Here is a 54429-nt window from a genome sequence, read left to right as displayed (position 1 = left end):
AGGGTTCGGCAGGGACGATATTTTGTGGCGGAAGGATTTTTTAAAATCAAAAAGTCCTATATCTGTGTGGTATTAGAGTTTCTGTGTCATCCAATACTTTTATTTTTATACGTGTATTTTAGTTTTACAATTAATAATACAAATAGTTGAGCCTTGGAACTAGTTCAGATGTTTTGATTTTTTAATTTGGTTGCTATATTTTTCCAAACGGAACACGGATTCTTAAAAACGTTTAATTTACTCGAAATTTTGTATAAAAATTCAGTATTTTTGTCAATGATTTAAAAAAAACCCACTTTTTGAAGTCCCATTTTGAATATTGAGACAAGGCCTTGAATATCATGTGATTGGTTTATTTTATATTGTTTAACGTCCCTCTCTAGAATTTTTCACTGCAAAAATTAGGCCTATGCTCGGCGCTTACCGGGTACGGCCTTTGAGCTGGGAGGGATCTTTATCGTGCCACCTCTGTTGTGACACGGGTCCTCGGTTTTTGCGATCTCATCTGAAGGACCTCCCATTTAGTTGCCTCTTGCGACAAGCAAGACCTAAGAGGTACCGAGGACTCATTTTAACCCGGATCTTCTCGCGGAAAGCAGGTGCTTGAAGTCTTGCTTTAACGAACCATTAGATAAAATTTTGGTATGAGTAACTTAATAAAAAGAAGGAAAGAATGCGTATGTATGAAGTCTTGTTTATTTTAAGGTGGCTCATTACACCTAAGCTTATTTACTGGCTCGTGATGCGATACATGTGACTTCAGTGTTTGTATTTCTTTTTGTTACATATAAAAATGCTGATGGGCTGCACTGCCAAAGTTGTATTATTTGAATAATTATTATACTAAAACAGCTCTTATAAAATCATTGAAAGAGTGATACAATTTTCATCATGCATATTTTTTTCATTTCAAAAATTAGAACATTTAGACATATTTTATTAAATATTCATATCGTGCAAATGAAAGCGAACTTTGCACTATAAAACCTTTATCTGCGAAGAAAACACCCGTTCTATCATTCCGATAAAATCAAATAAAATGATTGAGAGCTTGTAGTATATGGATCGCCAAATTGACATAAACTCAAATAATTGAAGATATCATCAATTGAATTATTGCTCTCTTTAATTGAATTAATGTGCGCATTAAATCAGTTATTGCTCTCATTAATTGAGTTAATGAGAACAATAATTGATTTAATGCGCGCATTAATTCAATTATTGCTCTCTTCAATTCATTTGATGAGAGCATCAATTCCGTAGAAATATTGCTCGCAATAATTAATTTAGAGCTCGATATAAATAATTTGATGATCTTTTTAATTCTGTTGAAGATATCTTTAAATCATTTACAATGCTTTTGTATAAGGAATTAATGCGCGCATCAATTCTTTTAAGAGAGCAACAATTCAATTAAAGATATCATTAATTCAATTGTGGATATGTTGAATTAAAGATATCTTTAATTATATAGTTGCTCTCTATAAGATTTATTGCTCTCTTCAAATGAATTCAAGATATCATTAATTCAATTGAAAAGAGCAATAATTGAATTAATGGCGCATTAAATCAATTATTGCTCTCATCAAATGAATTAATGCGCGCATCAATTCAATTATTGTTCTCATCGATTGATTTAATGCGCGTATTATATCAATTATTGCTCTCTTCAATTGAATTGTAGCGCGCATCAATTCATTTGTTGATATCATTAATTGATTTGAAGAGATCATTAATTCAATTAAAGCGCGCATTAATTCGACTGAAGAATTAATGCTATCATCAATTCAATTAATGCGCACAATAATTCAGAATTGAAGATATCATTAATTATTTGAAGAGATCTTTAATTCAATTGTTGCGCGCATCGAATGAATTGATGATATCTTCAAATAATTGAAGATATTTTCAATTATTTGAGTTTATGTTAATTTGGCGCTCCATAGTAGTACTCTTTCGATGTTGAAATCATGTTTCATACAAGGTGCTTTAAAACGAGCCATTCAATATAATGCTAGTGCAACGAGGCACCTTAATACGCAATTTCCGAGTTGCTCAATAGTTCTTTCCCTTTATGGAACTCTTACACACAGTGAGACACAAACATACTATCGTCTACACGCGGTGGGTACAAATGCTTATCGCTGCCTTTATATTGCCTAAAGGCCGATTATCAGACATCATGCAACCACCCAAACTGCAGGGACACACAATATTTGTAAGTTTATGAGTATTTGATAATAAAATAGCTAATCACCATTTTTCTTTGGTTAAAATATTACTCGTGCAGAAGAGGAAATACAAAATAATTTCATATTTAATTTAATGGCCTAATTCAATCAAATGTTATTCTTGATACGGTCTGTTTAATGTATACCAACGGCTGATATAAACAAAATTTACACTTTCATTACTTTTATCCGTATTAACATAGCTAGTCTATAGTATATGTATATATCTTGTACCCACCCAAGCGTTCAACAGAACACTGAATGTACCTCTATCACAGAAGAGCTGATGTCTCGGAAGTTGCGTATTGCATTCATTTTATTCAGAGATCATCGTCTCCCAGTAGAGACAAGCAAATGGGCAAATATTCCTTTGAATCAAAGATTTTGTACACTTTGTAATTCAGGTTAAATTGCAGACGAGTTTCATTTTATTTTAGAATGCAAATCAATGTGTGCCATAAGAAAACAATTTTTACATTCAAGGTATTGTACAAATCCAAATGTGGTTAAATTTTCTGAAATAATGTCAACTACAAGTATTAAAAAAATTGAGAAACCTTTGTTTATAACAAAAATATACGATTTAGTCTGTCCTCCATAACTCATACATACATGTATATCATATTTTGTTGGTTTTTTCTCCTCTCTTTATGTGAACATGATTATGTCTGTGTCTCTCTTCCCTGTATCTCTTTTCCCATTGGAATGTATCACATGTACTTGACCTCATGTACCACGTTTTGTTGGTTTGAGTGAATAAAGAAACTTGAGAGAAATAAAAACATACGGTACATCGCATTTCTTCTCTGCTTTGATATTTTCATGTCGAACAGAGGCGGATCTAAAACGAGTTACTACCACCCCACCCCACCCCACCCCACCCTTATTTCTTTGAACATATTTAACAAAAATTGTTTGTTTTTGTTTTTCTAATATCATTTCCTAAATTTTAAAATTGTTTTTAATCTTTTCAATCATTTATTTGTTTTTATGTTGTTGGTTTTTCCCCCCGTTTTTTTCCCCTGGTTGCTTTAGGGCTCTTTATCCCCCTCCCCCCAACTTTTTGCTATCAAATTGGGTCAAAATAAAATAGTAAACAACGTGGCTATTTAAATGTTTAGTCGAAACCTTCACAGTTACTGTGATAATTTGAAAGTGTCTTCCGTCCGTCTCCTGAATTTCCGGTGAGAGATCGGCCTTTTCCGAAAGATCGGGTTTAATTGTATTACCATACACCGTATCATCAGTTCTCTTCCTTTTCACTGAAAGATTCTTTTGTTTGATAAAAATGGCTACGGATTTCAGATTATTTAAACCTGCCTAGTTGACAATTCGACCCATATTATGCGTTGTTTTCATTACTCGATGCACGTGCGACGAGATGACAATTCTCACACGTGGTTTTCTAATAGCTGTTTGGATTAGTAGCAGTGTGGGACAAAACCAGAAAAACTGTAAACAAAAGGAGAAACCATGTGTTGAGATCCCGGTAAGTACTGAAATAATTGTATATACATGTAGTCACGGGCTGGTTCCGTTAGTCCAGCGCTGCCGACAAGTACTAGGAACTACATGTGACAACGCTGCTAGCGGCTGGTTACTTCTATTAAAAAAAGTTTCGAGGACAATCATTAGTAAGATGTAATGATATATTTTTAAAAAAAACCGTCACTAATCATTTGCTGATTAACTAATGGAATTTCCCACTTCTTGAAATATTGTTTAAAATGTTCTAATAAAAAATAAAAATAGATAAAAAAACGGGTAACCTCTAGTTATGGAATTGTGATGTAATTACTGGTAAATATATAAGATACAAATATCAAATAACTTGTTAAGGGGGAATAATCTATCGTCATAATGTCGAAATAGATAAATAATTAGATATCAACAACAATCGAATTGCCTAGCTGGATACTTCAGTCTATGGTAATCTAGCAGGAAATTAATTTTTTTCTTTAGATTATTTTCTATTAAAACTACATTTTTAACTAAAGAAAAGATTTCAAAGTATTATTTTACGTATCCTTCGTTTTCCATCCATATCAGATTTCTCCGGTGTGTTATTCCTCCTTGAATTATCTTGTAAGTATGGAATAAAATAGCCACTTATTAAATCTATTAAATACTTAAATAAATAAACGTATGAAAATATCATCATGTAGAATAAGGTGTCTAGGATCGTTGCTAAAATTGTCTTTTTTTCTGATACATCTTTTTTTTTTTATAGAAAAATGTTGAACGTAAATTAAACAAAACGTGGATTCAAAGTCATTACATTTTAATATTTATGTGTGTACACATGGGAACGGATCTCTTCTTGACCAAAGAACCACTTGTTTTTGCTGGTTACCAACGCGATAAGTCACATATATACATTCACCGACTACAGGATATCGGTCCATCGCTGTTTAACACCATCACCCACCCTCGGTTGAAAAACACAATGCGAATCAACAAGTTTTCACACAAGGATTGGAAGCGCTTACGTTCACTCGTATAGTCCCTGTCCGAACGCCTTTAACCATTGAAGCGCGTTCTCTGATTCACGCAAACTTTAACTTCCTTTTTCGCTATCTTGTAACATCGGCCTTGCGTAATGTTAATAGGTATGAAGAGAGCAAGTCTCCTATGACGTCAGACCCCCTCTTGAGACGGGTTTCTGTTATGAGATGATATGCTAGGATTTCTTAAGTACTTGTCAATTTCACGCTTTTTCAAGGACATTTTGCTTACAAACGATAAAAACGAAATTCTATAACATAATTGCATTCAGAAGTTCTGTTGATTCTGCTGAAATATAAATACATGTAGCTATTTCCCGGTATTGATCGATGATGAATATTATATTGTATTGTAACAGGTTTCTCTTTCCCTTAAGTAATAACAGGAACACCTGTTTGGGTTCTCGACAAGACGTTTATTCAGGAGTTACCAATGCACGAATTGTCCAATGATGAAACCCTATAACAACAATGTTTAACAATTTTAAGTAATATGCTATATAAAACATGAATACTATAATTTCACATAATTACTGATGTACAACCAATATACGATTATAGCATTACATGGGTGATCTATATCAAGGGAGATAACTCTATACCTGTATACATCACATATTAAATCTCCCAAGTCCTATAGACTTTAACTTCATCATAAAACTTTACAATAATTATCATTATAATATGTATTAACATTATTAATTATTGAATTAAATAAAAACCATATAGTGAGCATACCATTCTATGGGAATAGGCTCGAGTGAACAATATTTACAGATGACACCAAACTGGTCTGATCTATAAATTAATTATGATATCTACAATATCTTGTAAGTCATAAAACATACTTTTACTTTAAAATAATATCACAGTGAGACGAATCATATACATTACTATCACAGATATTTACATTATATAAGTCTCACTTTCACTGATCATTTATTCCAGGAATGTGGCAACAAAAGGAATTTTATGCAAAATTACAGATTTAACATTTAGTAAAGGAATTATAGAATAGATTAGCATTAGTAATAAATTATTAACTTACCATTCAAGAGGAAAAATGTCGGTCTATGTCTAATTGTCAAAATATGTCAGATCTACTGAAATCAACTCTCTTCTTCAAAAACTGAATAAAGACTGACCACAAAGAACAGAACTCTTGGAGGGAAAATCTCCAAGACCAATCCAATGACATAAGACAAACTAAAACTCCAATGAAATTAAAAGACACAAGGGACATTTGGCCAAAATATAATTATATACCCCAGGCCATTACACTGGGAAAGTGACCAAATTTTTATGCTTGACTGCATGTTTAAATTACATTACCTTGCCTAAGCATTTTATTCAATGAACCGATTCTTCATACATATACCCATCATATTATACAATATACATGTATAATATGAGTCTGTCACAGTATTGGGATTTTTTAATATTGACCTATGTTTATTGCCTGTGTTACTCCGAAAATGTCTACTAAGCGTTTCTCGTTCCTCCTTAATTTCTCAGAAAATAATCATTTCCTGTAGACAACATTTTTTGTTTTAGTTATCAATCACTTATCAGAATCGTTGTGAAAATGTAGCTAAATATAGACAGTTAAAAGTACATCGAAATTGACATTCTTCATAGATCCTTCGGGTTTTTTTAAATTTTGTTTCAATGCTTTGAAGAAAAAATCCATTTGACAAAGAAATCATATTTGTATTTATTTATTTTTTGTTTGTTTGTTTTTGTTGTTGTTGTTTGGGTTTTTTTTTTATGTTTTTTTTTTTTTTATTTTATTTTATTATCATTTTTTTTTTAATGTTATAGAAAACAGGACAGAGTTTTACTACACTTAATGATGAAAAAAAAAAACTCATTTACTTATTGTCTTCTGAAGAGTCATCTATTCTAAATATAACTCCGAAATTTATTTTCTGCAAAATATGCAATTTCCAATAGCGACACTATCTAACCGTGTGTTATGTAATCACTTCTTTGTTTAGATGTATACATATGTATGTATTTTCATGTTGCCTCTTGAGAGCCTTTGATCGGAAAATTAAATATGTTCTATGTGCATAATTTTCAATTCAGATCTGACTTCGGACGTAGCAAATAGATAAATAAACGAAATGTAAACAAATTTGTTATGAAATTTGAAGACGTGATTGAAAATTACAAATTAACTAATCATGGGTTAATTGTAAATTTGAAAAATATATATTACTAGATTGATGTATCTACGTGTAGTACTTAATCATCATAGCATCACCATTTACGGATTCCAGTGAATTTCAACATTTCTCTGATTATTCAGTATTTAAAACATATTTCCGTGATCTGTTTTTCGGACCCCTCACCTCCCGGTACCCCTCCACTATGAAGTGTTCTCAGAAAACGTTACTCCGCACATCCTCCTCACGCCGCTTTTCTATTGGTTACGGAAATTAAAGTGGTTAAGGCGGTATACTACATCGTCCGGTAATGGCTGACTTTCTTTTCAAACATGAATGACAATATGAATATCAACTATATTTGTATATTTCTTTTAAATTGTATTGCTTAGCTGGGTAGCTTAACGTAATGATTAACGTGATGACCTGTCAATCGCAGTTTAACCCCCCCCCCCGATTTTTCTACTAAAGCTGCATTTTTGACTAAATAAAATAAATTTGAACGTTTTCAATTTCAAAATTGTATAGAATATACTTAAAATTAATTCATACAATATCTTATTATGTTGAAGACATAATTGGACTGGACAACAGGCATTGCCTATAGAAGCCTCCATATCTTTTTTCTTAGCCATATCGAATTTCTCCAGCATGCTATTCCTTCTTAAAGACATCAATTTGTGTCAAAATGTTGTGTACAAAATGCTTGACGTGTGCTCAGATTCTCGTGATCTTGTTTACGTTTCGTTTCGTTGAAAAATGGAACGGATAATGTTTTGATAATTTTATACTCGTTACTTCACCATAATGCGGAATTGATTCCAACTTTAAACGGATGTCAGAATGTTAAATTTTGTTTTCTCATTAATGTTTTAAATCAATATACGGCATGCTTCTTTTTGTTTTTTTTGTTTTTTGTTTTTTTTGTTTAAAAGGGTGTTAGCTGTAAAAGTGATGGCAACCCTTTTTCTCTCAAAATTTGTCAATGACATAGGAATGCATACTAATGACTAATTAAAAATATTTTTTACAAAACAATTCCTTAGAGAAACCCAAGAAAACTACATTAGATAACCGCTTTTAGTGTAAAGAAATAAGTAAGGAAGAATTATCGTCTTGCATGACAATGATTATTAAATCACCAAAATTACATATTCATGTGTCTGCTTTGAAGTTTAAAAAAATCCAATACTGGTGTTAGTGCTGAAATATATAATATAGAGCAATTTTCATTGAATTCATGTTTTGGTGACTAACTGACAGCTAAAGCCCCTTTAGATCAATATTAATATACAGTCTGCTTCCTTTTATGCTTGAAAAGTTTGTTCGTTTATTTCTAACTACGTACCACTATAAGCAGAAGAGATTGATTGATCGAATGTTTCTTGCTTAACGTCTCACTCGAGAATTTTTCACTCATATGGAGACGTCACCAAGACCGGTGAAGGGCTTCAAATTTAGGCCTATGCTCGGCGCTTATGGCCATTGAGCAGTGCCACACCTACTGTGACACGGACCATCTGTTTTTAAGGTCATCTCCGAGGACCCGTGACATTCACACGTGATGTCGAAAAAAAAACATAATTCAATTTTATTTTTACAAGATGATACAGACGACCTGTTGCTATTGGTCTGCGTCCGCCGTCGTCCGTCGTGCGCTAATAATTGAACATTTTTAACTTCTTGATAGCTACCATTCCAATTCTTTTCAAATTTGGTATGAAGCATCTTTAGGACAACTGGGGCGTAATTGATAAATCAGAACCCCTGCACCCCCAGGGGGCCATAAGGGCGGGACAAAAACTGCCAAAAATTGTTCAATTATCAACAATATTCTTTTCTACAACCGCACACCTGTAAGAAAAACTAATTGCATTGTCAAGTAGAGCAGGAACAGGCCTTTTTTCTTAATTTATTTATTTATTTTTTATAAATTTCATGACCCTCAAGGTAGACGTTCTAACTCCAGGTGGGACGGGGAGCAAACTTGATGTATACTGTTGAGGTGTAAAACACTTCGATAACATCCTCTGTAATGCTATTGATATTAAATTGAATCTCCATGAATATTTCGAAGGAGCAGGTGGCCCGCTTACCAACAATTGTAAATTTCAACAATCCCGGGAGTAGAATTTTTTGTACAAGGACATAGCACCCAAATGATCACTAGTCGAAAAATAGCCCATACAGGCATATTCCGAATTGTGAATCTTCAAATCGTCAGTGTAGTTAGGTTCATCACGTTATGGAATATTGTAATTCGTCATCCACCTCTTAATATCGAATTAAAGAAACTAATATAACACAAAATAAGTCGAAATCTTTGTCACACAATAATTTAACTTTAACATGATTTTTTAGACACTAGATTAGACCCCTAATTCATTCACCCTCTGTTTGGTAAAATATTCACAATAATTTAAGTAACTGATTTATTAATTAATATTAATTATTAAGACACTCTTACATTCTGTTAACCTAAATCACCATCATTCCTGTATATACTGTATTGTGCCGTGGTAAGATTGACACCTTTTGCGAAATCTTATTTCCGCGATCTTGAAATGACGAATTCGTCAACAAGGCATGATCATGATTTTCGTAAATATTTACAAAATTATTCACAGGTGCTTTATTTTGAGCATACAGTATGATAAAACACTCTAATCAAATTATTGCATAATTTATTGAAATCCGATTAACTAAAATTATTCACAGGTGCTTAATTTTGAGCATCAAAATGGTACAGTTACTACAGTAATAAGACGTATCTCTAATAAAATCAAACTATAATAATTCCAATGTTATTTATTACAATTGTTTTGATTGGACAAAAATAAAGCTGAACAAGAGTTTATACACCAATTAACTCCATAACGCTATGTATTCACACACGCCTGAAAACAAATAACATAGTGCGGGGAAACTATTCAAATTTTGCAATTGTTGATAAAGTGAATGAATTGGAATTATAAGAATCAAAGATTCTTTTTGAAGAATTTATCGATGTGTGAACTCCGGACATTTTACTCACAAAATTAACATAAAAGTGCTTCGCACTACTATTCATATTGTGAGTAAAATGTCCGGAGTTTACACATCGATACATTCTTCAAAAAGATTGTTTAATCCTATAGTATAATTGATTAAAATCCGATTAAGTGCTTATTCGGAAATTAATGCGCTGTGACCAATACTGATATTACATATGATATATTTTTGTCTTTCAGTCAGGCAAGAGCTGCCTAGCCACATATTATCCAGCAGGTAATGGTTAGAAATTAATTACCAATTACATGTAACACTAGAATTTTAAAGATCTCTATATTTCTTTGTTTGCTAACCACTTATGTACTGTAGAATCATTTAAATTCGTGGGGACCAATTTTCGTAGATTGCTGAAGTTTTACGGGTTTGTGGGGACGTAATGTCGTGGATTTATATATTTGTAATAAAGAAAACTCTGGAAGTTAAATAGTTGTCTTTATTCGTTGAGGATGTAAATTCGTGGGTGGGGTTACCCACGAATTCCAAGAAAATTGAGCCACCACGAATTCTAATGATTCCACAGTATTGTGCTGTTGTAGAGATTTGTTGTAATCAATTTTGTTATACTTTTACGTAAAACACTTTAATCTGATTGGCCTAAAACGTTTGAAAACAACTCCGCTTCCAATCTTTGGCATACAATGCTGTCATCATTAATTCATACCGTCAGTATGTTGATAGGGCTATTAGTAGGGGGAGCGCAGCGATTGTAAAAGTGGTTATTTACGCTGGGGGTTAAGGAGGAATGCTACACCAAAGAAATTTAATGTGGATGAATAGCGGAGGATATGTGGAACAATATTTTGAAATTGAAAACTTTCAAATTTACTTTATTTAGTAGAAAAAATGCAATTTTAGTAGAAAGCAATCTGAAAATAATTAAAATACCTGCTGGGCTAGAACCCGGGATCTACATTTCAGCAGACTACGTGCTAACCTACTGAGCTACTCAGCTAGTTAATGATATTGGGAAGGAATTTACAAATATTTCTGATATTTATATTTTCAGCCATGTTTTAAAAGGAAGTCAGCCATTATTACGATTTAAAATACCTCCTTAAGTACGCAATTTCCCACGTCCAACATTACGTGAAAAAATACGCGGTAACTAAATATAATTTAAATTATAAGTGATAGCAAACATTCACAACTATGTGCGTAGGGGAAATATAAGTGCTTATTACGTGACCGCATAATTTGTGTAGATTTCCCCCACGCGAAAATAACCACTTTTACACTAAATGTAGAGTATAGGAGCGGATCCGGAAATTTTCCCCCAGGGAAGTGGGATCCACCCCATGCATTTTGTAGGTAACATTTAGAACAGAAGTATTTTGACATTGAAGGCTTTCTTGTGATCCTATCGATGGAGTTTTACGAAGTGGTTTATATTTACAATCAACGGCTGACTTTTACAATTTAAAGGGATCAACTCCAACTATACAGAAATTGGACCGATATAAATATAGAGACTGCATCAGTAAAAACACCAAAAAACCGACAATTATGTTTAATAATAGAATATTGTAAACACTTTAGCAAATTCTAAATACACCGCCGCAATCGGAATTGGAACTCCTCGAATGCCTCGCGCACTCGACATAGATCTCGGATGTAATACGATGGCATCCATGAGTGAATTTGATGCATTGCCAGTTGGTCAATCTATATATTACATCCCTCCCACATATGCATACCTTTGGACGGCAGCTCTAAATTGGACCAAAACGTTAGGGGGTAGTCTTGTCGAGATATATTTTGTCATAGTTCCCCCTAATTGTAAAAACTGCTAAAATCCTTGTACCTTTCTCTTTTGAAATTCTATAGGTCTGAATGTGAAAACACTCAATACGTAGTGTGTTGATTGTTTACATGTATATCAATGTGCACTGTAAAATTAACAATATGTGTGGTAACTCAGTTTTTCTTGATTTATTGTTTCCCCTTTTCCCAACAAATTCATGACACTCCAAGTTTGAATTACACATACACATGAAAGGTGAAGATAATAAACAGTGATCAATCTCATAACGCCCACAGGGAATACAATATATATGTTTACTGTACATTACCGATATTAGCATTTGACAACGTGCTTGTCTTAAATGCCGTACCCCGTGGGGATCCGGGTTAGAATAGGTCCTCTGTACCCGTTGCATGTCGTAAGAGGCTACTAAATGGGGGGGGGGGGGTCCTTCGGATGAGACCACAAAAACCGAGGACCCGAGTCACAATAGGTGTGGCACGATAAACACCACTCCCTGATTAAAGGCCATAAGCGCCGAGCATAGGCCTAAATTTTGCAGCCCTTCACCGGTAATGCCCCCACGATATGAGTGAAAAATTCTCGAGAGGGACATTAAACAATATACAACTGTATGTCGTAAAGTCTTACGTGTACTTTAGTCTTATTGAATTTTGCAAATACCACTCCCAAATTTTTCATATTTGGAGTTGGCCCCTTTAGGTTGTAAAAGTCAGCTGTCGATTGTAAAACTTCATTAAAGACACAAGGAAAACAACTCCATTTTTACATAAAATGTGGATACAGTCTCTTAGCTATTGGTAAAAATGATACGCAATAGTTTATTTAAAAAGTAGAAGATTTTAAAAAAGACTATATAGGTCGGGGACCAATCTCTACCCAGAGTTATCGTTCCCGCTACGCTCCACTAATACGTAATACGCCCTCTGGTGAGAGATTGGTCGCGGACATTTTTCAATCTGGCAAGTTTGTGCGTGCTTCAATTCTCTTGCACGACATTCACGTGAACAGTTCTCGCTTGGCTAGACTTTAGGGGCTTGTCTTCCGGATTGTGAAAAAAATAATAGATTAATGATGAATCCTCTTGAAAAACCCCTTTGAAGTCATTTTCATAAAGATGCCCATACGCTTCGGCAATTTATACACCATTTAAATTAACCCCCTGCAAGTAGCATCATATCACATCAAAACGGTGGTTATTGATACATGATTGAGGTCAGTGGCGGATTTAAGGCGGGGGTACAGCCGCCCCCCCCCCCCCTAAAATTCTCAAATTTAAGGTAAACCGTGGTGTCTTGTTCAGAAAAATATATCAAACGATAAAAGAAGCAATAATTTCTTCCACTCCCAGAGAAAAAATTGCAAAATCTTTTGATTTCTTGCATTACTTTATTGTGAGAACTTAATTTTTTCCAAAACCCCGTAAAATTTGCGTCATTTTATTAATTTCACCTTATCAAAAATGATAGAAAATAGTACAAATGACTAAATAGGAGACATATTTCAAGCCTTATAAAATCCAGAAGCTTCCAGGGGCTTCGTCCTCTAGGCCCACACCATGGCTTCGCCCTGGACCCACTGGGAACCTCAAGGCGGCCCCGGATACTCTGCCTCCAAAAATGGCGCCCCCGTAACCGCAATTCCTAGATCCGCCCCTAGAGGTTATCCCAGAACATACAGGAAAACAAAAACTTTATTTCACTTATACTACGACTCAGATGTTTACCTATAAAGCTACAAATTTTAAAATTTCATCGTAACGTAATGACAACTTCAGACACGGATGTTTTTCGCTGACGATAAAATTGAGATCGTAGGGTCGACTATTTTGAGAAAAAAAATATTTCAAGTGTTGGGAGTGATGTCTACGGTTTGTATCAACGCAGTGTAATTGTCTGATCTTCTCTGAACATACAGTCCAACAACACACACGTGGTAGAGCGACGCCATGTTTATTTGTAATCAAGTTTATCAATCTCTGGCGATTGATTTTAGCTCATCTGAACTGAAAGCTCAAGTGAGCTATTCTGGTCGCATGTAGTCCGCCCGTCTGTCTGTCTTTTTTTTTTTTTTTTTTTTAATACATTTTCGACATTTTCTCCAGAACCACTGGGCCAATTTCAACCAAACTTGGCAAAAAGAATCCTTAGAAAGAAAGATAATCACAAAAATGAAACATAGGATCAGGTCATTAAAAAGTCTTCTTCTCAAGAACCACTAACCAGAAAAGCTGAAATTTACATGAAAACTTCATGACACAGTACAGATTCAAGTCTTTTAAACCATGACCTCCGGGGGTAGATTAGGGCCACAATAGGGGATCAAAGTTTTACATGTGAATATATAGGGAAAATCTTCTCAAGAACCACTGGCCCAGAAAAGCTTACATTTACATGAACGCTTCCTTACATAATGCAGATTCAAGTTTGTTCAGATCATGACCCCAGAGGGTAGGTTGGGGCCACAATGGGGATCGAAAGCTTTACATGCAGATATATGGGGAAGTTGTTAAATATGGGCCAAGGTGACTCAGGTAAGCAATGTGGCCCATAGGCCTCTTTTTTTAAAGGTAAAATATCATTTAATAATTTATGAATACATTGATTAATTTTCTAAACTTAGTTATCGATTCTATTGTTGTATATAAGCAAATTACAAAGTGTATAAACGACAGACAAGGTGGCGGAGAAGCTATAAAATAAATCTACATTCAACAGCTGTTTTACGCCATACACGAAGTCTAATAGTCTCAATAAATATTATAGCTTCCACCCAAATATTTATTTTTCTGGTGAAAGTTTAATGTGTATCGCTGTTTATGGATTAGTGGGTATATATCGGAGAATAATGGACGCGGCATTTCTCCGATCTCTACAGTAATCGTGGGATAATTTCTTGTAGATTGTACAAAAACATCCATTGCGGATCGGCACCCTTCGTTGTACAGACGTGATGGCGTTGGTCTGGGAACTCCGAACCTGACCATAGTGACCACTGACAGGAACCGCGGCCCCAGAGGACCGTTTTCTGATGTGAACATCACCATTTATCCAGGTACTGTACTGTACTAAGAACTTAAATCACTGATAAATTGAGTCAATATATAAGGGTTCGTGCTTTTATTGATGACCTTACCCAGTAAGCGGTAATTGAGTCAGTATGTTACATGTCATTTAATCAGAATAAAACAGGACCCAGTTGCATGAAGGTTAGATAAATTTAACTGAGAGTTAACTGGTTTGTAACTTGAACATTTATATAGTGTTAACTTGAATTTAACTGTCACTTAAACTGCACTGACTTTTGTGTGCATGCTTATCCCAACCACTGCAACTGGACCCAGGTAATTATGTCTGAATGCAACACGTCAATAAGTCTGGATGTACATGTAATATACAATTACATCTGGATCTGCGTGTAATATAATATGATTATGTGTTGATGTAACATGTAAAATAGAATTTTATTATATGAATAATTCCTAGCTCTCTAATTGGCTGAGATCCAACAATGTAGAAATCATACTACGTTATGTTTACCTGCACGTGACCTTCCAGGTAAACATAAGGACTTATTTTTTCCATATAGGACCAAAAATAGGTCGGGAACTTCCAATTTGACGCGATCGATTATACTTATTTTTGCCGTCCAATGAAATTCCGCGTTTCTCACTGGGTTCGACTAAGATTTCAGCAGGGTTGTTTTCCTGTCGTCACATTAACAATCTTGAAGGTTTTTTTTAATCATTTAATCATATAATAAAACAATTATTGCTGTTTTTGAGGTCAATACGATGATTTAGCCACCTTCGAAGTACAATATTCACTTCGCCCTTCGGGCTCGGTGAATATTGTACTCCTCAGGGTCTAAATCATCGTATTGACCTCAAAAACAGCAATAATTGTATAATGTCTGAATGTACATGTAATATATAATTACATCTGGATCTACATGTAATATAATATGATTATGTTTTGATGTAACATATAATATATGATTACGTCTGGATGTGCATGTAATATGTAACTTATAATTCTGTCACTGACATTCCATAGTGTTAACTGTAAATAAGATGACGTTGTATAGAGGTAACACTGTAAATCGGATGACGGTGTATAGAGATATCACTGTAAATCGGATAAGGTTCATCACTGACACACTTAATGATAATAGAAAACAAAGTCTGGATCTGATTGAAATATGAGTATTTTCTGCTGGATGCCACTAACTACGCATAAATAAAATATGATTACAGTAAATAAATGTTAGAACAGATAAAAATACTTCCAAGCAAACAGGGGATGGTTGTATAATGAATGACCAAGATTCAAAAAAATAAACCACCAGCCTGAGACTAGCAGAGCAAACACTTTTTCCTCCGTTTTATAATGCCAATGCATTAAACCAATTCTTTACACATGCATCAAGACGATATGATCAACTAGATGTACCCTCGCAAGGACTAGGTCCACCACGTGATACAAAGACTTTGCAATAACTGGCCAAGAAGTAATCTATGATCTCAAATTATGAATAAACCTTGTAGATTGGATAAGATTGCACTCCCAGAAAAACTTCGAAATATTGCCTATACAACACACACACCATCAGCTAAACCGTTCAATGCAGCCCACATGATATTGATATTTGTATGTACATACCAATGCTTATAACAGCTGTAGTATGTAAATAAATTGAAAAATATCTGCATAATCTCATGATAGATAATAAGATATTATATAAATTCCAGACAAGTGACTCAAGTCAACTACAGATCAATATTACACGGACTTGAAATATATGATACAGTCATTTCAAATTTAGACAAAGGTAAAATGTTAGATTTGCTTTCTCTGATGTATCTATATCATTCGATAGGGTATGGTATAATGGATTGTTATATGAGTAAGACATGAAATTTCTTTGGATTGAAAATTACTTGTCTGAAAGAATGCAGAAAGTAGTCTTCGTTGGTTTTAATTTTGTTAGTAGTAATTGAAATTTTCGAGTTCCACAAGGTTCTATATTGGTACCCTTTTTGTGGTAAATAATGTAATGCAGATGACACATCACAGTTTGTTACTGTAGGGAATGAAATATCGTTAACTAGTGATCGGGGGGAAACATTAACTAAGAGCAAAGAAATGAACTGTTGATTCTAACGCCCCTTCCCAATGAATATCAATTTCACAAGAAGGGAATATCAATCATTTATCACCCATATCACTGACCCAGTAGTACACAACATAAACACATTGGTTTACATTTTCAGTATGATACATGGTGGGAAACACATGCTAAATATGCACGAAAAGGCTTGTAATCGTTTAAATACCTTATGTAAATTAAAATCATGACACTTTGATCCGAATTTAGTTTTCATTCATTCGACCAATATTGGAGTTTGGTAAATTTTACTGAAAGTCAATCTCAACTATTGAATGATATTCAAATATCTACTGCAAGAATATATACTGGAAGAAGGGGCCTTCATGATGTGCATTAGATAAGAAATTGGATGGAATAAGCTGATAGAAAAAAATCATAAGTTGATCTCATCTTCAAAGATTGTCTATCTGATGAATTTTATAGAATTATGCATCCCTCCTCGATTTCCCTATTCACTGCGAAGTTGTAGCAACCTATCATTTTCAATTTTTCGGGTTAAGGCCAGAACGAGTTCGTATATGAATATTTTACCCTTCTGTCATTAGATTATGGAATGACCTGTCAACGAAAGTTCAGAGGCTTCCCGTAGTCTTATTTTCAGGGACCATGAAATCCATATTTTACACCATTTAATGTTAGTAAACGCAGGAAATTTAATTCATTGTCAATTCATTGTCAATTAAGATATAATGCAAGTGACTTTAATGCAGACCTTTTTAATTCATATCCCCAATATTGAATATTGGATGACTTGTAGATTTGTTAAACGTGCAGAATCTTTACAGATCAGATTTCTGGAGGACATGCTTTCGAGGTGGGGCTGGATTCTGTTAAAGGCTGGCGGTATTTGCTGGTGAGATCCAAACACAATGTCACTCCGTCAGACGGGAAGCAAGCGCAGGTAAGACTCGGTGTATATACATGGATATATGTGGATCAGCTCTTTGGACGTGTTCTAATTCGTTTCGCACTGATTAGCAAGCCAAAAACCAACACCATGTAGTTTGCAGTGTAAATACATTTTTAGATTTAGATTAGTTTTTAGTGCTAAGTGTATTTTTTGTTGTTTTATTATTCCCTGACACTATTAGCAATATCAGGTAAACTTTCTCGTTTGTCCTGACAAAGGGACCGGTCGTCCCGAAAATGGCAATCTGGTTGGTCGTATTGTTCGTCATTTTAGTGCTTTTAAGAATTGTTTTAGGTATTGGCTGTTGTTGGAACTTAGTGCTTATATATTTATATGAATGATATCCATTGTTCATTTTCCCTAGACTGGATTTTCCTTTCCATTGAAGTTGAATATGTACACCAACATTACTGTGTGGTCACTTCCAAAATCATCCTCTTCACGCCCCGCCAGGGATTTGATCCAGGCAGGAGCAAAAAGCGGTAAGTGTTTTATATCAATGTTTCATACACTGTAGCACTTAAATGATGATTGCATTCAGTTCCTTTGTAACTTGTTCCCTTATGACTAAGATCAAATGCTATGTTTCACGTGTAGTGTTTTCGCAGTTTGCGAATGACGAATTTGACTCCACTTTTTTTTTCACGCTGTTTTTGCTATAATAGCTCTAAAACTTCATTGTTAATTTGGATTTCAAACATTTCGGTTGAGCATCACTGAAGAGACATTATTTGTCGAAATGCGCATCTGGTGCATCAAAATTGGTACCGTATAAGTTTTACATTATGACCTCTGGGTCGAGGCCTCTGCTGGTGGACTGTTAGTCCCCGAGGGTGTCTACAGCCCAGTAGCTAAGTAATTCGTTACTAGCTTGAAAATACGGATGCATATTTAATTGCTGTTATAAAATTTAGAAATTCATCTCAAAATTAAGGATTATATCCCTCATGCATAGCTCTTATCCTTAGACGAATTTGACTCTACTTTTCTTTGCACGCTGTTTTTGGCTATAATAGCTCTAAAACTTCATAGTTATTTCGAAATTCAAACATTTCGGTTGAGCATCACTGAAGAGACATTATTTTTCGAAATGCGCATCTGGTGCATCAAAATGGGTACGGTATAAGTTTTACATTCTTCTTGTCATATCTGTATAGAGTATTTGAATCCAATTCTTGATCAAATATATGAGGTTGTTCACTTATTGTTATTTTCGCTTTTTTCAAAAAGATCATTTGAAATGATCTATCTATGGCATGGGCAATTTTTCTAATGTTACTATAAAGGTAACCGGCCGATGTATTACATAGAATATGAAATTCGTCTTCAATTTCATTAAAGTATACCCGACTGAAAACTCTTCTCTGTGGAACACCAGCATCTTTTATATAAAGGACGAGAATAATCAGTTACTTAACGTCCAGTTTCAACCAGCTCCAGAGAGTTTTGGGATCCGATACTATAATATTCAGCTCAGAAATGTCACTTCCAGAATAAATGGTGTAAGTGATCGCTCGACAACACATGCCGTGATGGAGTTTTCTCGTTCACCCTGGGTGAGTGCATTCCGTTTTGAAATAAAATTTAGCGACATCAGAAATTAAAAAATGCTGAAACTCGTATAATTGAAAATCTATAATAGAAAATATGGAAACTGTCACCAGCTTTAGTTGTTCTGTGGTAAATGATCCTATTAAGGTGTATGCATGCTATTATACTGTGTTAGCATATCAAACTGAAAAAATACCTTGATTTCTTTCAACTCATTTGTCTTTCCAACATGGAAAACTTATGTTTGTTTTCATCTTCTTTCAAGATTAATGTAAAGTTCAAAGGTGTGAAGCCAGGCGAGTACAGGATAAACGTTCGTATATCTTAAAACAATATTCAAAAATATGTAAAGGAAAAAAAAATTAAGTGCATCACTGTGATAAATAACATATCACAACGAAACCTTTACTACCATAACAAGTGATGAATGTCTGAGCCCAGAGTTTAATACATCATAATAAGGGATGTTTGTGTTTTACTTATTTCTTGAAGGTGGAACCCTTTGATGATCTTAGTAACGACAACAAGAGGTGTCGATGTAAACGTAATGGATACTGTTTTCCTTGCAAAAACACAGAGACAGAAATATTCAGTTTCATACACAAGACAAGTAAGAGTACTGTCAAACGTAATAATAATGAGTCCTGTGGGGATCCGGGTTAGAATAGATCCTCAATCGTAAGAGGCGACTAAATGGGGCGGTCCTTCGGATGACCGCAAAAACCGAGGTCTCGTGTCATGATAAAGATCCCTCCCTGCTCAAAGGACGTAAGCACCGAGCATAGTCCTAAATTTTGCAGCCCTCCACCGGTAGTGGTGATGTCACGATTCATATGAGTGAAATATTCTCGAGAGGGACGTTAAACAATATTCAATCAATCAATAATGGTAATGTAAATAATGATAATAAAAAGCAAGTTCATGCTGGATACATACAAGCAAGTTGATGGTGCAGGGGTTCCAACAATCTCGTTTAAAGTCAGCATTTCGCAAATTCTATGGTCATTATAACGATCCAGTTTGCCAAAACAACCTATCATTGGGTCAAATGCTGCCTGACGTGTTTCATACCGATTGTTAGGCCGTTCTTGGTAAACTGAATTACCCGAAGCCAAATTCAATTTACTTAGTCAAAATATAGGGCTCATGGCGGAAGTGACCGGTCGATAGGGGATACTTACTCCTCCTAGGCACCTTATCCAACCTCTTCTATATCCAGTGGTCCGTGTTACCCGACTCTCTATTTTGTATTGCTTGTAGGAGTTCTGAGATTGATCACTGTTCCTTATTTTCACCTTTCATACATGCTTAGGTGGAAGCTAACAGGAAGTATGCTTTGTCTGGATACCAAAGACCAGGCAACCACAGGCTGAACAACGGCAGTAATGATAATTTGCAGTAACAAATAAATTAGGAGAAAGTAGATTAGCTGCTTAGTTTACTCTCTTGACTACGGGTTTATTGTTCCTCTGCAGTTGCGTCCCGTGGGGATCTGGGTGAGAATAGGACCTCAGTATCACTTGCTAGTGGTTGAGTAATTATGTTTTATGTCCCATTGCGAAATTTTCACTCATATTGAGGCGTCAATAACTGTATATGAAGTATCACAAATTTAGACTGATGCTTATGGCTCAGCGCCGTAGCAGTGATAGTTCTTTATTATGCCAAAGCCTATCGCGACACAGGATCTCCGTTTGTAAGGTCATATCCAAAACGATCCATGATTCTCACTTTTAAATGCCGACTGTTTGGCGAAGGAACAATCACTACCTGTTTTAACACCTAAGGTTTGACAGGGCCATGACACGAGCGGGGTTTGAACTCACGAGCTCCCAGTTACGAAGCGAACGCTCTACCACTGAGCTACCGCTACCGGTCCCTTGCTTGTCGTTAGAGGCGACAGAATGTCACATTCTTCGGATGAGAACACAAAAGCCCAGGTCCTGTGTCAAAGCTGGTGTGACACAATGATAATCCCTCCCTGCTCAAATGTCTTAAGCGTCGAATATAGGTTTAAAATTTACAACCCTTCACCGGCAATGGTGACTTCTCCATATGAGTGAAAAATTCACGAAGACGTTTAGAATATATAAATAACCAACGTCTGTTGTTGAACTTTATTGATAGGATAGACTAGCATTTTACACAAGGATTTTAAGACGATACATATTTGCGCCATTATTCATTTGATGGGAATATAATTTTCGACGTGTTTCTGACGAAGGGGCAAAAGCTGTTTTTTTGATCTTTGATGAAGCAAAGTGTGCAGTCATAAAGAACAAGAAATACGATTACCACGAACTATAACGAACCCACGAAGATTTATTTTCAACACAGATTGATCCGTACTTATTTTTTAATTGAGGTTAAAGTATTTGCATTCAAGTTGTTTGTACCGTTGTCTTATTGCATAGCTGAAGAAAATTTGATTGATCCAAATATCAAGACGCCAAATGTCATGGGAGTTTTGGACACTAGCGAACATTCCAGTTTGCCCATGGACAACAGTAGGACGGATGGGATCTTCGATGAGGACATTGGTGGATCCCAGGGGAGTGGAAACGAATGGGAAGTCTCCGTTAGTGTTTTGTCAGTGCTTGGGATCGCTTTCGGTGCCGTGGTTTCTATCTTTGCTGTAGTCAAATTCAAAAGAGGAGGTAAGGAAGGTTTTTGTTTTGTTTTGAGAGAGACCTTTAAGCCTTGTCTGGTCGTAGATGTCTGACTTACGTCCAGTTATTTTTGTAGGTTCAACGTCAGAATCAAGAAACAAATCTCGTACGTATTACAACAAGTGTGACGTTCAAAGAAATGTCAAAATTAGTTGAAAAGTTTGTAGAAACGAGTTTTTGCTCCGACTACTACTTCCGGGTAGCATTTGCAATGGTAACACGAATATTGTTTTTTTTACAATAGCAGGTCCCTCTGTCACAATCATCCACGACACCAATCACTTAGAACGCGCACAGGGCCTTGTGGCCTCCATCAGGAACAGACTACACATCAGTGTGGAGTCCAAACTGTTCAAGAAAAGAGAACAGTTTGTTGATAAAAATTCCGAGCTGTCGATATTCGTGATCTGGATGACTCCGGGGTCGTTTTCAAATTTTGAACGCCGCCTGTTGAAAAACAAGAAACTACATTATGTGACTCTGTTGCAGTTTCAGAGGCAACTTGTTGTGATCGAATCACAAACTGCAAAAATTAGCATCCAACCTCGAATTCAATATTGGAAAAGGTTTATCATAGACAGCGAATTGGATTTATTTCTAGACTTTCTGCGCAATAACACCACGGTGGAGTGTCGAGAAAGCTGGTCCTCCAATGGGTGTACTATTACCGATACACAGGGGAATTTGCACGCATTCAAGGCACAATACAGTCGAATGGATTCTGGAATCCAGAGTGACTACGAGAACGAGACCGAGTTTGTTCCATATGATGAGAATATCCAAGAGGAATACGTCAGTATGGCCGCAGTTACCATAGCAGAATGTCACTTAGATGTACCCATGGGTCATCAAAACAAAACAGCAGCCTCGTTTCCACGGTTCAACTTTGCAAATGCAACAATCTTTAAACACATTGAAGAACCAAATGGTCTTAGAAAAACATCAAACAATCCATGCTTAGATGGCGTGGAAAAATTTCTATCCCCTGAAGCGATGTCTTGTTATGATGGAAGTTTGCTATCAGAAGAAATGCTGGTCTTGAACCAAAGAAATACGAGACAGAAGACAGCATCGGAAGATTCATTATCCCTGATCGAGGAGAACATTAGCTCGTACCCTACCTCCAAGAACCGTCGGAGCGAGACACCAGTCTGTTTTCACAATATTACTGGCTGTTCGGAGAAGGAAGAGTTCCTGGTTGAAGTGGAAGAAGACGAGCACCTGGACGCAGAAGAGGAAGACGATGTCTTGGATGAAGTTGGCCTCATTCAGGATGAAGACACAATCAGCATTGGCGGCCAGAGTTGCTAACTTTCAGTGTTAGTCCCCTATCTCAATGTTAACATTTGCTTTGAAGGTCTTCATTCTAACTTTTTGCAGACAAACCATAGAACATCTGTCGTCATCTTATGATTTCTGTTTGGGTATATTTGAGATGTGTGTCAGTTCCTGCCACATGCTTTGACTAAAAGTATCATTTCATATTATACGTATGGTTAATATGTAGAGTTTGTTAGCGAAGCATCGAACGCACAACGGGCTTGATTTATCGATAAACATTCGTCTGGATTAGTCGACAGGTAGTTCTGGTATTCATATTGAACCAGAAAAAATTCTTACTACTCTTTAGATATACATCTAATTTTCGCGACATATGAGAATGCTCAACTCCCAGTCTGAAGTACTTGAAGTAGTCTGAAGGTTGAATGAACTTTTTCCAATTTGGTTTTCCCGAAATTTTCACCATGCTTTGATTTTGGAAGCTGATTTTTTTTATGTGATTTATCACGATACGCAATATCACTACTCGCCTCACGTATCGTTGTAAGTTAGTGAAATATACAATATAAACACGGAGTTCCTTAAGGTATTCACACATATCTTGGAATTTCATTGTACCGATAATCAAAATGTATAAGTAACTGATTTCCTAAAAAGCGATATCTGAAAATTCGTGGCGTATCAAAACACCATCTATCACTTCTTGCCATATGTATAGTCGTAAATTCGTCAGATATCTAATACAAACACAAAGTTTCTTACGGTATTCACACAAATGTTCAAATTTCAGGGTCACTCGTATTAAATTGTAAAAGTAGCAGATATCTCAAAATGGATGGTATATCAAATTAAATCCGTATCATTTTTAAAGTAAACACTCAGTTGAAAAAGTTTATTCGTATTTTGCATTGCAACGTTATGCCATGAAATTTCATACGACTCCTCGTCCTCTTTAGAAATAAATCTGATAGATAATAATTTTCAAGCTCATTAACCTTTATCTGGTAGCTGGCTATCACTAATTATAACTTTTATATTTTGTAGTAGTTGGCTACGAGTACCTAACTTTTCTTACTTTTAGTAGCTGGCTACTAGTAGCTAACTTTTCCTGGCTCAAGTAGGTGGCTACTAGTAGCCAACTTTTCTCTTTTTAAGTAGCCAGTTACTAGTAGCTGGTTACTAGTAGCCAACTTTACCGATCTGGATGTTGTTGGGTTTTGTGCTTATATATATATATATATATATATATATATATATATATGTGTGTGTGTGTGTGTGTGTGTGTGTGTGTGTGTGTGTGATATATATATATATATATATATATATATATATATATATATATAAAGCACAGCAAATTTCAATTTACTTGGATACCCACTTCCGCCCCTACCCGGGGTTGAACTCGCGACCTGCGGAACCAAATCTCCTAGCAGCATGTAACCAACATATAACCAACGCACTAGACTGCTCGACCATCTAGGCTAGTCAAAAAACTTGCTTTCGATGACGATGAAATTCTCGTCACGCTGTCACACGCTACACGGTCCATCTGCGGGGAGAGATTGTTTTATTATGCGTAAAATGTTGAGGTAAGATTATTCACACAGCATTTTACGCAACAACAACAACAAAAAAAAAAAAACCCAACCAAACAATCAAACAAAACACCCCCCCCCCCCAAAAAAAAATAGGGAACGGTGGGGGTCAAGCAATCGGGTACTTTTTTCATATTAAAAAAAAGTTTTGAACTTTCCTGTTGACTAATCGAAATTTTTACCGGAAATCTTGGAAAGATTTTATACTCATTGTACACCTGTATGTTTCTATATTTTTGATTGATTACCAAATGTGTTCATTGTTCTAATGTGTACATATATTAGGGATAAGTACATATTATCATTTATGTACATAATATTGTTTATATGTATATTGTTTATCAGAAATAATCTACGGAATATATAATTTATGTACAGAGTATTGATTATCAGAAACAGGAATTGCACGGAATATTACATCCTGGTGAAAATTTTCTTTCTTTGTGGGCGAGTTATTAGAAATATGGGATATCACAGAAGAATTTTGTTTTAAATTGTATAAAAAAAAGTATTTACAAAATATATTAAGGAGGATAGACTAACTCATAGATTTTTTAGATAAACATACAGAGTTTTTTAAGTGTTTTAACCTTACTGGTTACATAATTTCATGAAATTTAATTACATTAGGTCTTGTGTAATACCTACCGTGTAGGTATTCTTTTCTAATATTTGACAAGGACTGCATTCTAATATATAATGGAATTTGCCTGCAATTTTCGATTCTTTACACACAACACAAAATCTGTCATTATCTGGAATACCAATCCATCTGCCAGTCTCTACTGGAAAACGGTGATTTGTGTTGCGAAATTTAAGAAAAATAGTTCTGAATTTTTTTGACATTTTTTCTAAATATTTTTCTGGTCCGAAGTCTATCTTAAAAGTTCTGTATATTTTACCTTTATATTTCTGATATACATGTTAGTAAAACATTTTCCCTTGATACCGTTTGTAGTTAACTTGTTCCACAGACCACTTCATACAGTGTCAAATGCTTATTCAAAATCAATAAATGCGCAAAATAATTTCTTTTTTTTAACTCATTAGAGTGTGTGACAAAAATTGCAAAGAAAGAATATAGTATAATGTCGAATGGTTTTTCCTAAACCCAGCTTGATTTTCATTTATCAAATTAACTTCCTTGGCGTATGCCTCCAGTCGACTATTTAAAATGCATGTGAAAAGTTTACCGAGACAACTTAACAAAGTAATAAGGCGGTAATTTTCCGGTGATGTTGGTTCACCCTTATTTTTGTACATGTATATAGGTTTAACAACTCCAAGTAATCACTCATTTGGAAGAAAACCACTGTCAAAAATTAAATATTAAAAAGTTTTTTATACACAGGTAAAATATTGACAAAGTTGATGAGATATGTTCATTTAATACATTATCATAACCAGGTGCTTTACCGTGCTCAAGTTTTCTAGCAGCTTTTTCTATTTCGTCGTAAGTAAAAACAGTGTTAAGGAACTCATCAGAGGTATCTCCATCGTTTGGAACAAAATCAAAATTATCAAAATTCCCCTTTAAATCATTATTAGAATCACCTAAATTAAGATCCCTCATAAACTGGAACATTTCGTCAATATGGACGGCGCATTTCTTATTTTTATTTGATAAATTTGCTGAATTTAAGATCTTCCAATATTCTTTAGAGTTTGTAGAGCGCAGTTCAGACAGATTACGTGCTATTTCAAACTTATCATTTTTATACAACTATTCATTATATGTTTGTAGTTTTTACTCATGGTTTTAAGATTGTCTTTGTTTTCTGAAGTCGTGTACCTATTATGAGGTTGTTTCGCTAAATGAAATTTTCTTCTTGCAGCTCTACATTCTCTATTGAACTAGGGTTTATTTTTCATTGTTTGTAAATTTTTTGTAACTCAAAATACTTCTCTGGCGGAGTTCATATACACATTACATATATCATTTGCTACCTTGGCAATGTCTACTTTACAAATACTAGACCTAGTGGATAATTCATTCAAGTAACTTTCAATATTATTTACTGCCTGAACGTCGATAATGTTACGAAAATCGTCTTCTTTGTCCGCGCACCACAATTTCACACTTGGCTGATTTTCACCTGTACTTTGATGTTCATTTTTTTAGAAGTGGTAAAATTCTGAACTGTAGAGATTCAAAAAGAAATAGGATTATGAACATCTGAAAATAAAGCACAAAAATCTAAAATATCAAACTTCATTAAAATATTAAACAATTCTCTTCTTGATAACACATACTCCACAGTGCTGCTTTTACAGGTAAAAAGCCCCAACACCTTTATCATTACCCACACGACTATTAACAATATATAGATTATTATTCACACAACAATCTATCAATTTATACCCAAAACCATTAGCAGAAGTATACTGCACTGTTCTGACTGCGGGGATATTGATATTGTCAAAAAAAATGATAAAATATCATTATTTTCAATTTCAACAGAATTACATTGCATGACATTAACACCTGTATATGGTGTTTATATCTCAACTGATTCGATATGCAAGAGCTTGTTCTGCGTATAGTCAGTTTTTAAATTGAGGTAAGCTACTGACAAACAAGTTGATGGTACAAGGCTTTCAACAGTCTCGATTGAAGTCAGCATTTCGCAAATTCTATGGTCATTATAACGATCTAGTTCGTCAATGCAACTTATCATTGAGTCAAATATTGTCTGACGTGTTACATACCGATTGTTAAGCGGTTCTTGGCACTCTGATTTTGACTGCGGATAACTCCGTTTACCCGAGCGGGATATAGGGCTCACGGCGGGTGTGACCGGTCCTCAGGGGATGTTTGCTGCTCCTGGGCACCTGATCCCACCTCTGGTGTGTCCAGGGGTCCGTGTTTGCCCAACTATCTATTTTGTATTGCTTGTAGGAGTTAAGAGATTGATCACTGTTCGTTATCTTCACCTTTCATTTGTTAAAAAAATATTCACTTCAAAATCATTTAATATTCCAATTCTCGAGTTGAAATCTCCATCAAACATACCTATGTACATTCTCTACTTATCTTGATTAATTCGTGTTCAATCTCAACATAACAATCAGGAGATGAGGATTTACAGGAGGGATGTATACAGCACCGAAATAAATATCCTCATCAATATTAAACAATGATTTGTTCATTTTAAACCAGGATACATATTTACAATTTGTGTTAATTACTGTCACAAGTGAATTTCTAAACAGCAAAGCAATGCCACCGGATCTAACTTTTGATAGTCTACATCTATTCTTAAGAAAAACTGAAAAACCAGGTATCTGAAGAACATCCGTATCATCAGTTTTAGTTTCTGTCAAACATACAACATCAAATGAAGATAAAAACTCAACAAATTCATTTTATTGTAATCTTCTATTAACTCCGCAGACATTTAAAGACAAGAAATAAAGGTTATCATTCGGGTTCTCTGATGTCTGTTCTCCTGCGAGTCCCTATCGCACACGGTCGGGGGTGGAGTGCTGCCGCTGTTTCTTTTGCGGCTATTGGTCACGCCCAGGCGCGCTCCGCTCAACTTGCAGTGCGTCTATTTTACCAGCTGGGAATTCTGACAGAAGTTGTGGTTTTTTCGCTTCGTGAAGTATGATAGCATGAGGCGTCGGAGTTCATACTCTCATGAATTTTCAAAAAGTAAAATGTATTTCTTAAATCTCTTCTATCTTATGGATCAAATCAGATGAATATATAAGATAGCTGCACGCTTTGTGCGAGATTTTTGTGAAATATTTTACGAAAGAAACATGTGTATTTTGATAATCATCAGCTGTTAACTTTCACCGAGGAAGAAGGTTCGCATTGTTTTCAGAAATGTTGTACATCTTTATCTTGACCTAAATGTTGTTGTTTATCAGTGAAATAAAGCTTTTTACATATTAAGTGTTGCTGTCTGTCCGAGGAAACCCTACTTGTTTGACTTTGATGGGTAAAATTTTATCGACTTCTGGGGTTTCCGGTAGGCAGATGACGAGATACCACAGTAGTGGTATTTCCTTATATAACTATATTTATCAGAACATGCTAAGGGCAAAAGGTGATTTGTTACTCCATTTATCTAAGATAGAATGTAATCAGCAGTGACCAGCAAGGCGTCGTAATGATTAAGAACAGTACTAATTAACGATTGACAACGTTTTGTTATAACACATTTAATTAATGCCATTTTTTTAACTGACCGTCATAGAAATTGCATCGGTGAAAAATGCACAATTTAGAAAAAGATATATTTGTGTTTATCAGAATTTGATATCGTGGAGGTATAAACAGCATCTTCGTAATGACTGATTTCCTTTTAATACAGGAATGAATACATCAGCATTATTTGTAAACCCCTTGTATAGAGTTTATTGCCTAGATGAATATCTCAGTAGGTTAAAGTGTCATCTGCTGATCCCGGATTTAAGTTCAACAGGGGTTTTGATTCTTCTATTGCTTTCTGCTAAAATAAAGTAAAAATAACCTTGTTAAACGATGTGTTTAACAAAATAAAAGAATATTGAAAGTTTTAAATTTCCAAATATTATGGTATATACTTGTATCCTCTACGATCCATCCATGTCAGGTTTCTCTGGTGCGTTATTCCCCCACAACACGACCGAAGCTAAATCCTATACAATGTATATAAAATTCAAAAGGGAAAAAAAAGTATATTTGCATTCGTCAGTGTACAATATCTTAGGAAGGAAGAAGAGTTTAAAGCCGGGTGCGACCATTTTACTTTCCCACGACTTTTACGTATGTCCATGTATCTCTACTATGCTCGATTTCACTATGATAAACTATAATACACTGTTACCCATTTATTAGCTGTATTGCAATGAATCAGTGCTAGTTTTAGAATTTGGTTTAATTGAAAATTAATTCAAAACGATGTTTAGGTTTGAACACTGAACCTAGTTTAAATATGCTAAACTTGTTCCAGGCACTTCCATTTTAGATTGATCCACTAATTGAGGCGGTTCCGCCAGTTATGCATATTTAAAATAAAGTAAAAATAACCTCGGATGTAGATTTCCGGATTAGGACAACAAAGTAGACGTTTTAATCTAGTGCAGAAAACGTTTTAGTTACTTACTTTTAAAAACTATCTGTGTGTTGTGCTGCCGTGAATCAGGGTAATTTTCAAAATTTGGTTTAATTGGAAATCAATTCAAAATTATCTTAAAGTTAACACCGAAACTAATATATTGCCTATATATGTCCTAAATATTCTAATCTTATTTTTAGCACTTCCAACTTCCATTCTCAAAAGGAAGTAATTTTCAAAGCACACAATGGTAGCCAGATCCACAAATTGAGACGGTTCAGCCAGTTATATTTACAATAAACTAAAAATAACCCCGGATGTAGATTTCCGGATGAGGACAACAAATTAGGCTTCTTAATTGACTGTAGAAAACTTTTAAAAAATAAATAAATAAAAAATTAACCCCAAAAAAACCCAAACAAACTTCAACATAATCAATGTTTATCAAAGAAATTGAATTTTTCAAGTTTTCTCTTTGTCTTTGAGGTTTCTCTGTTTAAGGCAGCTCACTACACTAACGCTTTCTATACTCTTTATGACACAACGTAACAAGACGGCGATTTAAATGTTTTGTGAAATTATTTGTATCGATTGATCTGTTTGTCTGTCATTGTAGCTCAGTGGTTTAAGCATTGGGCTGGTGAACCACAGACCTTGAGTTCAAATCCGCAAGAGTCTTTTGTTCATATGTGTTAAATAAATAATTTGAAAGTCATGTTTTTTATCCAGATTGCATATTTTCTGCCTTTTTGACATATATACTTATCATATATCATCACATCTTTTAGGATTAAATCAATTTGTAACGATTTGAGAAACTATCACTAGGTGTAGTGAGCCACCTTAAAAAGAGTCGACCCACAAACCGCCAGATATGGCCTAGTCTTAAAAATGAACGATATTGATATTTAATACTGAGAATTTGTGCTTCTTGTAATCGTTTTTCTTTTCATTATATATATTTCAAAGTTTTCTACTACACAAGTTGAGTGGGAACGGAACCCAAACTCTCGCGTTAGCCCTACACGTTACGTGTAAACAATGACGTATATATAAGTTAAGGAATAATTGACTTTAGAAATGTCTATCATTTCCTGATTATAAATAAGACAATATACCTCTTAACACAGACATGCTGACTGGAGAGCGTTGACACTCCGTTAATTAAGTGTAAACAATGTATATACATGTACCATGTGTAGAAGCTCCAAGATATCTCGGCTCATACCCTTTTTGAATTTTATTTATGTATTTGAATGTTTAATCATGTTTGAAAATTGCATTTTAAAGAGGTTCGCATCTGAGTTTTGCTGCGTTGTCAATTTTTTAGGAAGTGTATTTTTAAATTCAACATTGAAGGAGAATTAGGAAATGAAAAAGAAAACCTGGGTCATATTGCTTGTTAATGAGCTACCGTTTATCAAACATGACCTTTTTGCACTTATATTGTACTTATGATAAGATTTATTCGCTTAAACTCGATTTATCTGTTGGTGTTGAAACAACATAAGCAGCACAAATCAATCATTACATCAAATAGATTCATAATCATGTCTTCTTGCATTGTAGTAGAAAAAAGTTCATTACTAGTAGATTGGAAATAAACAATGATACTTGATATACGGAAAAAAGGAATTTGACAGTTTAAGATAACATATCGGGAGTAAAGTGTCAATTTCTAAAACTTGGACATGAATTATAAAACGTTGCCTTAAAATCAAAAATGGTTCTTAAAAATGTGTGGGCGGGAATGAGGTTATACGGGTAAATTAATTTAGATTTTTTAAAGAATCGGTGTTCGGTTTGGAAATATATGCCAACCAAATTAATGAAATTACAATATTTGGCAGACGCGTATCTACATATACGCAAGTACACAACTGTGTACACATCATTTGAGAGAGAGAGAGAGAGAGAGAGAGAGAGAGAGAGATCTTTGCCGCTTAAACATTTGTGCCTCAAAAATAAATGCATCATATAGCCCCGGTTTATACATATGTAGTTTATTCAGTATGATAAAGTCCATTCAATAAATTCTAAAATCCTTTTTAAACAATCATGTAGAATATCACTTTAATGTACCTCATATGTAAATCATATAATATGTAAATACATTAGGCAGTCAAAAACAACGGGAGAAAAATTGTAAAACAAACGTAAAGTCAGTCCAAGTACACACGGTAAGTTGGCATAATAAAACGATTTAGAAAGGTTTTTTTTTTTCTTTTGGTTTTGGAAATCGACAAAAAATCTTATTTCTATGCACTAAACCTAACGAGCTTCTGGATGTTCAGGGCTTTGCCCTAGTCCCTCTGGGAACCTAAACACGGCCCGCAGACTCCCGTCATACTTTGCGTACACCAGTTTCTTTCTGGCTACGCACCTGTTTGAATATACGTTCCAAGTCTCTACTATGTAAGTTTGTATCATAAATTACAAAATTGAAATACTGGTATAGGGGTATAAATGTTGGTGCTGTGTAATACTGGTATAGGGGTATAAATGTTGGTGCTGTGTAATACTGGTATAGGGGTATAAATGTTGGTGCTGTGTAATACTGGTATAGGGGTATAAATGTTGGTGCTGTGTAATACTGGTATAGGGGTATAAATGTTGGTGCTGTGTAATACTGGTATAGGGGTATAAATGTTGGTGCTGTGTAATACTGGTATAGGGGTATAAATGTTGGTGCTGTGTAATACTGGTATAGGGGTATAAATGTTGGTGCTGTGTAATACTGGTATAGGGGTATAAATGTTGGTGCTGTGTAATACTGGTATAGGGGTATAAATGTTGGTGCTGTGTAATACTGGTATAGGGGTATAAATACTGGTGCTGTGTAATACTGGTATAGGGGTATAAATGTTGGTGCTGTGTGTTGGATTCAACAAAAATAGCAAAATCATGCAGATTTAGAACTTTTTGATTGAATAATCTTTCTGCCACGAAATATAGTGCCAAACTCTTTCAAAATGTTAATTGACGCAAATATTTTGACTAGATAGGGTTAAGTAATAGATGCGTCTATTACATGTCTTGGTTATGTAATTTTTATATTATTATCCTAATCATAAGCCATACTATATAAGTCTGTCTTATATTATTATAGATTGGTTGCAATTATGTTTGGATCAATGGAATCAGAATTGAACCAGACATACAAAGTTATAGCATCCTGTGCTCAAAAGCCGAGGAGCTAACTTCCTTGATGTCGAAATCATTTAATAACTTTTAAAGTGATGACCTATCAGCTATGCTTATTGGTTGAAAAATTCGTTTGATTTCTCTGTCAAAATTTCGTTCGGAGTTCATCTGCACTAAGCACACGGGACTACTTTTCTCTGGAATGCGTCTTCCTCGTTCTAATTTTAGCGCTATTTATAGAACGGGATTTTCCATACAAGCATTTATATAACGACATGCATTCGTTTGATTTTTGTTTTTCATTGCTATCAAAAATAAGCACAACTAAAGATATGAATAAAATACAAATTAATTTAAAGAAAGAACATTACATAAGCGATGACGTGACAGAGTAGTCAACTTAATGACGTAGACCACTTACTGGTAGAAGTAGACAGATTAAACGAGTTCCCGTTATGAATCGTCTGCTTTACGAGATCGATAACATGACGGAGCAAGTGGCGACTTCTGATCTGGTAAATATTAATGAAATTGAACTGCGTTATATGGGGCTCAGTCAACGAGTGCGTTTTAGATGAAGAGGTGTTGAACTTTTTACTCGATATTGAAATGGAGCCGAGTTGCATTCCACCGTTCCAACGACACAACCAGTGCACAGGCACTTGTTTCTGTAAATGACTTATGACCTCTGTATACTGATAACAACACAAGGTACCTAGCTTCAAATGACACAGAATGGCACCCCATGAGAATGTCGGCCTTTTGAGCTTCCAGGGAATATGTGATGCTAATGTATTTACTACCTTTGTATTGTACAATCATTCAACTTAAAAACCATGTATGACATGACTGCATTCATTGCCTCTTATCGCCGAAAACTGCAACAAAAAATGGATTTTCCGTTTTATACCACGAAGTGCTATGTACTGATACCGCACAGAATACGTGGGCGATTTTGACTGGCTAGCACACTCTTCTAAAATTACGTTTGGAATTCTTTAGAGTTATTTATAGAAAGATAGAGCATCAGAGATGAATTAAAAATAACAGGCAAAAGGATGATTTTAATGGTGACCATTAACCACAATTGATCTTATTTTATATAATTTAGTTACTAACATTAGGGGGGGGGGGGATGCTACAAAAAATAAAGGGGACTCCATCCCCCCATATTTTTTTCCACAGACACCTGATAACTATACCCCCCCCCCTTCTAATTTTTTTTCGGTGACAATTCCTCCAAAATGTGTGGATTCCTTGTCTCTCTCAACCCAATTTCGATTGATGTAGTTGTTTCACGCTTTTCACAAGCTTTAGAGATTGGCCTTCTACTGGACTGGTATAATATAGAATATACTTATTATAAACAGTATAAGGTATTTAAGGCTTACAAAAAAGCATGTTTACGATTACATAAATCGAAATTAGGATGGAATAGACGGGGAATCCACACATTTCGGAGATATAATCGCCGCCCCAAAAAATCAGAAAGGGGTGGTGGTGTCCATACTTCAGATGCCTGTGAATTTTTCCATATCGGCACAGATCCGTAATATTAGGGATGTGGTGGTGGTGGTGGGGGGGGGGGGGTCGCCGGAGAAGTTGGAAGTTGCACATGGCTTGTTTAAATTTCCTGACAGACAATGATAAAAATATGATAGTCATGATAAAGATCTTCAGAACCTTAATTAGTGTGTGCATGGGTAGGGGTGGGGGGGGGTGGGGGGTGGTTATAGTGTTCGTCATTGCTGTCTCAATTTTTTCCCCTCAGGCTGGGAGGGGGGGGGTCATTCTTTGCTCCAGGGCTTCAATTCATAACTTTTAAGCTTACATGCATTAGTATCTTCTCATTCACTACTACATAGTACTATCAAAAATAGTGGAGGGGCCATTCTCGCAATATATCTTCATTTGCATGCATGAAAATAACAGTTAATGTTAAGGGTTGGCCAGTCGCCTTCGAAAAACATTGATATTTGCCTGCAACGTTCTTGGTACTTATGGTGGGTTTCATAAAACTTCAAGGTACTTGCCACATCAATACATACCACAAAGTCAATAACACATAACTAAAAAAACTTTCCTTGCTCTATTTTGCATACTTCCAAATATCTTTTATCTGTATTTTCTCTGACTTTCCATAGATCTGCATGAAACATACAATTGACAGAAATATTTCTCATACTAGTTAACGAAGTTGTATTTACAGTAAGTCATAATTTCATTATTATCTTCATCAGAAATGATTCCGAAACGAAAATATTTTTAAATCTCCACTCGGGAAGTCTTAGCTTCTATCTTCTGATGACATGTAAAATCCCGAAACGTACGAACAGCCTTGGTTTTTTTGAGTAACTAAAAATAGCGTACAGCGTCTTCAATTCAAAATTTTTATTTTGTTAACAAATCAATATGTTCAAAATTTTTTGGTAATAAACATCGTATCAATTTATTGTGATAATAAAACAATGAGACTTTATTTTTCAACACAATGAATATACAATTTTCATTCTGTGCGGTATCAGTACATAGCACTTCGTGGTATAAAACGGAAAATCCATGTTTTGTTGCAGTTTTCGGCGATAAGAGGCAACGAATGCAGTCATGTCATACATGGTTTTTAAGTTGAACGATTGTACAATACAACGGTAGTAAATACATTTACATAGCATATACATTTACATAGCATATTCCCTGGAAGCTCAAAAGGCCGACATTCTCAGGGGGTGCCATTCTCTGTCATTTGAAGCTAGGTACCTTGTGTTGTTATTAGTATACAGACGTCATAAGTCATTTACAGAAACAAGTGCCTGTGAACCAGTGTTCGACATCTCCTCCAACACAATGCAGCATAAATCCAGTCACCACTTGTTATCTTCCTTTATATCTAATTCAGCTTTTAACCATTGCACCTTTAATTTGGCGTATAATCCATTTAAATCTGCATAGTAACTGTTCCTGACCTAAACGCACAGCCACATCGTTTTGTTGTTGTTTTCATTCTTAAATATATGTATTCCTACGCGCCATTTCAAAAACGTTAATTCAAGCTTTTTGATGGGAGAAACTTTTTGTTTTTCTATCTTAAAAACATAATTAAATGATAAGAAATAAAACTTATAATTCTTTGTTTGATGCATGCATCAAACGAAACATTGGACGGAAAACTTTTTCATCAATGCGCGCATTGATGAAGTTTTCCGTCCAATGTTTCGTTTGATACATGCATCAAACAAAGAATTATAGTTTCATTTCTTAAAGAATAAATAATTTTCGCGCACCTATGAATTCCAACTCTAGTTTCAAGTTTCTTTATTCATTCAAACCAACAATACGTGGTACATGAGGTCAAGGACATGTGATACATTCCAATGGGAAAAGAGATACAGGGAAGAGAGACACAAACATAATCATGTTCACATAAGGAGAGAAAAGAATGGAGCGAGAGAAAAAAACCAAACTAGATTATATGTATGCGTTATGGAGGACAGACTAAATCGTATTTTTTTGTTATAAACAAACAAAGGTTTCTCAATTTTTTAACACTTGTAGTTGACATTATTTCAGAAAATTTAACCATATTTGGATTTGTACAATACATTGAATGTAAAGATTGTTTTCTTTATACCACACATTGATTTGCATTCTAAAATAAAATGAAACTCGTCTGCAATTTGACCTGAATTACAAAGTGTACAAAATCTTTGATTCAAAGGAATATTTGCCCATCTGCCTGTCTCTACTGGGAGCCGTTGATTCGAGGTTCTGAATTTGATAAATATTTTTCTTAGTTTAATAGATACATTTCCAAGGTATTTTTCAGGACCAGAGTGGGACTTGAAAATTCTATAAATGGCCTTTTGATGAATTATTAATATCACTTTCGCATTTTTGAATGAATTAATCACTTGCACGTTGTTTAACAATAGCAAGGACCATATTTTTGTCTAAAGAATCTTGCCTTTTCCATATATTTGGGACACTATATGAGGACAGGTTTTTGTGAATACAATTTATCCAGGAACTGCTAATACCTTTTTTAGAATGTTGCAGACGTAAAAATTTATACAATACACAAACAATTTTGTTTTCTGTACAAGTCAATAGATTAGTCCAAAAAGAAACCATTCTCGTAAAAACATTTATATATAAGACTCTAAGAGTAGGCAATTCAGTAGCCAAATCAAGAGCTCACAGACGGGGGATGACACTAGTGCAAAGCATGCTTAAGGAGGTATGCTACACCAGAGAAATTTGATGTAGATGAAAGTGGAGGATATGTACAACAATATTTTGAAGTTGAAAATTTTCAAATTTACTTTATTTTGTCAAAAAATACAGTTTTTGTAGAAGGTAATCTGAAAAGATTTAAAACCCCTGCTGGACGCGAACCCGAGATTCAGTTCAGCAGTCGGTATTCTAACCTACTGAGCTACTCGGCTAGGTATTTAAATGGAAAAGGAAAAGTCAAATATCGCTGATATCGATTTTTTAATTCATGTTTTTAAAGGAAGTCAACCATTATGACGATGTAGAGTACTACCTTAAAAAATACATGTATAAAATATTTGGACTAATGGGATACGCATTGAACCAGTACAGAGAAAGATATAGCATCCTGTGCAGTTGAACTGCAAAGCTGAGAAACCCATTTCCTTAACATTAGACATACACATCTGTAGAACAGATGTATTCATACGCAGTGATTACTCTATTTCCAAAGTTGAAAGTTATTTAGATAATGATCTTCATGTTCGTTTGCAAGAATGTGAGGGGAAAATGAATGACTGTAACCTTTATAGATAATAACAGGAAACAAAATATGTATCATATCTATGTACTACTAAGTTGGTGCATTTTGTTTCATCTAAAGAGTAAAACACAATAGGTTATAATCCACACGCAGTAAAAAAAAAAAAAAAAAGAATTGTCAATTTACACAATGCGTATCCTATTTATGTACATCATTTTTTTCTTCGAAAGAGCAAATCGTAATGGCATTAAGAATGGGACGACCGTTTGTACCACTAGAATGCACGCGCGGTAAATAAATGTCAATAAATAGTCCAAGAAAGATCTTTGTGTTTACCAAGACGGGGACTGTGCTAAGTGTTCCTATTAATATTGACTCTGTTTAGTGTTCGTGTTGATATTAATGCAGATGTATGTACCATACTCAGATTCAAGCTGCACAATTTAGAGTTTATCCGTTGCGCATGCTCAAACTTAACGTGGTTGTTTAGAGAGTTTGTCTAATCGAATTCACCCCCTAGTGTCCATTGTGAAATGATGAAGTGTATATGTGATGCACACGAAACCTTTTCTTTTGGTCAACAATCGGTAACCTGACCTCTTCTCTTAACGATTTCCTTTTGTGTTTGCACAAACTGCTCTCTTGTATGAGCTTACTGTATCAGAATAACACCGAAAATACGACCACTTGACACCTCATTTCCGGTCGCTTAAAATGAATTAACTGTATAAAGAGCCCGGCTATCTGGGCAGAATTGTCCTCTTTCAAAGAAGAGCTGAAATACTTAGATGAGTGCCCTTAACGGTGTTTCCGAGTATGTGTTCATTCAGACAGAGAACAAGGAATATTGCTAGTCTTTCTTTCAGATAGAAAGTAATCTCTTTGATGAAATGCGTGGACAATGAAGCTTAACTTCATTACTACTACAAACTGTATGACCTCTTTGTATAATTTGTGTAAATGCATCGACAGAGGGATATATATATATATATATATATATATATATATATATATATATATATATGTGTGTGTGTGTGTGTGTGTGTGTGTGTGTGTGTGTAAAACTTATACGGTACCAATTTTGATGCACCAGATGCGCATTTCGACAAATAATGTCTCTTCAGTGATGCTCAACCGAAATGTTTGAAATCAGAAATAACTAGGATGTTTTAGAGCTAAATATAGCCAAAAACAGCGTGCCAAAAAGTGGAGCCAAATTCGTCCATATATATATATATATATATATATATATATATATATATATATATATAGTCTCTTTTTCGGAAGTAAAATATACCCAAAAAAAACCCACTTTGTAGAAATATTTCGACCGGTAACACGGTAACACGGTCGAAATATTTCTACAAAGTGTATTTAGAGTTATATATATATATATATATATATATATATATATGATATGTTGACGTTACTTAGCAATATTATTTCATTTTATAACTGTCTGAAGAGGCATTAAAGCCGAAAGCGCTAACAGTGAAATGTTAATCGAGTTTTGTGTTTCTTGACTTTTATTATTGGATATATATATATATATATATATATATATATATATATATATATAACGACACGAATATTTGTAAAACACAGTGGTGAATCACCAACAGGTCAAAAGAAATTAATTTAAATGTTTTTAGATTAATAAATGATAGAAAAATACAGTGGTTACAATATAGAATAAACCAAAGAATATTAACTACAAATAATTAAAATAATCAATCATGACATGTACAGTTTTTGTGTTAGAGAAAAAGAAACACTAGAGCATATTCTATATGAGTGAGAAAAAGTGCAGAATTTTTTATGTATTGTTTATACATGTTTTTTTTTTTAATCTTTTACATTTGATATTGTCACAGATAAGAAAGCATTTTTACTTGGCTGTTCAGAGAATGAATTGATTGATATCATAAATTTCCATTTGAAACATTTTATATATTCTTCTCGATGTAAAGAAAGTCTACTGCTTCTAGTAAAATTTAAGAATATCTGCATAAATGTATATCATATTGAAAGACACATAGATCATAGTAAGAATTGCATAGAACAATATGATGAAAAATGGAAATTGTTTAAAAAACTGAATGAATGATTTTATATTGCATTGTGTATAAGAATATTATAGGCATAGATGCTACATTACATCAGCATAATTTGTGCATGAATATATATTTTTACTGATTTTGATACCAAAATATTAAGACTTTTAGATTGTGCACAGGGTAAACAAAACAACATAACCTATGCTGACAATTTCCCCCCTTATTGTTATGTATTTGTTCAGCAGCCAGAGTAACTGTCCTCTCCACCTTCTTACTCTTTAATTCTATCTTTGGTATGAAAGTCTATCACACCTGTACACGTAAGTGTGAAAGTGAGTGTTTGTGTAAAGAGCAGGACGACAGAATATTTATATCAAATAAAATTGAAAACTAAAAAATCAATAAATAAATAAAGATGCAAACTAGCAGTTAAACTAAACTACAAAACTTGAAAACAAATAGAAAGTCCACATATTGAAATTATTGAGGGCAAAAAAAAACCCCCCTGTCTGTTCTGTTTGAGCTTCAAGACTGATTCTGAACTGATTAGCTATTACGCTAGATGAAGTCGTAAACAATCAATGGATGTACCAATCAGTACCAGGAAGTGCTTTGTTAACTCGATCTAATGACGCATCATTATAAGTATTTCGTACTTGGAGGCGTGAAGCTCTTGATATGACAGTGATTAAAAAAAATTAGACTAATACGTCGATAAATATTGGTATTGAAGTACAGTAATAATGTGTAAAGAAATGATTAGAGGACTAATTATCGATATTATAAATAATTGAAATAATAGAGAAATAAGATATAGGTAAAAATTTACATGAAAGCTTCCTGACATAGTGCAGATTTAAGATTGTTAAAATCATGGCCCCCGGGGGTAGGGTGGGGCCACAATAGAGGATCAAAGTTTTACCATATGGGATCAATGATTTACATACTGATATACAGAAAACAATCTTTAAAAATCTTCTTCTCAAGAACCGCTGGGCTAGGAAAGTACAAATTTACATGAAAGCTTCCCGACATAGCGCAGATTCAAGTTTGTAAAAATCATGCCCCCGGGGATAGGTTGGGGCCACAATAGGGATAAAAAAAAAATTATATGTGAATATATAGGGAAACCTTTGAATATTGGCCTAGATGACTCAGGTGAGCTATGTGGCCCATTGGCCTCTTGTTGTTACCTTGTTACTTTTCATCTCCTACTGTACACAGTGAGTGTCTTCTGCATGATGCACGAGCGTCCATATGTCGCAATGTATCTTGAGAGCTTTAGTATAAATACGATAGTCTATCACATTATCGGTAAATGTATACACTGCAAACACCTCATAGGCTTCAAAAGCTTAATTGATCTTAGCCCTACATCTTTTATGGAAATGTTTGGTATTTTAGGCTTGGTTCTTCTAGGCGTGACCGCTAATATTTTTGTCTTTAGATTTTTATCCTCTCTGACAAGTAGTGGTGAGTGTGGGAGCTATTTTCCCAGATGCCCGTCCTAGCAGAGGGTATCTATCGCTTGACCAGCAGCACTGTCCGGGTCAGTGGTCACCTCTTATACCTCAAGGTTACTCACAGAGGAGCTCTGACATTCCATTTCTAAACAAGGTAAACTCGTTCCCTACAGTGTCTTAATGATAATACACACAATGGTGTTATAATTTTAGATAAAAGTCAGTGATATTGGTGATTTTAAGAGCACAGGCCTGACGGTCTTGTATATGTGATTCATGTAATTTTACAAGCCCAACCCCAATTTAAGCAATTTTCCTTCTTTGTCAACATTTTAATTATTTTGTGCTATTAGCTGACAGTGGGATTGAAGGAGTACACAGTTTTTGTTGCTGGCTGCAAGAATGTCTCACCCACCCCCGAGTACAGGAGGCTAATTATTGTAGGTGTCATTCGCACTAAACAGGGATTACGTGTGAGAACTTATTTCTCCTGAGGGTCTTGACGTTCACCTGCTAGCAACACATGACTAGATAATTTCCGTGTCATTTACATTCTCAATCTTAGCCTTAACTGATCGCTGGAATTTTTAGGGACTTGTGTGAAAGAGAAATGTTAGTGGATAGAAGAATTTTTCTCGACCCATCATTATCTGCTGTTTGAGGCTGAACACTTCAATAAACATTGCTGTGGTCTTCCTGAGGTGTGGCAATCACTGAGAGTCCTCATTTCCCGTAAGAAGAGTCGGAGAAGTCTTCATTTTCCTCGTAATCAGTTCAGACTGTAGAGAGCATGGAGGCAGATTTTACAGTTACCTCCCTTAGACCATGTGAATTGCAATACAGCACTTATTCATGATTTGATTTTATATAATGCTGCTTGAATGCTCTCAGTTTAGTCATTAATCAAATACATTAGTTATACTGCATGAATTGCCTCAGATTGTATACCACGGTATAATTATCTGCATTTGGACTACACATTTAACAGTAGATTTTATGTACCTAATTCTCCAGACATTTTTAAGTCACTTGAGTCACGCGGGTGACCTATTGCTATTGGTCTGTGTCTGTTGTCTTCTGTCAACTATTAAACATTTTATATACGTCTATCTAGTTGGGGCGTTCATCCGTCAACAGGGTTTCCTTTCTCGTATCATGTTGGAAGTTATTGAAAGGTGAAGATAACGAACAGTGCTCAATCTCATAACTCCTATAAGCAATACAAAATAGATAGCTGGGCAAACACGGACCCCTGGACACACCAGGACACTCCTAGGAGGAGTAAGCATCTCCTGTCGATCGGTCACACCTGCCGCGAGCCCTATATCCTGATTGAGTAGTTTCGTTGTGTTTTACTCTCGACCATGTTTCAATTTTGAGTGATTGCAGTTTTTGCCAATTTATTTGAATCTGAAGGGAGATCATTTGTCGTCCTGACTCTTTCCACAGTTTTCAAGTGAGGACCGTCTTATTTTACAGTCTTTATAGGTGTAGGAGTGGGACAGGGGTTCTGATTCCAAGGCAGGACCTGGACAAACTAAGCATATATAGTGTACATTTGAAAAAAAAATTTAAATAGCATTTCTTTAATGCTATTGATACATGTATTGAGCTCTTTAGCAAAACTGTAAATTTGATGATCCCAGGGGTAGGAGTTTTGGTACCGGGGTGGGACCTAAATGACTGATTGTTTTTGACATTTGAAAGACTTCTCTAATTTTTGTGATAGTTCTTATTTATAAACTGCCAGTAAATCAATACTAACATTTAGGAAAAGCATAGGTTGGATCAGGTGTCTAGGAGTAAACATCCCCTGCCAACCGGTCACACCCGCCGTGAGCCCTATATCTTGATCAGTCAATATAGGATAATTATTAAAAGTTTCACAGCCTTAATGTTACCATCAACTGATACACAGCTGACCGACAAGGACAACAGGTGTCTCATTTTTATTCTGTCATGAAACAGATAACGAACTGGTTCACTTGCCAAAATTGTCTTGAAAATTTTACTTCGCATTTTTATTTTGCACAAAATTTTACCTGTCTGATTTCTGGTCATTGCAGCACTCATTGCGACTTTGGTTTTTCAGCTTCATGGGCCTCAGAACCATGACTAGGAGAATCGCCTACGTCTCAGTAGCTGGAGTAGACAGGCTACCTCAATGTTCGGTCCACTTCTGGAGACAGTGTTTTATATCTAACTGGCAAAATTTCTATCATTTTAGCTCACGTAAGATATAAACTCGGGTGAGCTTGTCTGATCATCCCTTGTCTGTTGTCCATCTGTCTGTCCGTCTATTTGTCTGTAAACTTTACACCTTTTTAGGTTCTTCTTTGAAACTACTTAGTTACTTGGTAGTCCTATTTCAACCAAACCTAGTACAGAGCATCCTTGGGTAAAAGTATTCAAAATCGATCAAATGAAGGGTGTTAGTCCCTTTCAAGGGGGAGATAATCAAGAAAAGGCGAAGGGATGGAGTCATTTAAAATATTCCATTCAAGTACCACTGAGGTAAAAAAAAAAAAAAAGATGAAACTTTTATACCAGATGTGATCACTTCCTGACATAGCGTATATTTTGAATTGTTTAAACTATTGCTCCAGAGAATAGGATGGGGAATCAGTAGAAAGGATTTTTGAAAATATTTTCTCAAGAACAACAGGGCCATCATTAGTTGTATCAATATGCAAGCATCCTCAGGTAATGCAGATTCAAGTTTTCAAAATGTGACCCCGGAGTAAGGGTGAGGCAACAATGAGGAATCAAAGTTTTACATGGGAATATATGGGACAATGTTTAGAAGCTATTTTTCTCAAGAGCAGTAGGTCAATAATTTGTATGCAATCATCTTCAAATAGTGCAGATTCTTATGTGTTGGAAGATAGATTTGGGTCATAATAAGAGGTCAACATTTTTATGTGAATAGCTATGAAAAAAAACTTTAAAAATTATTTCTCTCTAGAACTATAAGACATGATATTCATATACAGGCATTCCATTGTAGTGCAGATTCATCTTTATTCAATTATGGGCCCTTTACGCTAGGATGGGGAATAATTTGGGGATTGAAAGTTTTACGTAATGATAATGTAGAAAATTTTAAACCACTTTTTACAAAAATAGAAGGGCCACATTAAAAAAAAAACATTACCAAGATGTTTAAATTCAAGTTTGTTTCTTTTTTAATAGTGAAATTATATTATTATAGACCCTGGGGTAGGGTGGCGTTATTATATGGGTGTGTCTAGAATTTTAGTAAGGGGCCAAGGTTTACATGCTCCATGAATAAAGGGAGGAGAAAAGTGTTCTACTCCAGAACAACAGGGCCGTATTAGCAATAATGTTGCGTCCCATTGTTGTATATATTCAAGTTCTGTTAAATCATGACCATTTGAGGTGAGGCTGGGGGGGGGGGGGGTGTCAATATTTTTCATGGGAATAAAGAGTGTACTTTTATGTAAAAAAAAAAAAAAAAAAAAAAAATCCTATTCTGAAGAACAGCAGGGTCAGGGTGACTGTAGTGATTTTTTTTTTATCATTTATTTATTATTATTATTTTTTTTTTTTACCTGTGAACGTTTTTTTTTTAGTCAGGGCAGCCTTATTGTTTTAAACATTATTTTTAAAATGAAACGATTTAGAAACGTGTTCTTTTAATTTACTAGGTATAGTTTATCTCCGTATTATGAGACACATATTTGGATTTAAAGTATACCACTTCCTATACTTTGATATCTTAGGATGATTTCTGTTTTCAAAGTTTGCATTGGAGTACTTTACTAATGTGGTAAACATTGATGATGTAGTAAAATGTCAGGCAGCCTCTATCTAAAATCATTACAAACAGAAAAGATGGGGTGATCTGTGTTGTCCCAAAGCTTCTTGTGGAGAGAGAGATTAAGTTTTTCTCACATATATCAGTAACAGGGGACCGTAATGACAACCACTAAATATATTAGACTTCTGTATCATTGTCATAATTATGTCTCCTCTCTTCAGGAGGAAATCTGTATGTCCGTCTGTCAGTCCGTCCGTCATAAAATTATGTGACTGTTTCTTCTCCTTTATGACCTATAGGATAGACGTGGAACTTTACACAAGGCTTCATTGTCATTTGTAGATGTGCATATTGTCGGGAAGTGAAGGTCCAACTATTTTCCTAAAAGTTAAAAACAAAAGCGTTTAAAAGCTCCTTTGAAAACCCTTAACAGAATTTCATTAAACGTTGTAATTAATAAGGACATGCATATTTGCAGGAAAGTCTGATTCAACATTTCTTATGGCCCTTTTACACTTACAATTCTGGCCAAAATTAAATATACTACTGAAATAGTTTGTCAGCCCAACTCCTCTGAAACCGCTGGAACAGAATTTCACACTGTCCAAATTTGCAGGAAATTCTGATTTTATATCAGGGAGTTATGCCTCTTTCGAATATAGACGTTTGGTCATATACTATTTGGTGCAACTTGTGTGAAACCGGTATAACACATCATACACAAAGAAATGATTTTAGACCAATGCCTGTTCCATATTCCCATCACGCTGCCATTGAAATATTAAACATTTATATGTATATGTTAAAAGTATTGTGTTGTATTTTATGCATAGCATTGTCATTCATTGTGTTTAGCATTGTCATTCATTGTGTGTAACATTGTCATTCATTGTGTGTAACATTGTCATTCATTGTGTGTAACATTGTCATTGTGTGTAGCATTGTCATTCATTGTGTGTAACATTGTCATTCATTGTGTGTAGAGTTGTCATTCATTGTGTGTAACATTGTCATTCATTGTGTGTAGCATTGTCATTCATTATGTGTAACATTGTCATTCATTGTGTGTAACATTGTCATTGTGTGTAACATTGTCATTCATTGTCTGTAACATTGTCATTCATTGTGTGTAACATTGTCATTGTGTGTAACATTGTCATTGTGTGTAACATTGTCATTCACTGTGTGTAACATTGTCATTCATTATGTGTAGCATTGTCATTCATTGTGTGTAACACTGTCATTCATTGTGTATAACATTGTCATTGTGTGTAACATTGTCATTCATTGTGTGTAGCATTGTCATTCATTGTGTGTAACATTGTCATTCATTGTGTGTAGCATTGTCATTCATTATGTGTAACATTGTCATTGTGTGTAGCATTGTCATTCATTGTGTGCAACATTGTCATTCATTGTGTGTAACATTGTCATTCATTGTGTGTAGAATTGTCATTGTGTGTAACATTGTCATTCATTGTGTGTAACATTGTCATTGTGTGTAGCATTATCATTCATTGTGTGTAACATTGTCATTCATTGTGTATAACATTGTCATTCATTGTGTGTAGAATTGTCATTGTGTGTAACATTGTCATTCATTGTGTGTAACATTGTCATTGTGTGTAACATTGTCATTCATTGTGTGTAACATTGTCATTCATTATGTGTAACATTGTCATTGTGTGTAACATTGTCATTCATTGTGTGTAGAATTGTCATTGTGTGTAACATTGTCATTCATTGTGTGTAGCATTGTCATTCATTGTGTGTAACATTGTCATTGTGTATAACATTGTCATTCATTGTGTGTAGCATTAACATTCATTGTGTGTAGCATTGTCATTCATTGTGTGTAGCATTGTCATTCATTGTGTGTAACATTGTCACTCATTATGTGCAACATTGTCATTGTGTGTAGCATTGTCATTCATTGTGTGTAACATTGTCATTCATTGTGTGTAACATTGTCATTCATTGTGTGTAACATTGTCATTCATTGTGTGTAGCATTGCCATTCACTGTGTGTGGCATTATGAGTCATTGTGTGTAACATTGTCATTCATTGTGTGTAGCATTAACATTCATTGTGTGTAGCATTGTCATTCATTGTGTGTAGCATTGCCATTCATTGTGTGTAGCATTGTCATTAATTGTGTGTAACATTGCCATTCATTGTGTGTAACATTGTCATTCATTGTGTGTAGCATTGTCATTGTGTGTAACATTGTCATTGTGTGTAGAGTTGTCATTCATTGTGTGTAACATTGTAATTCATTGTGTGTAGCATTGCCATTCATTGTGTGTAGCATTGTCATTCATTGTGTGTAGCATTGTCATTCATTGTGTGTAACATTGTCATTGTGTGTAACATTGTCATTCATTGTGTGTAACATTGTCATTGTGTGTAACATTGTCATTCATTGTGTGTAACATTGTCATTCATTGTGTATAGCATTGTCAATCATTGTGTGTAGCATTGTCATTCATTGTGTGTAACATTGTCACTCATTGTGTGTAACATTGTCATTGTGTGTAACATTGTCATTCATTGTGTGTAACATTGTCATTCATTGTGTGTAACATTGTCATTCATTGTGTGTAACATTGTCATTCATTGTGTATAGCATTGTCAATCATTGTGTGTAGCATTGTCATTCATTGTGTGTAACATTGTCACTCATTGTGTGTAACATTGTCATTGTGTGTAACATTGTCATTCATTGTGTGTAACATTGTCATTCATTGTGTGTAACATTGTCATTGTGTGTAACATTGTCATTCATTGTGTGTAACATTGTCATTCATTGTGTATAGCATTGTCAATCATTGTGTGTAGCATTGTCATTCATTGTGTGTAACATTGTCACTCATTGTGTGTAACATTGTCATTGTGTGTAACATTGTCATTCATTGTGTGTAGCATTGTCATTCATTGTGTGTAACATTGTCATTCATTGTGTGTAACATTGTCATTGTGTGTAACATTGTCATTGTGTGTAACATTGTCATTCATTGTGTGTAACATTGTCATTCATTGTGTATAGCATTGTCAATCATTGTGTGTAGCATTGTCATTCATTGTGTGTAACATTGTCATTCATTGTGTGTAACATTGTCATTGTGTGTAACATTGTCATTCATTGTGTGTAACATTGTCATTCATTGTGTGTAACATTGTCATTCATTGTGTGTAGCATTGTCATTCATTGTGTGTAGCATTGTCATTGATTGTGTGTTACATTCTCATTCATTGTGGGTAGCAATGTCATTCATTGTGTGTAACATTGTCATTCACTGTGTGTAGCATTGTCATTCATTGTGTGTAACATTGTCATTCATTGTGTGTAGAATTGCCATTCATTGTGTGTAGCATTGTCATTGTGTGTAACATTGTCATTCATTGTGTGTAACATTGTCATTGTGTGTAACATTGCCATTCATTGTGTGTAACATTGCCATTCATTGTGTGTAACATTGTCACTCATTATGTGTAACATTGTCATTGTGTGTAACATTGCCATTCATTGTGTGTAACATTGCCATTCATTGTGTGTAACATTGTCACTCATTATGTGTAACATTGTCATTGTGTGTAACATTGTCATTCATTGTGTGTAACATTGTCATTCATTGTGTGTAGCATTGTCATTCATTGTGTGTAACATTGCCATTCATTGTGTGTAACATTGTCATTCATTGTGTGTAACATTGTCATTCATTGTGTGTAGCATTGCCATTCATTGTGTGTAACATTGTCATTCATTGTGTGTAACATTGTCATTCATTGTGTGTAGCATTGTCTTTCATTGTGTGTAGCATTGTCATTCATTGTGTGTAACATTTCATTCATTGTGTGTAGCATTGTCATTGTGTGTAAAATTGTCATTGTGTGTAGAGTTGTCATTCCTTGTGTGTAACATTGTCATTCATTGTGTGTAGAGTTGTCATTCATTGTGTGTAACATTGTCATTGTGTGTAACATTGTCATTAATTGTGTGTAACATTGTCATTCATTGTTTGTAGCATTGCCATTCATTGTGTGTAACATTGTCATTCATTGTGTGTAACATTGTCATTCACTGTGTGTAGCATTGTCATTCATTGTGTGTAACATTGTCATTCATTGTGTGTAGAATTGCCATTCATTTTTTTTAGCATTGTCATTGTGTGTAACATTGTCATTCATTGTGTGTAACATTGTCATTGTGTGTAACATTGCCATTCATTGTGTTTAAATTTGCTTGTCATTGTGTATAACATTGTCACTCATTATGTGTAACATTGTCATTGTGTGTAACATTGTCATTCATTGTGTGTAACATTGTCATTCATTGTGTGTAGCATTGCCATTGATTGTGTGTAACATTGTCATTGTATGTAGAGTTGTCATTCATTGTGTGTAACATTGTCATTTATTTTGTGTAACATTGTCATTCATTGTGTGTAGCATTGCCATTCATTGTGTGAAGCATTGTCATTCATTGTGTGTAACATTGTCATTCATTGTGTGTAGAATTGTCATTCATTGTGTATAGCATTGTCATTCATTGTGTGTAACATTTTCATTGTGTGTAACATTGTCATTCATTGTGTGTAACATTGTCATTCATTGTGTGTAACATTGTCACTCATTATGTGTAACATTGTCATTGTGTGTAACATTGTCATTCATTGTGTGTAACATTGTCATTCATTGTGTGTAACATTGTCATTCATTGTGTGTAGCATTGCCATTCATTGTGTGTAGCATTGTCATTCATTGTGTGTAACATTGTCATTCATTGTGGGTAGCATTGTAATTCATTGTGTGTAGCATTGCCATTGATTGTGTGTAACATTGTCATTGTGTGTAGAGTTGTCATTCATTGTGTGTAACATTGTCATTTATTTTGTGTAACATTGTCATTCATTGTGTGTAGCATTGCCATTCATTGTGTGTAGCATTGTCATTCATTGTGTGTAACATTGTCATTCATTGTGGGTAGCATTGTAATTCATTGTGTGTAGCATTGTCATTCATTGTGTGTAACATTTCATTCATTGTGTGTAGCATTGTCATTGTGTGTAAAATTGTCAATGTGTGTAGAGTTGTCATTCCTTGTGTGTAACATTGTCATTCATTGTGTGTAGAGTTGTCATTCATTGTGTGTAACATTGTCATTCTGTGTAACATTGTCATTCATTGTGTGTAACATTGTCATTCATTGTGTGTAGCATTGCCATTCATTGTGTGTAGCATTGTCATTCATTGTGTGTAACATTGTCATTCATTGTGTGTAGCATTGTCATTGTGTGTAGAGTTGTCATTCATTGTGTGTAACATTGTCATTCATTGTGTGTAGTATTGTCATTCATTGTGTGTAACATTGCCATTCATTGTGTGTAACATTGTCATTGTGTGTAACATTGTCATTCATTGTGTGTAACATTGTCATTCATTGTGTGTAACATTGTCATTCATTGTGTGTAACATTGTCATTCATTGTGTGTAGCATTGTCATTCATTGTGTGTAACATTCTCATTCATTGTGGGTAGCAATGTCATTCATTGTGTGTAACATTGTCATTCACTGTGTGTAGCATTGTCATTCATTGTGTGTAACATTGTCATTCATTGTGTGTAACATTGTCATTCATTGTGTGTAAAATTGTCATTCATTGCGTGTAGCAATATCATTCATTGTGTGTAACATTGTCATTCAATGTGTGTAGCATTGCCATTCATTGTGTGTAACATTGTCATTCATTGTGTGTAGCATTGTCATTCATTGTGTGTAACATTGTCATTTATTGTGTGTAGAATTGTCATTCATTGTGTATAGCATTGTCATTCATTGTGTGTAACATTGTCATTGTGTGTAACATTGTCCTTCATTGTGTGTAACATTGTCCTTCATTGTGTGTAACATTGTCACTCATTATGTGTGACATTGTCATTGTGTGTAACATTGTCATTCATTGTGTAACAATGTCATTCATTGTGTGTAACATTGTCATTCATTGTGTGTAGCATTGCCATTCATTATGTGTAACATTGTCATTCATTGTGTGTAACATTGTCATTCATTGTGGGTAGCATTGTCATTCATTGTGGGTAGCATTGTCATTCATTGTGTGTAACATTGTCATTCATTGTGTGTAGCATTGTCATTGTGTGTAACATTGTCATTGTGTGTAGAGTTGTCATTCATTGTGTGTAACATTGTAATTCATTGTGTGTAGCATTGCCATTCATTGTGTGTAGCATTGTCATTCATTGTGTGTAGCATTGTCATTCATTGTGTGTAACATTGTCATTGTGTGTAACATTGTCATTCATTGTGTGTAACATTGTCATTGTGTGTAACATTGTCATTCATTGTGTGTAACATTGTCATTCATTGTGTATAGCATTGTCAATCATTGAGTATAGCATTGCCATTCATTATGTGTAACATTGTCATTCATTGTGTGTAACATTGTCATTCATTGTGGGTAGCATTGTCATTCATTGTGTGTAGCATTGTCATTCATTGTGTGTAACATTGTCATTCATTGTGTGTAGCATTGTCATTGTGTGTAACATTGTCATTGTGTGTAGATTTGTCATTCATTGTGTGTAACATTGTAATTCATTGTGTGTAGCATTGCCATTCATTGTGTGTAGCATTGTCATTCATTGTGTGTAGCATTGTCATTTATTGTGTGTAACATTGTCATTGTGTGTAACATTGTCATTCATTGTGTGTAACATTGTCATTGTGTGTAACATTGTCACTCATTGTGTGTAACATTGTCATTGTGTGTAACATTGTCATTCATTGTGTGTAGCATTGTCATTCATTGTGTGTAACATTGTCATTCATTGTGTGTAACATTGTCATTGTGTGTAACATTGTCATTGTGTGTAACATTGTCATTCATTGTGTGTAACATTGTCATTCATTGTGTGTAACATTGTCATTCATTGTGTGTAACATTGTCATTCATTGTGTGTAGCATTGTCATTCATTGTGTGTAACATTGTCACTCATTGTGTGTAACATTGTCATTGTGTGTAACATTGTCATTCATTGTGTGTAGAGTTGTCATTCATTGTGTGTAACATTGTCATTCATTGTGTGTAACATTGTCATTCATTGTGTGTAACATTGTCATTCATTGTGTGTAGCATTGTCATTCATTGTGTGTAACATTGTCATTTATTGTGTGTAGAATTGTCATTCATTGTGTATAGCATTGTCATTCATTGTGTGTAACATTGTCATTCATTGTGTGTAACATTGTCCTTCATTGTGTGTAACATTGTCACTCATTATGTGTGACATTGTCATTGTGTGTAACATTGTCATTCATTGTGTAACAATGTCATTCATTGTGTGTAACATTGTCATTCATTGTGTGTAGCATTGCCATTCATTATGTGTAACATTGTCATTCATTGTGTGTAACATTGTCATTCATTGTGGGTAGCATTGTCATTCATTGTGTGTAGCATTGTCATTCATTGTGTGTAACATTGTCATTCATTGTGTGTAGCATTGTCATTGTGTGTAACATTGTCATTGTGTGTAGAGTTGTCATTCATTGTGTGTAACATTGTCATTCATTTTGTGTAACATTGTCATTCATTGTGTGTAGCATTGCCAATCATTGTGTGAAGCATTGTCATTCATTGTGTGTAACGTTGTCATTCATTGTGTGTAGAATTGTCATTCATTGTGTATAGCATTGTCATTCATTGTGTGTAACATTTTCATTGTGTTTAACATTGTCATTCATTGTGTGTAACATTGTCATTCATTGTGTGTAACATTGTCACTCATTATGTGTAACATTGTCATTGTGTGTAACATTGTCATTCATTGTGTAACATTGTCATTCATTGTGTGTAACATTGTCATTCATTGTGTGTAGCATTGCCATTCATTGTGTGTAGCATTGTCATTCATTGTGTGTAACATTGTCATTCATTGTGGGTAGCATTGTCATTCATTGTGTGTAGCATTGTCATTCATTGTGTGTAACATTTCATTCATTGTGTGTAGCATTGTCATTGTGTGTAAAATTGTCATTGTGTGTAGAGTTGTCATTCATTGTGTGTAACATTGTCATTCATTGTGTGTAGAGTTGTCATTCATTGTGTGTAACATTGTCATTGTGTGTAACATTGTCATTCATTGTGTGTAACATTGTCATTCATTGTGTGTAGCATTGCCATTCATTGTGTGTAGCATTGTCATTCATTGTGTGTAACATTGTCATTCATTGTGGGTAGCATTGTCATTGTGTGTAGAGTTGTCATTCATTGTGTGTAACATTGTCATTCATTGTGTGTAGTATTGTCATTCATTATGTGTAACATTGCCATTCATTGTGTGTAACATTGTCATTGTGTGTAACATTGTCATTCATTGTGTGTAACATTGTCATTCATTGTGTGTAACATTGTCATTGTGTGTAACATTGTCATTCATTGTGTGTAACATTGTCACTCATTGTGTGTAACATTGTCATTGTGTGTAACATTGTCATTCATTGTGTGTAGAGTTGTCATTCATTGTGTGTAACATTGTCATTCATTGTGTGTAACATTGTCATTCATTGTGTGTAACATTGTCATTCATTGTGTGTAGCATTGTCATTCATTGTGTGTAACATTGTCATTTATTGTGTGTAGAATTGTCATTCATTGTGTATAGCATTGTCATTCATTGTGTGTAACATTGTCATTCATTGTGTGTAACATTGTCCTTCATTGTGTGTAACATTGTCACTCATTTTGTGTGACATTGTCATTGTGTGTAACATTGTCATTCATTGTGTAACAATGTCATTCATTGTGTGTAACATTGTCATTCATTGTGTGTAGCATTGCCATTCATTATGTGTAACATTGTCATTCATTGTGTGTAACATTGTCATTCATTGTGGGTAGCATTGTCATTCATTGTGTGTAGCATTGTCATTCATTGTGTGTAACATTGTCATTCATTGTGTGTAGCATTGTCATTGTGTGTAACATTGTCATTGTGTGTAGAGTTGTCATTCATTCTGTGTAACATTGTCATTCATTTTGTGTAACATTGTCATTCATTGTGTGTAGCATTGCCATTCATTGTGTGAAGCATTGTCATTCATTGTGTGTAACGTTGTCATTCATTGTGTGTAGAATTGTCATTCATTGTGTATAGCATTGTCATTCATTGTGTGTAACATTTTCATTGTGTTTAACATTGTCATTCATTGTGTGTAACATTGTCATTCATTGTGTGTAACATTGTCACTCATTATGTGTAACATTTTCATT

General features: G+C 34.7%; 1 protein-coding gene and 1 long non-coding RNA gene across 3 annotated transcripts; one reads left to right on the top strand and one right to left on the bottom strand.

Annotated features, from left to right (window-relative positions):
• The first annotated feature begins 3400 nt into the window (after window positions 1-3400).
• LOC125661523 (uncharacterized) lies at window positions 3401-28788 on the top strand. 2 transcript variants are annotated; one of them, XM_048893561.2, is made up of 11 exons: window positions 3401-3720; window positions 10134-10170; window positions 14618-14770; window positions 17671-17786; window positions 18160-18277; window positions 19137-19351; window positions 19612-19659; window positions 19839-19956; window positions 21761-22003; window positions 22092-22121; window positions 22263-28788. In XM_048893561.2, exons 1-11 carry the CDS (start codon window positions 3613-3615, stop codon window positions 23324-23326), a joined length of 2250 nt encoding a protein of 749 aa, XP_048749518.2. In that variant the 5' UTR covers window positions 3401-3612; the 3' UTR covers window positions 23327-28788. The 2 variants fall into 2 exon arrangements, with proteins under 2 accessions (XP_048749518.2, XP_048749516.2); XM_048893559.2 differs by having other exon boundaries at window positions 22260-25920.
• LOC130049555 (uncharacterized) lies at window positions 4502-6146 on the bottom strand. The gene is made up of 2 exons (XR_008798098.1): window positions 5474-6146; window positions 4502-5195 (listed from the first exon to the last, which is right to left on the bottom strand). It is a non-coding gene; the product is annotated as an uncharacterized LOC130049555 (long non-coding RNA).
• Window positions 28789-54429: the final 25641 nt, after the last annotated feature.

This window comes from Ostrea edulis, chromosome 8 (assembly GCF_947568905.1).
Source record: "Ostrea edulis chromosome 8, xbOstEdul1.1, whole genome shotgun sequence".
Classification (NCBI taxonomy): Eukaryota; Metazoa; Mollusca; class Bivalvia; order Ostreida; family Ostreidae; genus Ostrea; species Ostrea edulis.
Note: the sequence above shows the minus strand (reverse complement) of the source record. Positions and strands in the feature narration are given on the sequence as shown.

Coding starts and splice junctions, on each gene's coding strand:
- LOC125661523 (XM_048893559.2), top strand. CDS start 3,613: ATGACAATTCTCACACGTGGTTTTCTAATAGCTGTTTGGATTAGTAGC. Junction 10,171..14,617: donor AGCCACATATTATCCAGCAG/GTAATGGTTAGA, acceptor AATTTCTTGTAG/ATTGTACAAAAACATCCATT. Junction 19,352..19,611: donor AGTTTTCTCGTTCACCCTGG/GTGAGTGCATTC, acceptor TCTTCTTTCAAG/ATTAATGTAAAGTTCAAAGG.